At 44.2% G+C, this 66,373-nt stretch overlaps 2 protein-coding genes across 2 annotated transcripts; both read left to right on the top strand.

Annotated features, from left to right (window-relative positions):
• Positions 1-16,663: 16,663 nt before the first annotated feature.
• LOC309406399 (uncharacterized protein) lies at positions 16,664-17,376 on the top strand (the record flags this gene model as incomplete). Its single annotated transcript, XM_082001563.1, has 1 exon — positions 16,664-17,376. The coding sequence occupies exon 1, from the start codon at positions 16,774-16,776 to the stop codon at positions 17,374-17,376; it is 603 nt and encodes a 200-aa protein (XP_081857689.1). The 5' UTR covers positions 16,664-16,773.
• A 10,190-nt stretch (positions 17,377-27,566) lies between these two features.
• ITPRID2 (ITPR interacting domain containing 2) lies at positions 27,567-58,781 on the top strand. The gene is made up of 12 exons (XM_082001427.1): positions 27,567-27,625; positions 28,143-28,351; positions 29,266-29,951; positions 33,592-33,664; positions 41,462-41,553; positions 44,655-45,884; positions 48,331-48,411; positions 48,835-48,962; positions 50,014-50,164; positions 51,311-51,376; positions 52,086-52,499; positions 58,634-58,781. Exons 1-12 carry the CDS (start codon positions 27,582-27,584, stop codon positions 58,742-58,744), a joined length of 3,285 nt encoding a protein of 1,094 aa, XP_081857553.1. The 5' UTR covers positions 27,567-27,581; the 3' UTR covers positions 58,745-58,781.
• The last annotated feature ends 7,592 nt before the right edge of the window (positions 58,782-66,373 follow it).

Below are 66,373 nucleotides of genomic sequence, written 5' to 3' on the forward strand. Positions count from 1 at the left end.
TTTTAAGTTATGTCTGAAGGGAACCACATGCTGCAATCTTGAGTCTAAATTAATACACTGTAAAAAAGGTTGCATGACTCTGTACAAATAGACAGCTGTTAAAGCCACCCAACCAACAGAGCCAAATCTGATAGAAATGAAATAGCAGAAACGATGTTCATCCTCAAACTTCAAATGACAAGGATTTTTTTTTTCCCTCGTTCCTTTTCTACCCTAGGTTGAACTGATTCGGACGCTTTCTTGGAGGGGGCAGAGACTCCTAGGAAAGCCCAGTTTATGAAGAGGTAAGCATTCTCCGAGAAAATAGACAAGCCAGGCTGGTGCTATTCTCGTCAAGATTTGTTTGCAATTGTGTTTCCGCGCGTGTGCGTGAACCTTTGAGGATTGTTGCTATTTTGCATCTTAGCTTTTCCTCAGACGGTGACTACTCAGGAGCAAGTGTGGGACATGAAGCCTGTCAACAAATTCACTGTGTCCCATCGTTCTAAGGCCAACGCTGGCCTTGCGCAGGATGCCTCTGGTATAGAACGTGCCTTTCTCAGAGTCAATCTCATCGTGACGTTGGATGAATATTCTGACATCCGTTTTAGCTGCCCTTTTCTGAAATGCCCTTACTTGCTCTACAGAGAAAAATCGTGCGGAAAATTGTCCTTTCATGAGCAAAAAGAGGTTGAAGAAACAACGAACTCTTGCGTGCGTTAGCTCTATAATCGGCTGAAGGGCACAGAGCCGCACTGTTTCCTATGGCTCTCCGCACGTCCATTAGCTCAGGGCACGGCAGCTGGAGTTTGGGTCCGCTGGCACCCACCATGTACTTCTGTTGAGCAGAACTGTGCATGTGACCGTATACCTGCACTTTCTGTGCCTGTGATACCTCCCCACTTGTTCTGCTGCGGTGATATGGAAGAATAATTGAAACCAGACTTCCTGAAGCCACACTGCAGCCTGAAGAACCATTTCACTTGTGCCTTCGCTACATTTCTCCTCTAACCCATCCCTCTCTCAAAATCAGAGGACACCAATCTTCAGGCTTTCACAAGCACTTCTGGAAGCCCTGCCTTGGTTTGCTCATGCACATTGCTTTTTGCAGAGACAGAAAAAACAGTTTCTGGTATTTTAATTCTGGTGTTTTCTTATAAATATATATTATTGTTTATAACTCCTCTGGGGAAGGAAGAAATGTGTCTACAAGCACCAAAAATTGTGTCTCCAGAACAAAATACTCATCTGAAAAATAGGGATGGAAACTTGATACTGGCTCATAGAGATTGTAAGGTAGAACCACCGGTGTTCACGTGGCTTCCATTGGTGCTGATTTTTATTTCTTCTTTCATGTGTGCAAATTATATAGGAGATATCAATGCCATCTTTTCATGGCTATTACTACAGTCATCTTTTTAGGAACAGCTGAATTGATAATTAAAGTGCCGAATAGCACAGTTCTTTGTGCCTTACATCCTTCACACTCTGGTCTAAAGCACAGCCTTTATCACAGCGGGACTTTGTTGAGAAGAAATTAAAGTGGGAGGGTAACATAGCTGGAATTTCTCCTTCAGGTCTCCCACTACTTTAAATCTTATTCAAATGCTCACTTCAAGTAACCACAGTGTTTCACTCAAAATGTTATTGGACCTTTAATGTACGGTTAATGTGCTCTTGCACAGCTGATGTGTTTGTAGCTCTATGGGAAGGGAAAGCGAGGCCGCTTTGATATCAGATTATGTAACACAAAATTTGTTTCTTGGAAGGCTCAAGGCCATCGAGAGTAGAAAGTATATTGAAATATGTTCCATATGGCAGTTTCTCAGGTACTGTGATAACTCTCCCAAGTTAATAATTAAAATCCATTTCTTTGACTTTCCTTCCTGATGGAAGAAAGGGCTGGAGTTTTCCTTTCAATACTGTGTCATCTTCATCAGAGTATGTGATGCTGTCATCGTTACCACAGCATACTTAATATTTTATTGTGTAATATTTCATCTAGGTGAACAATCAAAGGGGAGGAGGGTTGGTTTGCTCTTTAAGACAACTTTGTATAAAATGAGCCTACAATGATATTAGTGATCGATGGAACACTAATAGTACTGGCAGCTTTCAGATTCCTTTTCCAGAGTAATACTGAAAAATGTCCTCTTCTCCCTTCCTCCTAGCAGCACGTTTTGATGTGCTATGATCTTGGTTTGGGCAGCCACCGAGCGTGCTGCCCTTGTGCTCAGCAGCATCAGCAGCCCCCACCCTCAGCAGGAGCTATTTTGGGATTTGTCCCTGTTGGAGCGACTTTCAGAGTTTGAAAGTGTAAGAGTAGCACGATAGGGAGATTAAGCTTAAAACTCTGAAGAAGTGATGAAATGTCCCCAAGAACTTAAGAGCATCAGACCAGTTATAAAACGTGAGGTTTTTATCCGCTTGCCTGGCAGGATGCCGTGATCTCGTGATCACTGGATGGTGCATCCTCTATATTAACCTCATAAAGGAACAATCACCGTTACAAATACAAGGTGTAAATACTCAGGAACCTGAACTTCAATGTGCTTCAGGTTGGTTTGTTGAGGTTTTTTCCCCCACGAAAACCCAGTTCTGTTGGGAAAGCAAGTCCACGTATAAAATAGAGACTATTCCAGTGTCCTTCCTCAGCACAGGGGGATAGAACCTCAGCGTCCTGTCACCAAGCCAAAGGAAAAGGTTTGGGCTGAGCTGCGTAAAATGTGGCAGGAAATGAAGGCAACTCTCTCCCACGTGGCGGGGCAGCTCTTCAGCCTCTCCTTGCGGCGTCGGAGGGAGCTGTGGAGGCTTGCTCGCGACAGAGCTGCGACCCCGTGACTCCCGGGCGCCGACGCCAGCAGATGCCCGCAGCGGCCCCGCAGCCTCAGCCGCTTGCCTGTTGGCCTCCAAACGCCAAACTAACTTTTTTCGGTGCCGATTTCCAAGGAGCTGTTGGGCATTCAGGAACGCCTCTGCCTGCGGACGCTTCCACCGCTGCCGGGCGCGGCGTCCCGCCCGCTCTCTGCCGCGCGGGTCCCTTGACCTGCCCTGGGCAAAGGTTTTCGTGCTCTGTGCTTCTCCTACTGCCTGACCGTCGGGCAGCGTTAGAGCCCGCGGCGGGGAGCGCTCGGGCTTCGCGCGGCTGCGCCTGCTGCTCTGGCAGCTACGTTATACCCCGGGCAGGTCGCAGGACAGGACAAAAAGCAGCCAATAGATCATGTAGCTTAATTCTCCAAAGTTGCTGGGAAGATGCCGATCAGTCCATTTCTACTTAGTGTTGTAAACTGTGTGACTAGAACTACCTCGTAACGCTCTCAAAATGGCCAGTGCTTTTGAATTAATAGCTTTTATTTCTGGATTTTCACTTTTTTACTATCATGAGATTAAGGAGCAAAGTTAAACATCTTTGCTAAAGAGCGTGCATCTGACTTCACGGCTTCAGCGATTTATTACTGAAGCTTTACTAATGACATAACCCAATCACGAAAATAGCTAATTAGGGAAAACTGAAAGTTAACATTTTTCTCAAATGGCTGCTAACAGTACAAATCATTGAGCTCTGAACAGTTACCTCCTGGAACTATTTTTTTCAGGTATTAAAAAGCATCTGCTTTCTGCCTTCAAAGCCTTGCGTGTTTCTGGTGAGGAACCCGGGTTTGCTGATGCCTGGGCTACTGCTTGGTGATGGTGGGCGGCCAGTGCCAGCACCCCTGCCCGAGCCACGGGTACAAACCAAGGCGGCGGACGCTGGTTTGAGATTTATGCAGAGCCTGGGAGATTTGCCAGATCGCTGCCCATACCCAGTGCCTCTTTGATCAAGGGGGTGAATGCCGCACCCTTTTTTTAAAGGGACTTATGTTGCTGAATTTCCTCCTTCCTCTTGGATAAATGCTTTGTTGGAAAAGAGATTCTGAATCTGTACAACTGACACATTGGGCAGTCCTCACAGAGTAGCTTAAAATTCAGTAGAAGCGCGCACGAGTGCCGTTCTCTTTGGGGAATGAGCGTCTCTGCAGGAATGTGGCCTATTGCATTTATTTAGAAAATCTGGAAGAAATTACTTACGTTTGATTTTTAATTGATTTAATCCTCGTCTTTCTTAAAGCAAAGTAATGGCAGAAATCAAGACACCTGGTACACTTTACATTGCTACAACCACCCCCAACGAAGCTCTCGCGTTCGGCAGCTTGTCCCTTGGAATAATGTCCCTTGGAAACTGGTAAAGACAGCCCCTGCAGCCCCTGGCACGGTGCAGAATGCTCTCCCCGCAGCAAACTGTTTGGAAATACTGAATTACAAGGAACTCGGCTTTAAAATCCCATGCATATAGCAAACTCACGCAGTCAAGAAAGAGTAGGAGAGTCAAGAATCTAGCTGTATTTAACATATTCTTGCAAAAATCATTTGATGCTTTATTTTTGTGATGTTTAGCAGAGAGGCATGCTGGCATTCACCTCCCCTCTCCACTTCATTTCCTAGGTGTTAGCAAAGGGTAAAAAAAAAACAAAACAACTTGGGTACCGCACTACAGCTGTGGTGGCTTTATATGAAGACAAATTCCTGAGTCTGGGATATTCTGACTGGTCTGAAAAAAAAAGTTGTGCATTCTTCCTTCTTCATTTAAATAGAAGCAGCATAGAAAGTTTGCAAAGGATGAGGGTGGAAGAAATGCTTGCTGTTTTCCAAAAGTGGGTGAGAAGTTGGAATACAGTTGAAATTAAATTGTTCAGATGGCCCTTGATGGTACAGCTGAAGTCTGTTTGGACAGAGTTTTTAACTATTTCAGTTGTCTTAATCATAGTTTTTGAAACCTCATACAGTCTTAGGGATGAATAGGAGCTCTACTGGAAACCCATGTTGTCCAAAGCTCAGTATTTAATTTTCCAGCAAGTACTAAGCTCAGCAGACGGATGTGTTCATAGTGTAGCTGCTATCAAAGCATTGGTTTTCGAGAACAGATGTATTAGGATACACATTAATGCACACAATACTTTTAAGTGGCTGCAGGTTGGACATTGTGAAAAATAGTGATCTGTATTTAGAGCAATTTATTTCCTTTTCTAACTGTCTTCTGCAGTGGTAATACTTATCAGCAATTTGCTACTAGGACCTTTTCTGAAGTGAACCCGCTCTCTCCTGGCAGGAGAGGATGAGGAGGGTGGTTTGGGCTCTGGCGCTGTGGCTGGCACAGGTCCTCCACGCTGGACTGACTCTGCCTTTGAAGTCAGACAGAAAACAGGAGCCCGATTCAAGTGTTTTTTTGGAACCACCCCGCTTTGTCCGAGCGTGCTGATTCCCTAAACACCATCAGCGTGTTGGAAATAAACATAAACGCCTCCACTCTGCTTTTCTTAATTGCTAATGTGCTTTGTGAAAACCAGCGAAAGGGTGTTACCAGCTTACGGCTTTGCCAAGGCAGTAAGGTGGAGTCGCATGTGGGAATGAAGCCTTGTTTAATCAGGTTTTATAATTACTTTACCATTTTAGCTAAAGCATGTTGGGTCAAGCAGTTCCTGGTTTAATACACTTACTGCTTAGTTTTAAGTTGAAGGTTTAAGAATTTACCTTTAAGAATTATTATTGAACATACTTGTTCAATAGCATTTTTTACTGTTGCACATTGATCATCTATAAATACGCATATAGTAGCTGCATATGTTGGTTGTTTTTTTTTTTTAACTTAAGTAAGCAGCTTTAGATGTCAAATTTCCCCTGGAATCTACTAAATTTTGGGTAGGTTTTGAAGATGAGGGAGATCAGTCCTCGGCTTGAAATCCCGACAAATGCAGGTGAGCACAACAGTAGCAGAGCTTTTCCCTCTCTTGTCCCACGGGTGTGGTTTGGTTTTACAGCGTTTTCTTGCCTGGCCCGTCGCATCCAGAAGAGAGGAACAGCCTCCGTGGCGAGGTGCCGCCCGGCAGCCGGGGCTGCGGGGACGCGGCCGCGGCCCAGGCGCGCCGCGGGCGGGGGGGCGCGCGTAACGCCGCGCAGCCGCCCGGGGACCTCACGGCAGCGACAACCCGCGGCCGGGGCGCGCCGAGGCACTCGCACAGAGACTCGTGAGGGTTTGTAGCGATGAAAGGGGGTTGTTTATAGGCAATGGGAAAGTTTATGCCTCGTGTTTGCGACTGCAGGTGAGCAACTAAACTGGAAAATTGTATATTCCTTTATGCTCTTCGTTCAGTTGTTAAGCCACCAGGTTTCTTCCCCAGAACTACACCCGCTTCTTTTGATTCCTTGATTTAACCTCTCTAGCCAAGGCATCTGCCAGTTACTCCAATAGAGTTTGGAGAGCTGCTTTTTAGTTTTCTTATACTTTTTAGAACTTTTTAAACAACTCCAAGATGTTTCTGGGGAAAAAATATAAATCCAAAATTTTTTTTTTTGGGGGGGGGGGAGAAAGGAACATCTTATAATTAGGAATAACAAGAAACTCATGCTTGTAACAAATTAGTTATAGCCTACGAAGTGGCTTGAACTTTTTCCGCTGAAAGCTGCTTTGGAAGCTTAACATGGGATTAATACTTGAAGTATGCCTGGACTATCACGATGTTAATCGATGGACTGTGAGCTATACCCACTTAAAAGGCACAGACGTGGAAATCAGTGCATTCTCCACAAGAGGCTCTTAATGATTTCCTTTCAGAGGCTGTGCACGCTATCTTAATTACACAGGAGCCTGCGTAAAGGTACCATTGGATTGGATCCAAGGAAAGCAAAAGCAAACAATATGACAACAAAAAGGGCACTTGCGTCATTTCACTTTAGCGTTTATAATACAAACAATAACTGGCAAATAAAAAGCTTCTAGCCTATGCTGTGCTCAGTAGTGCCAGCATAATTATTCCTTTGCATGTAATCATTAAAACAAAGAATGCCACAACTGAAAACATTGGGGCAGTCTTTCTTCCTTCACGATTTGTCTGCATAGAAGCAAGACCACCCTCCACAGGAAGCATGCCTCCTTGCTGGTGCTCCGCTGGCTGCACGAGGTTAACCACCTCCACGTTTCACAGATAAGACTTTCTGTGTGATCTTATCCACAGGAAAACACGCAGAAAGGGTGGGTGATAAAGCTGGCAGCGGGATGGAGGTGTTGGAGCTCGCGCTCACTAGAGATGCCGTTGCTTCCTGTGAAGGGTAGATTTTGAGATGCCCAGTAACAGCTATTAAAATGATCAGTTTTCCTGCGCGGTAAGCCGGGCATTCTCAACAAACCCATCTCGTGAAACTAAAGCTTCTGGATCCAAAAGACTGGGGTACTGGAGCTCCAGCTCGGAGAACTCGATCGTAACGCGTGCTGTTGGCTGTGACAGTGCGCCGATAACAGGCTTTCTCCAATGACTGGGCAGAAAAACGTCCAGATCTTTACGTGCTGTTGTCTAAAAGGGTACTGACGTGGCTCCAAATGTCAGCCCACTCTGACATTTCTCTGCATCTTTGGTGGTGTTAGGTGTATTTCAGTGATGGGCAGCACCATTCAAATGTTTCTTAATATTGCTACCAAAAAAAGATATCACAATGTTACCTAGCACCATGGCATCGCCATACCATCTGGGTGGTATTGGGGGGCTTCAGAGGGTGGTGGGTAGAGGAAGGCGTTCTGCCTTACCAGCCTTTCTTCCCTTTCTCACCTTCCTCTGACCCCTCTGGGACAGTTCCTACCCCGGGGAAACCTCAGCCCTCCGAGGAGGCCGCAGTGCGGAGTGCTGTGGTGGGCTCCAGCGCAAGCTCCTTCCGCTGCTGGGGAAGACGACCCCAGCGCAGCCTCCCACTCTGCCTTCAGGGGACACCCGGGCCCACCCTTTCAGCACGTGTGGCACTTCGCCGTGTCCCCGTGCGTTTTGAGAAGAGCACTGTTTTCTGTAGGAAGACGGGAGGTTGCACAGCCCTCCCGAAGCTTTTCATGAGTCAAAAGCTCTGAAAGGGGCGTGCACGTGGCAGGAAAGGGACAGATGAGCTCACGGGATTGATAGCTGTCAGCGTGACAGCAGTGACACTCAGTACACGCCAGAGATTAGTGTACGACACATCTGGTCCCTACAGCCACCGGAGGGAGGAACACAAATGGCACGTTTCCACGTACGAAACGGCTGCCTCCATTCATGGAAGCATCAAAACAGTTTTAAACATTAATAATGCATTTTTTTTAAAAACATAATTCATGTTTTCTAACGCTAGTAAAGCCTCACTGATGTACGAGCAGTGTTTGAAAACCAAATTCTTGCTGTCGTCCGGAAGCCCCGATTCAAGGCGCACCGACCCGTCCCTTCCCCGGGTGAGGTTGGAAGCCTGTTGAAAAGAAGGACTTGCACCATGTGTACCCCCGCAGTCCGGTGCGTCCTGCTCTAACAGCAATGACGGGAGCCTTGGTAAAAGTCTGGCACGTTCTCACCCTTTAGCTGGTGTGTTCTGTAGTATCTCCCCTTATCAAATGAACTCCTAACTTATTTACTCAAAAGGCAGGGTCCTTATCTTTAGCAAGGCAGTTTTTTCTCACCCTTCCGCATCTGCTGCCCTCAATTTCCTACCCGTGGTAATCGAACCGTTCCCGCAGTGAGCGACTGCGCGCTGGGAGAGAGGCGCGGGTACCGGGGCGGGTGCGAGCGCGCTGGCGAAGCGCAGGGGAGCGGGAAATAGGAACCGCAGGAAGAGCGAGCTCTGCGGGTTTAACCAGCCTCCTCACAGGGAGCACGCAGATGTTGGCTCTTCCTGGTGCACGGCGAAGAAGGAAACTTTTCCTCCGGTTGACAGATAATTTTAGAGAGACGAGTTTATTTATTTGGACACTGCACTTGGACTTATCGTTAATATTTTAATCTATTAAAAGGATGGGGAAAATTGCTGGCAGAGTTCAGGGCTTGCAACCACATGAGTTTCAAAATAATTATTTCAAAATAATTAATGCTCCCAAAGGCACCATTAATTTAGCATCTAAAGGGAGCTGAACAGATAAAGCCCTCTGATAATTTAGCACCAGAAGGCTTGAACTTCCATGTAATGGAATAATTTTTCTGGGCAGGGTAGGTTCTGCTCCCATTTATTTTTGGCGTCATGTTTACAACTACCAGTCCCTGCTATGCTTTTTAAGGGGCTAAGTTTAAAGTTAATGAGACTTCTGTGCACAAAGGGTTTGTCAGCCTGGACTGTAGACAATAATGAGGTACCCGATTAGCAGAAAATGTGACGCCCTGGTGACTTGGTGTGACTTTTGTGACTTCTGCCTAGTGGGAGCTACTTCTGTTGACCACACCAAACGAATTTACATAAGTCATCAAAGAATCGCAGGCCAGGAATGGCTGTTGGTTGCTACTGGATCAGACCAGCTTCTGACCAGTCAGCTAGAGAAATACCCTGTACTCCAAACACTGCAGTATACAGTTATAAACATTTAAAAATACATACGACAAGGTGGAGTTGTTAGACTGGAAAATCCTCTTTAGCATGATACCATCTGACTATTAAATGTCCATGAAAAATGGTTTAAATAGCGTAGTGACTCATCAAGGAGTTATTGAACTGTATAAATAAATCTTTCTTTAGAATTTATTGATCAGTGTGGAGGAGCTCTTGAAGTCAGATGTGCCTTTTTGTCTTTAAGCAGCTTCACGCAGGAATTCCGGCCTTTACGCAATTCTTTGACTACCCCTAAGGTCAGAAGTAGTTACTTTATGTTTACTGAAAGAGAAAAACATTATTTTCTTCAATTTATTCCAGCTTTGTTTTAATGGGATTATAAACTGAGTTTTCAAACAGATAAAATTTTCTTCTGTTTCCTGCTGCAACAGTCATTAATTGACAGCGCGTTGTTGGCCAAGTGTTAGTTCAAAGGAGCTGTAACGCCTGGATCCCCCCGCTCCGTTCAGGTTCTCTTTCCTACCCACCTCCTGTGCTCCCACTGCCAAGGATCACGTTGATACCAATGCCCTTCTGAGCTGCATTGTTTGAACTGCTGTCTCAGCTCTGAGTGAATGAGATTTATAGCAAATAACGTCAATACGCCAAGACTGCCTAGCCCATCTTAGCTGTGGTTTTGCTTGGGACCATTTTGCTGTTTTCTGCGGAGAATTTTCTTCTGATGCACACTGAGCTGTTCAGTTCCAGGTGACAAGCGAGGGACATGTCCTCTGGGCTTGCTCATACGCAGCCTTTGTGCAGACTTTGTGATGAGGAATGATTCTCAAGCTCATATTTGGTGGTGGGGTTTTTTTTAAACTTTATTTCCTAAGAAAACAGAGATTGTATAGATTATTTTCCTCTCTTCTTCTTGTCATAGTTTCTGAACTCGCTCACCACTTTCAGCCCAACCCTAGAGAGGGACGAGGACTCGACGATGTTATGTTTCCGTATGCTTGACAGAATTGATAGCTGGACAGCTGAGTGGCAACGGCCACGCTGTGAAATTACTCTTTATCAGACAATAGGCAATCCAGAGAAAAGAGAGGCATTACAAACACTCCAGCGATGGAAGACTTAGTGGAAGCGAAAGTATCCAACCACAAAACCTAAATCCATAGGAAACTTGACTGCCTCCATTCTGGAGCTGATGAAACTTTATTTCCCTGATTCATTGCAAAAAATCCACCCAGTGACTCTTCTAAGTGGATTTGGATGGAAACGGTACGTTGGTCAGACCTGGATGTGCCGGGTTCCCTTGTTTTGTCTTCCTGCAGATCACTGTTTGACAGGGGACAATGTGACAGCTACTCCATAGCCCGAGGCATATTAAAAAGCTTAATTATTCTAAGTACACACAGTTTTATCAGGGATCCCAGTGAGAGCAAAACAGGACTCAAAATACTAGCAGAGTTCTTTTGAATGTGAAGGATAGGATATTCTAACTGTAAAAATAGAGCACAGAATCCCGTAGTACAGGATACAGAGGTGTAAATGGACATGGTCCCAGTGCCACAGTCTTGCAAGGTTCAGGTTCAGAACCTTGCATAAGGTTCTGAACGGGAAGGTTCATACATAAGGTTCAGAAAGGGAACGAACACAGTTGTTAAAATTAAAGAAAGACAGCACTGAATGAGAAAATTCACAGAATCGGCTTTAAAATGAAAATGAACCACAACCTTAATTTCCTGCATCTGGTGATTTATTTCTTTAGCCCGCACTCTTGGCAAAGATATTAATGTCTTCAAAAATTACAACTACCCACTGGCATAATTCAGTGACATCAAGTGCATTTACATCTTGGAGGATTTAAAGCCACTTTTACTCTCTTGTCTTCTCCATGGTGTTTGTTTTCACACGTTTATGTATATTCGGCCTCAGTTCCCTCCATCTGATTTGGTGGTGCAGCTGTAATCCGCTTCAGTACAGATATCCGGTTCTTCCTTCAGAAACTTCCCCTTGCTATGCTATAGCTCTTGTAAACGCCCTGACGGAAGTGGCTTTTTTCCTCCTTCCTCCTGCTGCAAGAAGTCCCAGAAATACAAGTCACTTTATAAAACGGACAACGTTTGGTTTGAAAAGAGCCTAAAGTGCTCTACTATTACAAAAAGGAAGTCTTTTTGCATGAGTTCTAATGCATTTGTTTCTTACCTTATAGAAATGTCGTGCATATTACTCATGTATAAACAAAATGACTGGCAAAGCCAAAGAGGTTGTCCTAACATTTTAATTTATTAGAGTAAAACTGCCAGGTTATTTTCCATCCTTTCTACTCCATATATTTGAGAGAGAACATCTGTCTGGTAACAGTTGATGGTTCCGAATCAAGTATGTGATTTTCTTCTTTACGGAGAAAGATACTTGAGTGACACTGCAGATGTCGTTACCTTTGACCTGCAACATTTCACTTCAAATCTGTAGTTTTAAAAATGAAAATTTAGAAAAAATATGAAATGCTTAAGATTATTGTTCCATGGCGTAATTTTTATTATTTATTATCTCTTGGCTTATATATTTCATAGGATACAAGGAGACACTCGCTTCTGCCTTAGCAATATAGTATTCCAGTTACTCAGTTTGGTTCCTGCAAGCCGTGAGGATATGAAACAAGTGAGGTTTCCTTTAAGTATGTTAAGAGAAACGTTCAGAAGCCTAAAATGGCAGATATTCTTGGCATGGTCAGTGTCAGCACTGAGAGACACAAGGCTCTCAAAAGGCCCAAAGAACCCCTCAAAAATACATATGAGGTATTTCCACTGGCAGAGAGGAGAAGCCTACAGATGCTCTGGGGGAGAAAGAGGTGCTGGTCGGTCTCCTGCCATCACTAGAACAGAAGGACCAGGAGGGTGAGGTACATTTGGAGACGCCACGAAGTTGCCGGTGCAACCTGATGAAGAGCCAGCAGCACCTTCCCAACCACCATCACCTTGGAGCTCTGCAAAGACTGACCTCCAGCCTTTTGATTTCCTTTGCAGACGCAGTATGCGTTACGGAGGAGTCGGGAAACCAAACCGCCCATCCCTGCGGTGGGCAATCCGAAATAAAATATTGCAAAAGGCAGTGGCAGGCCCTTTCCCTGGACACGGAATAGACACTACCCATGTCTGGCCAGGTTGTCTTTTTCATCTGTAGCATAACAGAGGCCTCAGTAGACTTTCTTTTTTTTTTTTTTTTTAAATAATCTTGGCTCAGAAAGAAATTGCATAATTTAATGAAGTGCATTTACTAAAACAGAGCTGTGGAAACTTTAAAGATGTACATGACACTGGGTTGTGTGTTTCCTCATGCATTCTCCTGCTCTTAAACACAGACCCTGCCAAAGCAAATAACTGCACGGTATTTATCATAGCTTTGTTGCTATTTTTTGTTAAATGCTTGCTAAGGTGAGCCAACAAGACTGAAATCCAATTGTGGTCACGAAATGTCGCTGACTTGGAGCTGCCTGTCCCAGGACCAGACCTACGTTAGGCAGCAGCGTGCAGTTTCTCCCCTTGTCAAGAACCAGTTCTCAGTGCCACGTGAAAGTCTAACAGAAGCCTTTTGTCTTATTGCACCACTTCTCTAAATACTACAGCCTGTGAGTCACTCGCATTTCTTCCGTCAAAAGAAGGCAGGAGGCACATAGAGAGTTTTGCTTGGGTTTTTTGGTGGGTTTTTTTTTTGTTTGTGTATTTATTTATTTTTTTTTATTTTGGGGTGTAAATCTATTCCGAATTACCCTGCCTGGAAGGTTCTGCTGCATGTGTTCTGTATGTCTTACCCGCTCGCATGGGCACAGTGTCCTCTCCATGGTGAGACCTGTACAATGGGGCTTTGGGGACCGGTTGACAGCATGTTGTCCTGCTGGAGGTGGCTGTCCTGGCGGGGTGGGCTTAGCCCTCTGCTGAGCTGGAAAGGAGAGGAAACAGCTTCCGAACTGGCCAGTCCAGACCTCACCAGCACCTCTTGATCCCGTTTGCTCCCATCCTCCTCCGGCGCTGGATGTCTGCAGCTCCTGGGGAGGCGGCAGAGGAAGAAGCGCAGGCTCTGGCCGTGCTACCAAGGGCCCAGCTAAGTAGTCTGTAAATACCTCGTGGGCTTCCAGAGGCTTATCCTTATTCCTCCATATTATATGGAGGGATACAGATAAATTGCATAATCCTTCCCGAGCAGTGAGGGATCCCGTGACGTACAGATCTGGCAGGGGAACGATCTGCTCAAAAGCACGGGGAAGCTCAGCCCTAGTGTAGCAGGAAAGTGCGCCTCGCAGTGCACCCAGGCATGGCAACAACTCCCCAAGGGAACTGGTGGAAGCACCTCATTTATGTCTCTCTGAATTATGTAGGAATGTCTTTTTTTAGACAATCCTGTATCTGAAAGAATCCTCTGCAGGCAAAAATTGAATTAAGTCCTCTTCAAAGGTTTTTGCTTTTTTAAGAACAAAAGACAGTGACTTAGTGGTGTTCCTTGGGCTAAATTGTATCTCTGTGTGTGTCGGTGTATTTATATGCACATATACATATATTCAAGGCCAACACTCAGACGACAAATGTGAGAGTTCTTTTATTATTATTCTTAAAATGTGTGGTTTTTTACTGTGATGCCTGGTAGTACTGTGAATGGTGCTGTGGTTATAAATCTTCCTTTAGGAATTTATAATGTAGTGTAAATCACAATTGCTCCCTTATCTAATTACTCCCTATGCATTTTTTATTTGAATAGTTCCAAATTACATGGGAAAAAAGCAGTTGGTCTGATTTAAGTGACAAGATGACTCAAGAGGATTTATTTCTTTGAAGTACGACTAACAAGTTATATTCTGAAGAAAGAGAAGCGTTTGTTACAGAACAAAACCACTTTTTGGTTACAAGTATTAAAAGAAATAACAAGCCAGATATTTTCCCTAGGAAAAAAGTCCGACAATACGGGAACTGAGTGTGCAATCTTTATTCATATAGAGTCAAAGGGCGCTTGCTGGGATGGTATGAAGGTGCAAGAGAGAGTCCAGGGCCGTGTGTGGCAGGACTTCACTGCAAAAAGCTGCTGGCTGCTGTTTACATTTCAAACATCCTCTGAATAAGTGTTGTCACAACAGAAAAGCAATTATGGACAATAATGTCAGTAATTTGTGGATTAAGAACTCCTTAAGGATGTATTGGCACTGGCAGACAGTAGCTGCTTTTAGCTTGCAACTGTTCACCCTTAGCTGTGCCAAGGAAACTGTCGCTTCCCAGGAGCTGTTGTGCTCCCGGCGAGGCAGCGGAACAGCGGCAGGGGTTAGGCTTCTCCCGGCCCTTCCGCCCGCCCCGGCCTCTCTGGCCACTCTCGGCCAAACAGCTTCACCTCAGAGAGTCATTTTTAATAGGTACGTCTATTTATGCGTATTTAGAAATATTTGCTCTCGCCAACAAGCCCCAAAAAATCAGATTTTAAGATTCCAGTACTGTAAATACACCTGTGAGGAACTTCAGCCAAAGGCCAAGCCCCAGCACGCTGCGGCGAAGGGTGCGGGACGTGTGCTGACCCTCTGACTCACCCCTCGGACCCCTGCGGCTCGGGACGCGCTCTGTATTAGCCTATGCAAAACCAGCTAGCGTGTGAAAACGTCGATCTTTTTGAGGATCAACGAGAAATATCCAAGTGTAGTTTGCTCTTTTTTAAAGAACACTGGCATATAAAGATACGATCCCCAAACATGTATGGCAAGGAACACTTTCAGAGACAAATTAAATACAAATACACTTTCTTTGTGCTTACTGTTCTTCTGTTTTAAATTCAATACAATGCATTCAGAATATTAGAGTGCGTATAGGAAAATGGCTCATGATGATGAGAAATTACTTTTAGTAAGAATATATACATGTAAAGTAGTGGATGGGTTGGAGTGGTTAGGAGTAAGAAGGAATGTTTTGCTCTCATTAAGTCTTTTTTTTTTTTTTGGTACTATAAAGCTGGAAAATGAAAGAATATTTATTAAGCACCATTAACCTGGTTCTTCCATAGGCAGATTTGCCTTTAAACAAAAGGTATCTCATGTGCCTAAATCCCCAGCGGACTCTGGTCCTTTTTGCTCTTTGTGCTCAGGAATTCAGCATCCTCTCCTAAGGATGCTGCAAAAGACCTCTTTAAAAAGCTTGTTTCTCCCACGCGCCGTGGCGGCCCGTGAGCTCGCTGGGCTCCTTCAGCAGTGGCAGGGAGGTGACAGTGTGACCCCACGCGGGGAAGCGGTGGGGCCCTGCTCCCCAGGGCAGGCCCGGCCCGGCCCGGCCCGGCCCGCTGTGCCCGCAGGGGCTGACTGGGCTGCGGGCGAGGGAGGGTGCCTGCCGCAGGGCTCCGCTGCAGGGGCCCTGGCCAGCCCCTCGGCGAGCAGGCAGGCGATGGTGTCCGCGAAACAGCCCTCCCTTCCTGTCAGCGAAAGCGGCCTTTTGTGCCACACCTCCTTCCCGGGCACGGGGACCCGTCTTTTGCTGGGTTTTCTGTCGATTTTGGTTGCTTTCGTATACCCTGACGCAGATGATAGAGGCCTCAAGCGCATCTGAGATGTGAACAGGCCTTGTTCGGTACTGACGGTGTCCCTGCAGAGCGCTGTGCCCAAGCAGAGGCTTGTAGCCGATTTCACACCCCTGAAAACGCGACGGGACGTTGCGTGCGCCTAGCCAAGCGACTTCTCTTCTTGCGCCTTCCCTCGTTCCAGCGCTCCAGTGCCCCCGGTTAAAAAATGTCACAGACACCCCTCCGCCGGCTCTGCTTCTGCTTTGGTTTGGGAACATCCAGGGCCGCGCCCAGGAGCGCCGCCGAGCCCAGTCGGGCCCGGCCTTCACGCCCGCGCGGGGCCGCAGGCTGCCCTCCCCGGGCCCCGCCGCCCCCCGGCCCGCGCTGCCCCGCGCCCCCGCCCCGGCAGAGCCGAGCTGCCGCCGGCGCCGCGGCCGTCACGTGGCCGCCGCCTTTTCTCCCCGCAGCGGTATGAGGAAGTCAGAGCCGCCGCCGCCGCCGTCCGCAGCCCGGGCGGGCGCCGCCGCCTCCCCGCGGCACGATATGTGAGTACCCGCGGGCAGCGGCACCGGGCCGACCCCAGCCCAGCCCCGCTGCGTCCCGGCCGGCGGCAGGGCCGCGGCTGGCACCTCCGGGGCCGTGAGCGGCCGCCCGGGGGAACCCGGGGGGCGGTGGAGAGTGGGTCTGGGGGCGGGCCGGGGTGTGGTGGCGGGCGGGTGTGTGTGTGCGAGCGCGGGGCGGGGCGGCGGCGCTCCCGCGGGGCTGCGTGGACTGCGGCCCCGCGCCCCCCGGCGGCCCGGCCGCGGCCCCCGGACGGACGGACGGACGGACGGACGGCACGGCTCCCCTCCCCTTCCCCCGGCAGGCTGTCTCTCTCTGGCGCTCGCCTCCCGGCGTGAAGCCCCCGCCGGCGCCGCCGTCCCGATGGAGGAGCCCGCGGCGGCGGAGGAACGGCAAGGGGCGACCCAGAAGAGGAAGGCCTGGGCCAAGAGCCGGGACTCCTGGCAGGCGTCGGAAGCGGAGGATTTCTCGGCAGCGGCGGCGGCGGCGCTGGCCCGCGGCGAGGAGGAGGAGGAGGAGGAAGAAGAGGAGGAGGAGGAAGAGGAGGAGGAGGATCTCGCCGGCGGAGAGCTGCCGCTGGCCGCAGGAACAGGTCAGTGCCGGGGGGCCGGGGTGGGGGGGGCGGCGGGGCCGGGGTGGCAGCCCGTGGGCCCCTGGGACCCCCGGGACCGCCGCGGGCCGGCAACGGGGGCGGGCGGACGGGCTGTTACTGACTGTCGGCTTTCCTCCCCTGCTCTGCCCTTAAGGCCACAGCGTTCCCAACGAGAAGATCGCGATATGGCTGAAGGACTGCAGGTGGGTGCTGCCGCCGAGCCTGCCCCCGCCGCCCCGCTCCCGCCGGCGGGTCGCAGCGGGTGCGGGGCCGGAGCCCGCGGCCCCACGGTCCCCGACGCGGGGTGGCGGGTCGGGCAGTTCCCACTTCGCGGAGGGGTGGAAATCTCGGCGGCGTCCTCTCCCGTGTGTTAGCGTGGGCATCTGCGCGCTCTGGAGCCGTGTCTGCCGCCGGCGCTGCCGCGAGCCCTCCCCGGGAACGAGCCCCCGCCGGCCGTAGAGGGGCTGTACCCCGCCGAGGGGACCCGGGGGAGCGGCAGCGCGTGCAGGCACGGCTAGAGAAGGGCTGGCTTTTGGCACCTCTTCTCTCCGTGGTGTCTCCTCAGTGAGGCTGAAAACTTTCAACCACCGAGGGAGGAACGCAGATGAGGGTAAGGAAGGCGGTGTTACTTCGGAAGCGGCTCTGTTTCTCAGCGAGGGGCTCCAGTTTAAAGCCCCCCCCCGTTGCCTTGCCCGGTTTTGGTGCAGATTTAAAGAAACACTACTTACGCGGCGATGGTCACTGTGCTTAGGAGTCGTAAGAAGTGATGGCACAATTTAGAGTAATTTGATTTATTCAAGTCTCTTGCAGTGTCCCGCCATCCTTGAGACGTGGTATATGTATTCCGTGCTTCTGTTACTGTTACAAAATACTTCTTTGGTGTTTGGAACAGGCTGACGGCATTACTTTTTCTTCATCCTTAGTCATGTAAAAGTAAATGCTACATGCAGTAGCAGCTGCTTTTGTCCTGTCTTTTTCTCCATTCAATCCTAGCAGCCATTGGAGCCAGAGTTTATGGGGAGAAGCTAACAGTTGCCTTTCCAGTAGCTAACAATGACATTTCAAGACTTCCCCTACTTGATATCTCTGGTTTCCCTCTCCTTTTGAGAGCAGCAACATTAAGATAAAAATTTACCTCTGAGATTAGCTGTGCCTTTTGTGATCTTTTGATCCAGTAAGCGGCTGAGCTGAGCTTACTCCTGTACCTGAAGATTGGGTTGCTTTTTAGCTACAGGGTCCTCGCTGTAGTTTTCTTCAGATCTTTACAGGCTGTGCCTTGGAAGGGGTGGTGGCAGCTAGAGGCTTGAAATCATACTGTATCCCTAAAATACGAAGTTCAGACCTGACAGGCTGTTCTTCCAGAATGCCAGAATGGGAGAAGATTTTGCAGACTTTACCTGAAATCTGGTGTCCTGTTGGTCTAGCAAAGTATATCCTTAAAAATAAGTGTTATGAATTCAGTGCTTTATTAGAAGTATTTTTTGAGCAGGGAGGGCAGAGACTGGAGGGGGGGAAAGAGGCCCCTGAGAAAGTCTTCCTAATGCTGCAATGCCACTTCTCTCTGTATCTGCAGGATTTCTGTCTAGAACCTTCCCTGGCACTGTGATCCTTACCATTCCCATACAGAACTTAAGGAATAACACAAAACTGCAAACTGACAACATGAACACCTAATAGATGGTCACAAATCGTGAATAATAACACAAAGGTTGCAGTTTTATTCCTGTGCTCTGGTAACTATCTGTTAAAGCTGGCACCCAATGCTTTCATAGAATGTGTTTGCATCTCTGTGGGTTTATTCTCACAATATGGGAATCTTATTTTACTCTCCATTTCCATATTTTACACATAAGGAAATAAAGCATGAGTTTACCCTTTTGCTAATACAGAGATGCAAATATAGTTAATGCATGGTTGTGAAATCCATTGTGGCCCTTCCACGGAAGTCTTTTAAAGTATAGCTATTTACAGTTTTAAATCTTTTCAGAAGAATCTTGTGTTCTCCTCAGAAAGGTGAAATTTGCCTTTTTTTTCAAAGACCTCTTAAACCACGCTATTCAGACTGGAGGTAGCCTCTGACTCTGTAACGTGCCGAGTGCGTGCACATATGGCTCATATCTGGGAGGTACGATCCCAGCTGCCTGAAGTAGTGCACAGTCCCTTCTGTTCTAAAACTGCAGAATGGTTTCATTTTTATGAATCTAATATATATGCGAGCAGTAGCTAGTACGTGCAGTAAAGTGATTATTCAACTTGCAGTGTTATAAAGTCACTGTATATATAGAAACACTGAACTGATTGTCTCTTGATAACAATGTATATAGGAAAAGAGGACAGCGTAACAGATGACAGAATAGCCCTACAGATACTATAGTTTCTTGTTTACAAAAGTACACTTAAAAACAGCAGTTGTGAAATTTACAGTTGTTGTCCTCCCTGATAATTCTTACTTGTTTAATAAGACTGGTTTTGCTGTGGAGCTTTGATTGCTACAAAGTGTGGGCAACATAGGCAGGCTGAGCTGCTGTTTCTGGCCCATTGCACAACCTCATTCTTACAAGTTATCTCTGTTGCAAAAACCGTTACTACAAGTGAACATTCAGCTACTAAAATAAAGTATTTTCTCAGTTGCGTATTTTCTAAAAGCAGTCCTTCCCATTTTGTCTGAGTTTCTATAAGCTTTTGTGAAATGTACATCAGAAGAAAATTGGCACTTTTAAAATCCCATTTTCTGTTTTGAGTTGTCAGCAGCACAAAAAAACTTAATATCGACCCATTGCATAAATAGGTCTGCTTATAAGAGATTTATTCCTTTGTTTGTTTCCAAAAGCATCAACAGCATTATAATATGCATAAAAAGAATTACTAGCTGTCCCTTGATATTCATGCTAGTGGTTTGGGACTCTTACTACTTGGCATCTCTGTTTCACATCTGCTTTGGGGAAGAAAGGATAGTTCCTAATATCCCCTGCTATTTAACTTGGTCGACACATATGTTTTGGTTTTTTGGTGGTGTTTTTTGTTTTGTGGTGTTTTGGTGGTTTTTTTTTTTAAACTCACCAGCAAAACAACAACAACAAAAAGCAAGTATGTATCACCCTCTGATAAGATTTGTGCAGGCTTAAGAAATGTCAGATGTTACACAAAGTTTCTGGTTCATTGGTGTTTTGGGAATCGCGTGGCTTTGAGAGAGGCATCCTTTGCTCTGTCCCCATTACATTGAAAAGTTATTTTGAAGTCATAAGAAAGCTTGCGAAGGATTTTCGTTGTAACTCTTGTAAACCTAAGTCAGGAAACACAAATGTTTGTATTATACTGATAGAGCTGTCAAAAATGTCTCTTTTCTATGGTGACGTGTTATTTTGATTCAGTGTATTTAAACTCTGCCAGTAATACAGGGCATGCGGGAGGTATTTAGGAGCCATCTCCTGTAGGTATGCAGAAAGTGAGTTCTTGAAATGCCTCAGAAAGAAGAGATTTTTTTTGCTTCAAGTTTAAAGTAAACATGGCTCCTGCCCAGTTAAGGCTTTAAAAGCTGAGGTTTAAACATTTTCACAGCACAGTGCAAAACCCTTGTCTGGTTCCTGAAGACCACCCTACCTCAGCTGGTAGCTGAGCAAACAAACCTCTGGGATGAGAGGGGGCCATGAGGTCCTCTTACCTGCTCAGTACCGACGTCCCATGGCAGCGTGGGCATCGAGAACTCATTTGGTTCTTCTGTAGGCCAATACTGAGATAAGTTATTGCCATATATGTTAAGATACGTTAATAAGTGAGTGAACACAAATGGAAACCCGTAGGACCCCTTGATCCAGGCACACGTCCGCTTACTTGCTCTTTGCTCTGGGCGGGCTCCGGCTGCTGCTGGCCTCCCGGTGCCGCTCCTCCCTGGCCGCCGTGCGAAGGCTCCTGGGGCGTGCTGGGGAACCCGCCGTCACACGCCTGCGGCGGGGAGACCTCGTCCCGAGGGCAGCCGTGTGAGCAGGCAGCAGAGCAGGTGGCTGGCGGGGCTGCTCTTCTGGTAGCTGCTAACATGCCGTTGAGGTGACGGACTTCATTTCTGCAAGCAAATGCCGGCTTTTGGCGGTTGTTTTTACCATTTTCTGCCAGCCGGTGCGTGCAGCGCTGACCGTGGCTGTCAAAGCCGCTGCCAGCAAGTCTCAGCACGGAGCAGGTAGAGGTGTGGAAGGAGCCACCAGGGAAGGAGAGGGAGAAGGATGGGAGCGGACCCATCAAAGCCAGAGAGTAAACAGCCGGCATGGTTATTACCTCAGAACATAAGGCTTGCTGTAGCGTGACAGGTTTAGACAGTATGCCCAAAGTTTTTTCAAACCCTGACAGGACAGACACGCAGAAACCCGGGAGATCGGAGCCTCGGCACTGTCCCTCCTGCCACCCGAAACGTGCTCGTGCAGCTGGATGCTCTGGCTCTTTGCCGTGGCATCTCACCGCGGCGGGGCTTTGCTTTGCTTCGTGAAAGACACGTCGAAGTGAGCTTGATCCTATCGGCAGGCCACACGTGGAAAGAGTGAACGCTTTTCAGAGGGGAAAGAAAAAAAAAGATTGTGAAGTGTAAGGTCTGTTAGAAAGCAGATGCAAACTTTCCTTGCTTAATTTGGCCAAGGCACCAAAACAAATACTGTATCAGAGCACTGTTTACTTTCAGGTCTTTGGGCAGGTTTATGTGTTTGTCTAATTAAAAACCCAAATGAAACATACATAATATAGGCACATAAATCATCAGCTTTCCCCTCCTTTGTGAGTGTTATATTTCTGAATTTGTTTTGGGCTTTGGGAGTTAATGCTGTGCTACTTAATAGTGGCAAGCCTTTGGTTAAACGTGTCTCAGAGATGAGATGTGGAAACATCCAGCTTGTGTCAACAAGCGTAGGGTTAGCCCAGAGAGACATTGGACCTGTCATTTGTGCAGCTGCTGCTGCAGCTTTCGGGCACCGTAAGGTTCAGCAAAACCCCTGCTCTTCAGGGAGCAGCAACAGGATGGATCATCCAAATAAGAGTGAACGTGAAGAGTCAATAAAGTGTCAGAACTGGCAAGTGGCAGCTAACATAGATGCCAAGATTTTGATCTTGTTTCTGATCACCAAATACAGCTTTTCACCCTCTCTCCCAGAAGTTTTAAATGCGTAGAAAAATGGCGACGGTTTTTGTTATGTAAATGGTATTGAATTAGTCCATTTGAAAACCCATGCTCATTTTTTTCTGGGTATTCTGCTGAGAAACCCACGATTTTCCTCGACAGAGGGCTGCTGACCCCAAAGCTTTGCCATTGACTGGTGTTTGAGCATTGCAGTCATTATTAACCTGTTTTGTTGCTTTTCCCTACGAGGCGTATTTGTTCAGAGGGCTGGGGATTGTTTAGGAAGTTATTGCCAGTCCTCAGATGTTTGTGCTTTCTGGGGGCGGAGGGAGGGACAACTGCTGCTATCACAAGCTTGTTACACACTGTAAGGAAGGACATGAAGCAGCAAGTTTTTAAAGTAGTATTAATCTCTTCTGTGGTTTCAGAACGCCGCTGGGAGCCTCCCTGGATGAGCAAAGCAATCCTCTGTTGAAGGGTAAGGAAAGGCTTTACCTACTGAAATCTCTTTTGCTGGGAACTGTGCTTTCGTGGACGGTCACCTGAGACCTCGGCTCTTTAGCAGCGGCACGAACCACAGCCTAGTTGGCATTGCTGAGTTATTCTCACTGTGAAGCAGCTGTGCCCGAGAAAATGAAGGAGGAAAAGATCCTGAGTAAGTCTGGAGAGTTTAGTAAAAAAAACCCCAAATGTGCAGAATGGGGAGGTTGTAATTTCCTCTCCGAGCTGGTGAGCATTAGGCAGTCTTTTCCTCTAATAATTCTGGCTGCCACACCTGAAAATTTTACTATCTGAGCAGGTCTGAATACTGAAGTTCAAAGTACAGCGAGAATGTGCAGGTAGTGACAGGGTGCAGAGGAATTAGCTGCTGTGCCTGGGCTCTTCGCTTCAACTCTTAATCCGGTACAGGGAGAGAGAGGGGAATGCCTAAGCTGGACTCAGGATCTCCCTGGTAAGATGTCTGGAGGATAGATAGCGCAGCAGCGGAAGGCACCGATGCGTTGGGTGGTACCTCCAGGTTCCCACTTGCAATTAATTTGCCTGGAGGTTGACTCGGGGATGTTTCTGAACACAAAACTAAAGCCACGTTGTTGTTGTTCTCTTTCAAAATAATTTTTCTGTGTTCTCAAATGTAACTTCTCACTTCTTAGTGCATTTTTAGTGTATGAGTAATGCAAGGGTTGTAAATGTAGTCTGGTTATATCCTGTTGTATCAACTGAAGTGTCTTGCTGATATCTTTAGTTAAGCTGTTGCAAAGAAAAATGCAGAATTCTAGTTGTTGAACTGCTAACTGTATGTTTTCAGGCATGCTGGTGAGAAATGGAGGAAGTTTTGAAGATGACTTATCCCTGGGAGCTGAAGGTGGGTGTGGCAGGATTATGACTCTTTTTCAAGAAGAAAAAAAAAAAAGTTCAGTCATCTGATTTTTATTTTGAAAGACAGCATTTCCCTTTTGGTCAAAGGCAGTTGATAAAGCTGGCCAGAAAACCAGCATGAAGCACGCAGAAAAATGCAGGAAGATTTGCTTTTTGAGTTTATTAGACTATCACTGGTGTTAAACATTCTGGTCTAACCCGAAGGTCAGAGGCAGCCCTGAATTTGCTTCTGCCTTCTCATCGTAACGCCCGCAGCGGCAGCACAGCCGCTTTCTGAGGCTGAGAAAGTGGATTCTCCTACTTGCTCTTCTTGTCCATGGGCTCCTTTTGGCAGCCGTGCATGCCCCTCTTCCACTGAATCCCTTGGGAGCGGCATGTGCAGCCTTTTCAAAGGAAGAATGAAATTCTGTCAGCCAAGAGGCAAACCCATTAAGGGCTAAGTGCTTTTAAAAATGAAAAGCACCAAAGCCAAGTAAGTATTTGATCAGCCATGATAGACACTTCACTGTCGCTAGCTGCTTGACTTTTCTTTCCCTTCTCTTTTTTAAGGGGAAGGAGATGTGGCTGTTTATGGTAGACTTCTTTATTAAAAAAAGACTTTTAGGCTCTCTGTTGATCATGGATTAGAGGTGTCCATAAGCAAACAAACAAACAAGAGCACTGTGGATCCTGTTCTGAGAGCAGCATCCTGAAATAAAATAGCAAAGAACGGTCTCACAAACTGGGTCCTGGGGTTATCTGCATGATGGGGGATATAAGACAGTATGTGTTTTCAGTGTTTAAACAAAAAAAAGGGGAGGGGGGGCAAAGCCACTCCCCTCCTCCAGCTTTTAATGTGGGTTTTTTTTTTTTTATGAACTATGGCTTTTGCAAAATGGCATAGAACATGTATAGTAGAAAGCCCTTTTTTTCCACAGCACTGTTGCCAGTGGTGTCAAAGTAGTGGGACAGGGCCTGGAGGAAGGAAATATCTTTAATTTTTAAAGATTCAAGACTTCTAAGGAAAACAGTTGATCTGATAATGACCTTGATCTGATAATGACAGAGAAGCAGTAAATGAGTCCCTTACTGCAATAGATTAAATAGCATTAAATTTTCTTCCTGACAGTCTTTTTTTGCTTGTTAGATTGCCTGCAGTACAAAGATTTAATCAGAAAAGTTTTTTTTGTAATGATCATCCAAGCTCTGAGCATATGACCAAGAATATGAGTCAGTACATTTTAAAACATCGTGTCACTTTTTTCTTTTCATTTTTTTCCCCTTATCATTCCCAAGGATTTCTGGTTCTGACGAGCCTTTAGCACGATTTAGGCAGAAGGTCCTTTCCCTCCTTCTCAGATGACAAAGGTCCCAATACAAGAATCGCTGTTTGATTTTCCTGGGTAAGGACATGGGTGTTCCTGCAGGGCTTTGCTTCCCATCCAAGAACAAGGGGACAACAGAGCCGCTTGGAGCAGCGCTGCGTGCCCTGCCAGCCAGCCAGCCCCTTGAGGCTGGTATGAATGGCCTGCCCTTGTGCATCCGTGACTGCCTGAATCCAGATACAAGCCAGAGCCCTGTGGGAATGGTACGGAGGGCATCGGGCAGGGTCCTGTAACCCCAGCCCTCTACTGAGCTCTTAAAACCCATGGTTTAGCTGTTCCAACTAGTCACCAGCTAATCCGTATAGATAGGCTTACCCTCATATGATATGCAATAATATTTAAAAAAAAAAAAAAAGGGAGATGCGCTTCCTGCATTTTGTATACATTTAATTTTCTTTGTGATGCCTCTGAAAAGAGAGGGGTGGTGAGGTTTCCGTGCTTTGCCTGCTGTTGCCGACTTTCCCCCGCTGGCACGAGGAGTCGAGATGCAGGGTTTTCCTGGCAGCACGTTTGACGTGACTTTGCTCTTTTCGTAGCCGATTCCGAGGGCTGCTACAACATACGCACGCTCCTTGCCTGCCTCCCGGGGCAAGTTTGTTAATGTTGAGTTGCCTTTTTGGGGAGCCCGTACTTTAAGGCTGGGGCTCGACTCTCTGGCTTGGCAGGGTGTTGGATTTCTGAAAGAATAACGCTGCCTGGGGTGTTCCTGCGTGGAGCCGGGCCGATCCAGCTGCCGAAAGCGCTGGCTTCCCTGTTGGAGGCTGGTGTCCCGGTGCTCAGTACCCGGCGGCTGACCCCCCTCCAGAGCCCTCTCCATTCTGAATATGGCCGCTGGTGCCGCCGGCACCGCAGGCTTCGCCGAGCTCTCGTCCGTGGGTCGCACAGCTCCGGCTGCTGGGGCCCTGCCCCGCTTTGAGAGCAGACCATGCTGACGTGAAGACTAACGAATACAGCCTCAGTACCTGGCCGTGGGGCCAGCTGCCTTTCTTACTTTACTTTCCCAACCGGAGCGATCCTCGCGTGCCCGCTTCTCCTCCTCCCCTTCCCGCCCGGGAGCAGCCCTGCAGCTGGTAATCGCTCTTCAATTGCATAGCCATAAATGCTTTATAGAACAATTATTAGCTTACCGCATGTTAAATTTCAGCTTAATATGATTAATGACACGTGTCCGTGTGAGGTTTTATTTTAAACAGAGCCTGAATAAACCAGATCATCTTTATATCAGCCGTATACTAGAAACCTTTGACAACCACATTCATATGGGAAGAGAAAAATCTGGCTTATTGGTAAACGTTCCGGCTGCCCGCTTCTTCGTTGTGGGACGCGTAATTCTGAAGAGGTCTGTGTGTAACTTCTGATTATTTCTCTACAGCTAATCATCTGCGGAGTGATACCCAAATGGAAACATGGTAAACATCTTTTTTGTGTTCGTTTACTTCAGAGAAATATTTATACTGGAGGGTGGGAGGGAGAGGGGGTAGTGGAAGTCGGGGGGGCTACCTCAGAGCTAAAGCTCTTCTGGTCATGTCTGTTTATGTGAGAGGGAAAAAGATCCAGATAACACAGAAAAAGTCTTCACTAGAAGACACAGGAGAAAAAAAAAAAGGCAGGTTTTTATTCTTCCAGCAGACGTGACATAGATTTTGGGGTAGCAGGAGGAAAACAGAGAAATGATAAATCTAAGTAACGTCGCATGATTTGCATTCTTTGCCTCACTGATCCCTCCCTATTTCAGAAATTACAAGGGAAAATTAGTTTTGCCTTTCAGAGCAGATGACCTTTGGTAGTGGGGAAAAGAAAGACTTTGAGAGAGGAGAGGCTCCTGTTTTACAGGAGAGCTTCTAAATAAAATGTGCTGAAACTAAAACCCTTTTGAGACATCAGCAAATACCCGCGCAGCCTGTGTGGGCAGCGTCCTTGCTACTCCTCCTCAGCTGGGCTCCATAAATGTGCGTTTAGGTGAATCCTCTGTCTTTATTGGTTTCTTGGTGGTGGTTCTGCTCTGTGTGTGCTAGGATTTGTACGGTGAAATTTACCCTGGGAAGGTTAGTCCCCCAGAGAGATTGGCAGTGACAGTATGTTTAAGCCCAAGGTGCCACCTAATGCTGAGGCAGCTTCTCCAGATGCAGGGAAGAAATAGTTTGGGACTGGGAAAGAAACTGGCTGGCAGTCTGGCTTGGAGCTCGTCTTGCTCCGTTTCCTCCAGCCTGGAGCCTCTTCAGCTTCCCCAGCCGCTGCCGGGGCGGCTCGCAGCCTTGCGCGGGTGGCAGCCAAGGGTGAGGGGGAGCCGGCTACCCGAGGCATGGAGTGGTGGCCCTGCCGGAGGAGGCAGCGGCACGGGGAAGGGCAGGGAAAGGCAGGAGAGAGCAGCTCACCCGAGGCTTCCTCACTGGAGGAGGGTGGGATCGGAAGGGTGGGGCAGCAAGGGGAGATGAGGGATATGTTTATTCAGCTTGCATTTGCCTTCAAATTCTTACCGTCTACACAAATTTTTACTGAGGCGTCCCAGGATTCGCTTTTGTTATTGTATTTCAATAAATGACATGGCTAATATAAACCAGATAACACTGAAGGGGAAAAGAGAAATTCAGCGGCGCTGGAGGCTTAGCTCTCCTCCGAGATGGAGAATCGCGTCCCTGAACGAAAGGGGTTTATCACAGGGGTCTTCTCCGTTTGTGTTGACAGCAATGGTGTGCTGGCGAAGGAGAGGAGGCTGCAGTTCCACCAGAAGGGTAGAAGTATGAACTCCACTGGGTCTGGAAAAAGCAGTGCGACTGTGTCAAGGTAAAAGAGTACTTTGCTTTGAAGGTCATGGCACAGTTGAGTGGAATTTGGCCGTGTTTTGCTGGCAAAACTCACTACTTCTGTTCCTCAGTTAAATGGACCTGGCTTGATTTATGTGCATTGTTGTGTTTAGTAGCAGAGAAGGGAATTTTCATTTGGCTGCTTGAAAAACTGCTATTTGTTTTCAGTTGTGGTTTGCAGTAAATACTAACAAATGGGCCTAAATGTTAGAAACGTCTGAAATTTTAATGACATTTTAAAATCGGAGCTCTGCAGAATTAGGGCTGACTTTATAAATTACAGGATTGGATCTGAGATGTGTCTGAACCAATGTCTCTGGTGATGGGAACCAAAACTTCAGGTGCAGAGGTCTCCACAATTATTTCCTCAAGCACACTGAGCTGTAGAAGTCGAAAGATCAATAGACCAAGCTGGCTACTGGGCTGAATTAGCAGCTGGACAGAAGGGACTGGGTCTTTAAAGGAGACAAGTAGTAAATATCTTTTCATCTGTCTAGTGTTTCTGAATTACTGGAGCTTTATGAGGAAGATCCTGAAGAAGTGCTCTATAACCTTGGGTTTGGAAGAGATGAACCAGATATTGCTTCAAAAATTCCAGCAAGGTTTTTTAATTCATCATCATTTGCCAGAGGAATAGATATCAAAGTATTTTTGAATGCCCAAATACAACGCATGGAAGTGGAAAATCCAAACTTTGCCTTAACAAGTAAGTATGTCTTTGAAGCAAAGTTTATTTTAAAGTTTTTTAACTATGTAAACAACCCTAAAAGAAGGTTGTATCTAATATTCTGGCAAATGCCCATTACAGCCCGAAGGCCAAATTCTATTCAGAATCTATTATAAAACTCTTGCTTGGTCTTAAATACGGCAAGAGGTGACCATCAGTGTTGTACACCTTGGGGTGTATAGTGGGGGAGGGCAATGAAAGGCATCCCGTAAGATATATTGCCTACTGGTTTGTATCATTCCTGTTTCTTGCTCCTAAGCTTGTCTTCTGTTGTAACTGTAGAGCACTGAAACAAATAGCAATATCCATCTTTTTCGTATGTACTTCAGTATCCGGGTGGGATTTTTGAAAGCTGTCAGCAGCGACCTACTTCTGTAGTTGTTAAAATCTGAGCCAGTATTTCTATTGACTTGGACAGGAGCTTTGTTAGGTCAATAATGAGCGTTTCTGAAATGAGGGCATAGCTGAAATGCCCTGTTGTGCTTGTAGATGGAGAAAGTAATGCCAGTAACCCTTTTCTTCTTAGCACTTTGTAAATTAACTTGCACTTGCCTACCTGTGTCCCTTTTTTATTTTGTGAAAGCTTTCCGTGCTGTTCTCCTCACACATTTAGCAAACACTCTTGCAAAGGTTTTTTCCATTTCTCCCTACTGTGTGGCATCACTTTCATGTTACAGGGCTAGGCAGTGTTCAGTCAACCTTTGGGACCCTTGGTACAAGTAGGAGGAGATTTGGGGCGGGCAGAGGTTATGATGAAAGTTCCTCCTTCAGTTATGAACAAAGAGGTGTCTCTTGAGAATTCAAACCATAGTGTAGAGACAGATCAACAATTCTGGAATGTGATGACAGCAAACATCCTCTTAAACTGTGCCTTACGTTTCGTTCTTGTGCAGGTCGTTTTCGTCAGATTGAAGTGCTTACTACTGTGGCCAATGCTTTTTCTTCTTTGTATTCTCAAGTCTCTGGGACTCCTTTGCAGAAAATTGGTAGTATGAATTCAGTGTCTTCCAGCAAAGAGGCATCCAGCCCTCCCCCTTTAAATCGCAGCAATACAGCCAGTCGGTTAATGAAGACCTTGTCAAAGCTCAATCTGTGTGGCACACAGCAAGCCGATGGTAGCGGCTGCTCAACTCCTTCGCCTGTTGAGAAAGGGAAAAGTCCAGCTGAACCAGAGAGCGAGGAAAATGATGTTAAAAATGAATCTAAATTACCAAAATACTCTAAAAAGAAAGATTCTCCCTCTTTTTTGGCTACTGTAAAGGAGGAGATAGCCAATAGTCAGACAAATGCTGCGGATACACATAAACCTGCAAACCTTCCTGCTGGGACTGATGAGGGTACTGTGCCTCCAGCAGATGTGCAAAGCATCAGGTTGGCAAGCACCCAGGATAGACCGTGTGAAGAATCTGGTTTTTTGCACTCACCAAGCCTCAGCAGCAGTTCCAATACATCCAACAGCAGCACCTCGACGCAAAGGCTGCCTCTGGCATCATCAGGTAGAGACCCCTCCGCTCCCCTCGCAAACCCATCCATAATGAATCTAATGCTGCAGCAGAAGGACTCCTTTGAGATGGAAGAGGTAGGTGGAGATAGATGACTTTGTTTTTGCAAACAGTTTACATAACTTGCCAGCTGCCAGCAGAGGAATGTTCCCTCCTATGTAGTTGACAGTGTTTTCTTCAGGAATACTTTAAATTCTCCAAGTGATAGGACAGTTGTTGCTTTCTCTTGGTAGACTGCTTTAATTGATCCTCGTAATGAAATAGCTTGGTGCTGCTGCTGTTTGCTGTTGTTGTTGTTGTTGTTGTTGTTGTCCTGAGAGTCAGCAGGAAAGTCCTCATTCTTTTTTTCATTGAGCTCAGGTAATCGCAGTCACTGGCAAAACTGCTAGGAACTTTTTCTGTGGAAACAGATCTAGGTTAGGCTTTGTGTATATAAAAGCCTTTGGTTTTACATTTTTCCTTTGCTTAAATTTCTAACTGGAAGTCATTGTTTTTGTTGCCTAAAAGTAAATGCAGATTATCAATTGATATTGATTAAGGATGAATTTGTGGATGGAGCAAGAGTGTTGTTGCATGAAAGGGAAAGGACCTATCATGTAGGGTAAGGTGCTCATCTTGTGCAACTTTTGGTTTTGATGACAATCTACTGTATGTCGATTTGTTTAGTCTCTGGAAATTAGCACTCTGAAAGCTGTTGTTTGACGTGCCTTTGGCTATGACTTAGTTACAAATTCTGTGCTAGCTGCCTTTTAATATCTTCATAAATGCATGTATCCATTTTTTGATTAATAAATGTCCCAAAGGGATTTTAATTCCCAGGTTCCTGTAAGTGCTTTGTTTATTTGACTAGTAAACGTGCAGCCTACAAATTCAAGAATGCAATGTCTTGCATAGGCTCACACCTTGAATTATAAGATCTGTCCTAACTTAAATTAGTAGATGTTTTTGTGGACACATTTCAAAGTGGTTCATGTTAACAGTTCAGCAGTTAATTTTTTTGTCTATGTGAAATAGTTATGTAAAATGAAGGACTGTGATTTCATTGGTGAAATGAGTGAAGAAAGCAAGTGAATAGAAAACCCCTGAGTTTTACAGCAATGAAGTGATGGTTTAGTATATACTGCGTCTAGTGTCGTATTGTCATTACAAGCTCTTCTAAATTGACTAATGTTGTAGCTGAAGGCACTCATTAAGTAGGAAAAGGTAATCCAGCCTTTTGTAGTTCCTGCCACTTGTTTGTGCTTGTGTGTCATCACTCACATGTTGTGTGGCCATCTACTCAACCCAGAACAAAGGATTGGTCCAGCTGAGAGGGGGAAAAAGAAACCCAGTGTATTTTGATTGATTTATTTTTCCTGGCTTAGTTTTCAGTTGGATAATTTTCTTGATCCAGTTTGTTGTGTAGCTGCAGAGATGTTTGCGTTGGCACAGTGGGAGGGGTCTGAGTGGCAATGCATTTGCCATGTATCCCAGAAGAGAAATACATTTTTTGGTGCTCTTGGGCAAAGTTGAAACAGCTAATATATTTTTTTTAAAAAAAAAAAAGAGGAATGGAATTTTCCTTCAGACTAAGTTGGACTGTAAAGGGTTATGACATGAAGAGGACTTGCCGAATTCTGCACAAGCCGAATGCAATGCGTTTGCGAAGTTTTGGTTGACACACTTTGCAATGATGCCAGTACATAAACACAGCTGTTTTGGCAAGGCAACATGCGATGTGGGGTGGGATAGTGGTAAATTTTTGTTTACACAATATGATACATACATATCAACTGCCTACAGATCCCTGGGAGGGAGGGATTGGGTTTTGTTGAAGAAACTTTAGAACAATACCTGGCAGCATGATTTTATTTTTGTGTGTTTCTAGGCAGGGTATAATGAATAATAAACTGTATTAGAAATAGTGACAATAACTCCTCCTCCCGTTTTCCCAGCTTGGCTTGGAGTGCATTCATACACGTACGAAAGATGACAGATCTATCAAGGCAGCTCTTTCCATGCTTACGAATGCCTTGGAGGTTCGAGTGCCCTTCGGAAGTCTGTGGCTGTGAAGATAGCTAGTGCGGGAGTGAGTCAGGGCAGGATTTCCCCCAAACACCCGCTCCTGAGGCGGCCAGTTACAGTCCTGAAGGTCGTTCACCAGCACCAATATTGGCTGAAGGGACAGGGGAAGGAGAGGGGAGTGCTTCGGTGCGCTCGTGGAGCTGCGCCGTGCTGTGGATGCAGCCAGGATGCCGTCTCCCAGACAAGGGCAGGAGGTGGAGGGTATTTAGATGAGGAGAGGCTTAGCTGTTGGGAGGCTGCAAAGTTAGCCATCGGAAACTGGGAGGTTTGGGAGAATCAAGACAACTTTCCCGGAATGCCAGTCTGATCAAAGAGCCTGTAAGATTACTTGCTCTTCCTTTTTTTTTTTTTTTTTTTTTTTAAACTTCTTAAAAACTTAAACAGTGAGTCTCTTCTATGCTCCCCTGCATTTGGGCAAAATAAGGGTTTACCCATTTGGTACAGCCTTCATCTCCTAAAGGAACAGAGGCCTCTTAACTTACTGTGCAAGAGTAATGCTATCACTTATTAATGGTGAAATGTTCAGGCCAAGTACTTCTCAAAACCCTTGTAACTGAGAAAATGCACCCTGGCTGCTAGACACATGATATCAATGCAAATATAGCTGCTGCTTTAGCCAAATACTAATTTGGGCTTAAAACCATCAGTCTCCTGATTTTGTGTTTTTAAGTTGATCAAAAATGGAGATGCAGATTTCATTGCTTGGTAGTTTTGAAATTAGGCAGGCAGCTTGTTAGAGGGAAGAGCTGGGGGTTGTTGGATTGGGGGTTTTGTGCATGTAGACTTCTATGTGAACCATTAGGATTTTTTCTGGAGCACATAAAAGAGAAAACGTATTCTAGGTTTTTAACTAAATGAAGGCCTCCCTGTTGAGATTTTAGGCATGTTCTTTTCATTGTTTGAACGGTTGTCTGAGAACTGCTTTCTTAATATTGCTGTGTTACAAAGTGATTACTTAATAGGATTAATTTTCATGTAATTTTAAGTTTCCCAGTTGAAATCTGCATGGCTCTGAATACATTATCTTCCTTTTTTGTACAGGAAGACACAAGAAGTATTTCCACGAGTAGTGGCGTGGTGAAGTCTGGAGTAGGTTCTGGCAGGGTCTGGGTCCTTCTGGAGGATTGGTGGCTTGTGGGAGATAGTTGGTAGGGCAGCAGATGACAATTCTTATGTGCTGACCTCTTGATATATTTTTCTAAATGTATTTTGCTTGTTTTTTATATTCAAATGTGGGGCCAAGAGTGCTGAATGGGACAGACAGTAGTGTAAAGGTGTCAAAGGTGTTTTCACACAATTATTTTAGTCTTCCATCAAAAAGGAACTGAGAACTCTCAGTGTTGTCACAGGATGTGATTTCTAGGTCTTCTTGCGTGATGAATGTAACAAGTGGAGCCCTGCACTGTGAGTAAGAGATGTTGTCCTATGGATCGCTGTTCTCCAGGAGCATTGCTGAGTACCTGATGAAATAAGAAGTTGGTTCAAGGAGATGTTACTTGCTCCCTTAATCATTATAAGCTGTTGGACTGGAGAAAAAAAAAACAACACAACTTCTTTGCCCTGGCATGTGCAATGTATATAGCTTGGTCATTCTTAAGCACAGGAACATATTCCAGTTGGCCTGACAGAATATTGGTCTCCTTTTCCCGATAGATCCAGAGTACGGAGGGGGATCTGCCACACGTTCCAGCTTCTCACCAGCTGGCAGTGACCAAGTCAAGGAAAGGTGAGTAGACTTCCAGCTCCTGGGAGACAGAGGTCTGCTGAGTGTCCTTCCCTCTCTGAAATGCTGATTCAGATATTTAGAACTTCTAAAGTTTCTTTTCTCTTTAGAAATAAAAAAGATCTGGCTTTCTTTTTCAGCTAAATCACAGAACATTACTGCAAAGTGGCAACCAAATTACAGGCAAGACAGCAGCCTTATAACCTCACTGGCTGTTTTCACTTTTGTACAATTGATGATAGCTCAGAGGGACTGAAATGTTAATACAGATTGTGTGGGATTTTTTTTCTGTAGCAGATCCTGTAATTTAAGATACCCATTTAAACTAAAATTATATTGTTTTAAACCTAAATTACATGATACATCCAGCTTTTTCCTATGCGCTACTGCTCCATCTGCAAGCTGGCTGCACAGAGACTAGTGTCTCTGCGTCGACATGGAAATTGCAGTCCTTCCCTTGGAAACTCTGTGCACTGGCTCTTGTAGCTCACTTCATTTGTGCTTTCATCTTTAAGTTTTATTTATGTTACTTATGTATTTTATGGCTTGGGAGAGGAGCAAAACTGATCTTTAAGTTCACTTTGTGACAGTTATTTTGCCCCACGTTGGCAAGTGAAGTTTGTTCTCTAGCTGTTGTGTGTAATTAAGGAAGAATAAAGCTTGTCTCATTTAGTGACATGCTTAGCTATGCAGTTTCTTGGTGAAACATGACTAGCATCTCTGGATACTAAAGAAAGGCAGAAAAACCTGTCTTAAGAAACAGGAATCGTCTTATTTGCCTTTTCACAAATGAACTGACAATCTTGTGAACAGTCAGCTGAATTGCATTAACATGGTTGAGAATGCTCTGGACTAAGCGCTGAAGGTTAATGCCTAGTTATTAGGGATAGCTTGTGCTACTAGTTCAGCAGTGTTTTGCACAGCACAGCATTGCACTCGCTAGTCTTCCTCTGTTACAAACATAGGCCACCAAGAAGGACCGCCAGAAACTGCCTATCTAACTGTTGCCAGCATTTCTCCCTTGGCTGTATTTTCAAGTTCGTGATTACATGCTTTACATGATCACACATAAAGAGATGCACTCTCTACAGGTCAAGTTCCTTGTTTTGCCTGGCCTCGGCAGTTTCAGAAAGAGCTTTTCAGAGGAAGGCAACTTAAGGAACCAGGAGCTGCAGCCGGGGAGGAGAAAAATACATTTTTTTTCATCTTCTGAAATGTTAATTTTTGTGTTTTCTGTTCCCAGTAGCTATCTTCTTCCTCCATGCAAGGAAAAAAAAATTGAGGTGGTCCTGCGTGTACCTGCTGAGATGTAGCAGCAGTTCTAGCAATGGGTCTTCAGTATAGCAGAAGAGTGGAGCGTGCTGGCTCGTGTTTCCCAGCGAGTATATTCCACCCGTTTCTGAATACACTTGGCATAGATTAGTGATGACACTTTGTTATAATGCAGGTGTTGCCTAGAGTTTTCTATGACTTGTTTAACAAGGATATTAACGCTGATTGTAAGCCTGCACATTTGCTAAAAGTTAGTCAGAGACCAACGTTTTATTTCACCTGGAAGATGTCGAAAACTTAGGACTTTGTTCTGTATGGGTTTCAGTAAAATTGCAAAGAGGGGGAGCATTGGGTGAAGAACTTATCTAAAATGTTAAAAAAACAGTAGTCAATTTTTTTTGCAAGTTATTCAACATGCGACAACGTAGAGACCTGTTTTCTCAGAGGGTGGGTGCTCACCAAGTTTGAAGGCATCCAGAGTTAATGGTCACTTCTTAATGCTGGCCATTTTGCCTGAATGTGAAATACCACTCTCACTAGCAATCTCTTGAGATGGAATCAGCATGAAATTCAAGCACCGATCTTCTGTTGCAATGTGATTTCAGTTGACGATCCTCATACAGACCCACGTCTTTCAATGATATTGGCTCTACTGTACATAAGCACCCATAAACAAAAAATTTGTTCCAGATGAATGCTTCCCCTGAAGGAATACATTTGTACTTCTTTTTTTTTCATGTAGCAGTATTTCTGTGCCAATTAGCAGGGTTAATGCTGCTCAGTACAGAGTGTTACAAACCTTGCAGTGTCATTTTACATCTACATGGAGGGCTGTGGATGCGTTCTCTGACATTTACAACAGTTTGTATGGCATTTCAAGAGGGCATATAATAAGGTATGAAGTATTTGAATTTAAAAAGAAAAGATTCCCTTTCCTACTGAAATAATCTGGACATTTAAGATATGCTTGAACAGCACTGAGTCTACTCGCTGCATAGACTCCCCACTAAAGCATGTTTCTCATTTCAGATTAGCTTTGTTTATAAGTCGTAAGTTTAGATTTTCGAAGTGGCTTGCAAATGGTTGCATTGCTATAGTACTGTCTTTGTTAAAGACTTTATAGGGGATACAAAGAATTCTGTATCGTATTGACTAGCTTGATGTACTTTTTAGGTTATGCCTTCCAAAAGGTACTGAATTGAACTAGTTTATCCATTATGCCCAAAACTGGCGTTCTGTTCTTTGTTGTTGCAAACCTCAAATGTAGATGTATTTTTGTGCATGTGGGTTTTTTTAGGAATGCAGTAAAGAACGAAAAGCTTCAGTTGCTTTGCACTGTAAACATACAGTGCTGCTAAATGTCCACTACAAAAAAAACTTATTGCGAAGTGGATGAGGGAAAGGCTGTGGATGTTTTCTGCCTGTACTTTAGTAAAGCCTTTGACAGCGTCTCCCACAGCATTCTCCTGGAGAAACTGGTGGCTTGTGGCTTGGACGGGTTTACTCTTCGCTGCGTGAGGAACTGGCTGGATGGCCGAGCCCAGAGAGTTGTGGTGAACGGCGTTAAATGTGGCTGGCGGCCGGTCACAAGCGGTGTTCCCCAGGGCTCGGTTCTGGGGCCGGTCTTGTTCAATATCTTTACTGATGATCTGGATGAGGGAATCGAGTGCTCCCTCAGCAAGTTTGCAGATGACACCAAGTTGGGTGGGAGTGTTGATCTGCTGGAGGGTAGGAGGGCTCTGCAGAGGGATCTGGACAGGCTGGATCGATGGGCAGAGGCCAACTGTATGAGGTTTAATAAGGCCAAGTGCCGGGTCCTGCAGTTCAGCCGCAACAACCCCATGCAACGCTACAGGCTTGGGGAGGAATGGCTGGAGAGCTGCCCGGCGGAAAGGGACCTGGGGGTGCTGCTTGGCAGCCGCCTGAACATGAAGTGGGAAGTGATTGTGCCCCTGTACTCAGCACTGGTGAGGCCACAGCTTGAATCCTGTGTTCAGTTTTGGGCCCCTCACTACAAGAAGGATGTTGAGGTGCTGGAGCGTGTCCAGAGAAGGGCAACGAAGCTGGTGAGGGGGCTGGAGAACAAGTCTTATGAGGAGCGGCTGAGGGAACTGGGGTTGTTTAGTCTGGAGAAGAGGAGGCTGAGGGGAGACCTTATCGCTCTCTACAACTACCTGAAAGGGGGTTGTGGTGAGGTGGGTGTTGGTCTCTTCTCCCAAGTAACTAGTGATAGGACGAGAGGAAATGGCCTCAAGTTGCGCCAGGGGAGGTTTAGATTGGATATTAGGAAAAATTTCTTCACTGAGAGGGTGGTCAGGCATTGGAACAGGCTGCCCAGGGAGGTGGTGGAGTCGCCACCTCTGGAAGTGTTCAAAAAACCTGTGGATGTGGTGCTTCAGGACATGGTTTAGGGGACATGGTGGTGCTGGATTAATGGTTGGACTTGATGATCTTGAAGGTCCTTTCCAACCTTAGTGATTCTGTGAAGTTATCTGGAAGGAAGGTTTGTTAGTTGGAAAACGAAATTCTTCCTAACATATTTATACACCAGTACCTTCCATTCCAAAATGCCCAACAAACAAGACAAATACAGGTACAACGTGTAAAGAACAAAGTATTCTCGAGGCACTGTAATTTGCAAGTGTCTGGTTGCTGACATCAGTGGTTCTGTGAAATTTTGAGTAGCCACAAACCTGTTTCTTTTAAGGCATCTGACACTGATAGTCAAAAGCAGTTATTAATTTTGAAAATTTAGTTCCGGAAAGTGAAGGAAGCACATCATCAGTGCTTCGTGTCCTTGATATAATATATATTGTATTTTTAGCTCTCTGTGGGTGCAGCTCCACAGGAGGTTGGAGATGGGGGAGCAAGAAGAAAACATTTGGGAACAGGTTTAGTATTTGTGGGAGTCTCTGCTTATCTGTCCAGAAGCTAGGAAATCCCCAGGGACTCTGAGGAGTTTCTGCAGCAGGGCTCCCTCCTGGGCTGGTTTTGGCAGTGCTGGGGTGCAGGGGCGATCAATATGGGAAGAAGGGGCAGCAGATATTTAATCCCATCATGGAATACTTTATAGCTAAATTGGGAATGTCAATTTATTAATAATCTCATGAAATACAGAGTGCATTAGAGCTTTGCCAATACTGCAGGTACAAGAAACACTGATATTACTAAAGCTTCACGGGCGGTTTCCAAGTCTTTCTGCTCCTCTGCTGTGTGAGAAGTCGAGTGACTGTATATATATATACAGGTATAAGACAGGTACCTGATGGGACTGTTTGGGTTGGTGAGACTAACAGTCCATTGGTAGCTGAATATTATTTTACAATAGATGAATTATTCTATTACTTGATAGTGATTCTCTGATAAATATGTGCTCTCATGTTTTATAAACCGCAGACTTGTTTCTTCATCATCTGTTCTTGTTTAGAACTTTGTCAGCTTATTTGATATATTTCTGAATACCCACATTTCTCTGGCATGTGTTCAGTGCCTAAATATATTTTTATTTTTTTAATGCATCTTAAAACAATAATCCAAGGGGCATTTTCGTTTGTTCTCTGTTTAACTGGGACGTGAGTTTGATTGTTCCTTCTGGTTTTGTCCATCTTGGCTGGTTCCTTTTCCCACGCTTTCCTTATTATGCTGCCTCTGGCCTTCTCCCGCTGGTTCAGAAGATCTCCTCTATGTAGTGTTGATAATAGCTTCGGGCTGCAGGGTTGGCATTGTGCAGTGACCTTTTTGTGGAAGGTACAAGTTGCCTTAGTGGGGGTACGTGGGGCAAGGATGATCCCAGATTAGCCCCTACAGCCCAGCCTTTGGTGCTAAGGTTTCTGCGTTCAAGGTGAAGAGAGGGCAACCATATCTCACCACAGCCGCCTCCTCTTAAGACTCTACATTGCCAGGAGGCTTTTTAATCAGATCTGAATGTAACTCTTTAGCTTTTTTTTAAAAAATGTTTTCATGCTTTTCCCCTTGTCTGCTTGAATCTGAGAGACATTCAAGTGCCGTAGAGCAGGTTGTATATCTGGATTAGTAGTTGGCAAGGAGGGTGGATTATTATCATTATGTATTAGTGTATATATATAGTATGTATCAGTGTATATATATATATAAACATATATGTATCAGTATATATATCAGTATCCATATCCCAATGTACTAGTTGGTATTTCCAGTCTTTACAGAGCCAAACCTTGTCATTTCACTACTGAAGCAGTAGAGATTCCTGTTCTTTAAAAGTTTTTACTGCATTTACATGATAGTGGTGTAGTGGAGAACTCTGAGAACTTACAACAGACAAGGGTAAAGTGTGGTAGAAGTCATCTACTCATACTTACAAAAAATGCCTTCTCTGATTTGCTTTAAAATATATATATGTAAAAAAAAAAAAGTCCTAGCAGCTCTGCAACACAGAAAGCAAGGGATGACTGTATTAAGGGGATGTCTCCTTAGGTGGAACCAAGGCAGTCTGAATTTGTTCATGCTGTGCTTGTCTTGTGCCATGAATAAAGATGATGAGGCAGGTATGAGTGCCTCTGCTCTAGGCTGACTACTTGACTGGCATTATCTGTCATGTAAGGCTGTCAAAGCATGTGCGTAAATAACAAATGCTATAGAAAATCATCTAAAACACTGATTTTTACTTTAGTACTATATCTCCGAGGAGACCAAGAATTGATTTGAAGAGACATGTATACATATATTTATATGTGAATTTTTTTAATAGCTGAAAAGGAAATACTGACTGAGAAGGAAATAGAAGGTCAAGTCAATATTTTTCTTGAGCAGTAATAAACTTCATGCACATGAAAGCAGATGCCAGCACACGCACTGGTGAATTGCTTTATCTGAACTAGTTGGAATCTCTCCCCTGTGGCTAAGGCTTTCACCAGTAGTGCTTTTTCCTTTTAAATTAAAATTCACCAAATGGGGAAAGAGACAGAGAGGAGACCAACGTAGGTGACTATTCACCTTGGAGGAGGTGGCAGCTTCCCACCAGCCTCAGCTGTAGTGGCAACCTGTTCATGGCACGCTCTTTCAGTCGTATTAGTTGTATTGGGCAGTTAATAAGAGCTAGTCCAGTTCTCAGGGAAGTAATTTCCATTGTCTTCACTGGGAGCTGGGTGGGGATGTCTGTCTTGAGGTAGAAAAGTTGTTTATCATCACAGGATATTGTGGCTACCATGATAACAGAACAGCAACACAATTTGAAAGGCACTCCCTAAAAGCTGTGTGAAATTACTGATACAGAAGTTTAATGGGCAGCTTCCCTCTCCTGGTGTTCACAAACCTCTGGGCCTGTGCAGGCTTTTATTTCTGCGTTAAGTGAAATGCTCATCAAAATTAATACTAAAAAAAAATTAGTTCTGAATATCCAACAGTTTCAAAACAGTTTTCATAATGCATTCCAATGCACTGAGCTGTGAACTGGGATTAATTATATGATGACAGTTAAATGGTTGAAGGAATGTGGGGCAAAATGCTGCGTTGAGCCTCCAAGCAGATGGCAGCAAGCTCTCGCCCCAGGGTGAGGAGGAGGCTGCAGGGGCCTGGGTGATAGAGGCTCCTGTGGTCTCATCCCACCTCCAAGCTTTCACACTTCTGCTGAGAACTAGAGGTGAGATACGGTTGCTGCCCAGGCTGCTGTCTGGCTAAGCAAAATGTTTATGGTGCTGTAAGGTAAACCCCATACCTGATGAGTGCCTCCCATGTCTAGTGGGGAACGATGTACACGCAATACCGTACTGCAGAGCTTATGCACATCTCCCTGAAAAGTAGCTTTGTGGCTATAGTGCTTGCACCAGAGGAAGCTACGCCGGGGTAGCACTGAGGATGTTGGAGTCTCTTTAGGCTATTTTAACACTTAGCTAATGTTAAGTAGAAAGGAACAAGCCGGAGGATCTTATCGTTCGTGTATAAAATGAGCGCTGGGATTGTGCTTTGGCAGATTGCCCGTTGATGTGTCAGAGATGTTTTGTATCTGCCCGCTAAACCAGCAGAGGACCATCTCCAGCAGTTTGCAGTCCTGTGCGTCGCCCTCTCTGCTCATGTGGTGCTGTTCCTCTGCGTGGATGGGGTGGTGTAGGCTGGCAGGAGACGAGTGATCTCCTCTATCTCCATGATCAGGAGGGGTGGCGAATCTGTACGTGTCAATACAAAAGCAACTGTTCCACTGCCTGCATGTGAATTAACCAGCGATTCAGTTTTGCGGAAGGAAAACTCCAGCAGTGGCAACATCTGCAGAGTGTTGGTTTTTTTTTTTTTTCCACGGTACAGGAAAGAAAAATGTAAAAGATGGTTCGTCTTCCACTGCTGCTTGAAGTTGCATAAATAGGGCTTTGCATGAGAAGAGGTTTTAGTCGAAACAAACTGTTCCTCTGTATTGTTCCAAGTGGAACTTGAAAAGGAATTGTGTTATCCACTTAATGTTACTTTGATGTAAAAGGAAAGCGTGTATTGAATGTGATTGGGCTTGAAAGGTTGTGATTTGTAATGTAATTACGGTTGGGTTTTGCTTGTTTTAAACAGATCAGCTGTTACGGACTGCGAGTCAGCATTCTGACAGCAGTGGCTTCGCTGAGGACTCCTCCACAGATTGTTCTCCATTTAATCAGCTTCAGGTAAGGTTCCCGTACTGTGGTTGAAATATTACCGATTATTGTGGGACACTAAGGACCTGGGGAGAGCAGGAGGGATGACCATCAGTCTAGATCCTATAAACTTTTCATTTTCAGAGCTGGACCTGATGAGTCCCTTAGAGAACTGTGTTGAAATTTGAAAGCCTTTCTGGTAGGATAATCTGGGTATACTTGGGCCTGGAATAAGCTCTAAGTTCAGTGTGTCCTGTTTGCTGTTTCTGGTGTATCTTTTCTCACTGACTGAGGCTTCAGAATCGTAGTCCACTCCTCTTATGGCTGCAGTGGGTAGAGATTAAGGTTATGAAAGACTTTAGCTTTTTTGCTGATCATTTCATTTCTTGTATCACTTTTGCCTCCACACTCTTTTTTTCCCTACATATTTTTTTTTCCCCACATATTTTTCTTTTTTTTTTCTCCAGTTAGCAGCTGACAGAAAGTGCAAACAATTTCATACTAACTTTTCTATGAAGGTATACTAATGTTTCGTTGATCTTGAGCTCCCACACTCTTTCTTGTTCCGATTCCTTTGATCTCAGTCCCAGAACTTGCCGTGATACTGACCAGAGACTGCATGACTCAGGGGAGGCTTTTGTTCCAGCATGGTGTTTAGATGTCTAAATACACGTTTGCTCAGCATTGTACCTGATATTTAGGAGAGGTGTTCTCTTGCCTCTCCTAAAACATTTGCACAGTAATAGCCATGATTTGGTTGGCCTGTCAATCAGCCAGAGAAAACTCTTGAGCTGGTTCCTGGCCTCAAGGCCATGAATTAGCTGTCTGGGACCTAAACCACAGTCCGGAGGAATACAAAGATGGGATTCTGGGTATCACCAGTAACTTCTTTTCTATGTCTTGCAGATGCTGAATTTTTTTTTTTTTTTTATGCTACTGTGTGTTTCTTTCCTTGTGGCACACCAAACATTTTAAGAGCTGTTTGGCACTTACTAGGAAGAGATACCCACCCTCTCCATCCATCAACGTTGCTTTTCTGTTTTGGTACTGGTATTCTGTGCTTTCCGGTTTAGTAGTTTCTCAACTAAGTACCAAAATGAAAGCCAAGAGAGTGCTAGTCTTTGTGTCTTCCTGAAACATTAGCTTACACTTTCCAAGAGCAAGAGAGTGAACAAAGGAAATCATGAGCCCAAGTCTCTGTAATGAGCATAATAGTCTGACATACTGGTTCTGCTTTCTGCTAAACTGGGACTGCACTGAAGTTGACAGGCATGTTAGAAGGCGACTCAGATTTGAGTTCCTTACTCCTGATCTTTATATTGGTTGCAACCTGGTTAAGAGTCCTGATTAAGCATGTTGCAACTAAGTGCCTCTTCACTGGAAGACTGGTGGAATTTGTGTTGGCTGTAAAGGCATTTTTCTGCTTTCTATTATGCTGTTTTGAAAAGATGTATTGAGACTGCAGAAGGTTTGTGCCATGGAGTTGCTAGGCTCTCTTCTGCCACCTTCACGGCTGTATTCAGACCAAATGCTGAGCTGAATTCAGAGAATATGGGTGAATGATGAGACTAGGGGAAATGAGAACTTGGCAGCTAGTGAACAGAACCTGTGAAAAGATGAAGGGGATACGGAGGGGTGTATATTGTTTCTTGAAAGTATGGTAAGTTAGTGCCATCTACTGTTAAATAATTGACTCTAGCAGCCGTAGCATTCCTCTGAAACTCAGGAGGAAACTCAAAAACTGGAACTGTGTACCCCTCATCCCTGACATCCAAAATGAAGATTTCTAAGGGAGATTTTTGGCATTGAGATGTTCTGCAGGGGAGTTTCATGTTACCAAAGAAGCTAGGAGAATTCTCCATCCAAGTTCTTGAAGTTTTGCTTGCCTGACTTGTAAGTGATGAGAGACACAGATGTGCACACATGTAGCACACCTAATTTCACCTAGACATTACAATCTTTTGTTCATTTAATACCTTTGACTTAAGCAGTATCTGAGCACAGTCTTTCATACTAGTTTGTGGCTGTGCCAGAGAGTGCAATGTTAAGTACATACTTACGAAGATGACCTTTATGACTGAAATTTTCTTCTAGATGCTTGCAGGAGGAACTATTGCCTGACATACACCATAAGTAATCTCTCTAGAAGGAACTAATAGTTAGTATCCTAACAGCAGTGAGAGCTGCAGAAATTAGAGATGGGAAAAGCTTCTCTAAATTTCTAGTTCATGCATCAGCTATAGTAAACTTCCAAGGCTGTACTTTGTACCACATATTCTTATGAAAATGTCTAGTCCACTTGTAAATACACCAGTCAGTCAGGTCAGTCTAAGGACTGTGCTTTGCAATCCATAGATCTTTTTTTTTTTTTCCTTTCTCTTAAATGCTTTTCCTGCCATTTGTACCTATTAAATTGGCAGCTCCCTCATGCATGTGCTCTGCTTTAAACTGTGATTTATGAATGAAAAGGGGAAGAAGTATTAGGAGAAAGAAGGGAAGGAAGTGCGAGGGTAATAGTACTGGATGCAGTCTTCAACAGAGATTAGCAGCCTGATGTGAGATTCTCAGTCTCAAATAATTCTGTGACTTAAAACAGGCCAAGTATATAGGCAGGCTGGTTTTCCCATTCTTAGTGTTGTCCTGTGACACTAGTTTTGCTACAGTCTGCAGTATTCCTCACTTCTCTGTGTGCATTCCCTAATACCACCCTTCGTTTACAGTCAGCGCTGAAACCTTTCTATATGGGAGATGCCATGTACCTCTACCCTGTTATCTCTTTGTCATCCCTACCTAATATACTAGCATTTTACTCTTTTTACTCTCTTACTCTGCTGCCATTTCTGTTTTTCTGGCAATAGAGGTTATTGTCAAGTCAAAATGTGTAAATAGTTTGCTCTTTTTTTTTAAACATCTCCCTTTTGGTGCCATACTTCAGTATGCTTCTATCCTATCTGATACGATGGTTTCTTTGTTCTCCTTTACTGTTTTTCTTGCACAGTAACTGCATTATTCTTTCTGCTCCCTGCCACGATGCCCAATGAACGTGGACTTGAACTCTTAGCCTGACTTCTGAGAAGCAGTAGTTGAGTCTCCAGTATGTTCACCCCTTTGCTGGCTTGTATCTTTCCTAGGTTCAGGAGTCTTTGCAGGGCATGGGAAGCAGTGCTGACAGCTGTGACAGTGAGACAACCGTAACCTCACATAGCGAGGAACAGAAGACACCGATAGCCAAGGAACTGCCCTGTTTCAGTAAGTTTGAAGAGGAGGAAGAAGATGATGATGAGGAGGAGGAGGAGGAGGAGGAGGATGAAGAGGATATTATCTCTCAAGTAGAGAGACGAAAGGTAGGGGCACCTTCTGAGAATAGAAGGACTGAAGATAGAAAAATTATTGACTATGAAACTGAACAAAATCAAGTTGGAGAAAGCAAGTCATCTCATATATCAGAGACAGTGCAAGGAGAGGTCAGGTCTAAAGAGGTAGATATTTCCAGTGAGCGAAAAGGATTGGGATTGCTGGAGGAAGGCAGTGTATTTGAGTTTCCTCAGTACCACACGCACCATATTCTCAAGTCGATGGAGTCTCTGGAAGGTGGCAGCTCCTCCCCATCGTCCATGGACAGGGTTCACGTCGCCTTGCAAAGAGCTGAGATGAGGATCGTCAGCACATCTGATTGCAGGGCTGGACGCACTCTGCTTAAGTCAAAAGATCTCCTGAGGAAGCAGAGACTCTGGTTTGCTGAATCGGGCTATCCTCTAAGGCGGTCTCAGTCTCTCCCAACTGCATTGCTGAATCCAGTGAAAGTGGTGTCCTCTGTAAATGTCCATCTAACTCCAGGAAAAGAGACTCTGTGCAGTCCTCCTTCTTTCACCTACAAGTACACACGTGTGGAGGAAGACGAGAAAGCGATGTCTGAGAATGACAAAAGTGAGGGTGAGGCAGCCGCCAGCCAGCCAGTGTGCAGATCCACACTGTTTATTGCGCCTTCATCCTCCAAAAAAGAAGCGCCCCAGACTGGGCCCAGCAGGCTGCCCGAGGAGCCCAGTCCCACCAGGGTACAGAGCTGCCCGCTGCACACGCCAGCACACATGTCCCAGTCGATGTGCTCCCTCCACTCTCTCCCTGCGGAGTGGCAGGACAGACCGCTCTGCGAGCACATGAGGACACTGAGCACCCACAGCGTCCCAAGCGTTTCCGGCTCTTCCTTTGGCGCCTTGCTTTCCCCCTTCAGCTGTCCCTTCTCTCCAAGGCATGCTGGATTTCCTCATCGACCTCATGCCATCAACCCACCCTCCACCGTGGAGATGCAGCTTCGCAGAGTCCTGCATGACATCAGAAACTCTCTGCAGAACCTCTCACAGGTATGAGGAAGCCAAATTTTGCCCCTGGGCAAAAGGACTTCTTATTTTATCCTTACATAACCAAAATGTTAACCTCAATATTCCTTTGCATAGCGCAGCCGATCAGAAAAAAATGACATTTTGTGCAAGTTTGATTTGCTACTGTTTTACGAGCTTCTGTTTAAAGTGGCAAATGATCATCTTGCTAGTGCTCCAGTGTTTTTGCGTTTAATTTTTTCTTGTTGCAATTGATCCAGATTTTTTTTTTTTTTTTTTTTTAAATTTTATGGATATTCATCAGTGGGAGGGAGAACCAGTGTACTCTGTCAGCTGTTATTTTAAGGTGATAGTCATTAGCTTTAGATTTGAAAGTACATATTGGCAGTCCTTTAACCTCTCTTTTCTCTTTGACGTACTTCCCATCCAACTGATAAAAATGTATTTTTTTCATTGCAAGTCCTATGGCTTCACTAATGATGTCAGTGATGATGGGCTGTTCCATGTACATTTCTACGCTGTTTCATGCCAACCTTTTGCACATTCAACTCTGGAGCTAGTCAACATGAGCCTGAAGTCATCAGTCTTTTATTAAGAACCAGTTTTGTCACAGTGTCTGAGATTTTGTCCATCTCATCACTCGGAGAAGAAATGCTTTAAAGTGCAAGCACTTTTTTTTACCAGTTTCTGCCACACCTCTGCTCTTTCCCTCCTGATTCCCAGCTGTCCCTCCTCAGCCATCCCTGTACTGCTGTTCTCTTAGGTGGTGATCCAACTTAGGAGCCTGCAAGCTGCTGCAGGAGGCTATGTGGGCAGAGCAGTTGCAGACTGTGCTTGCTTATATATGAATACATGAAGACTATTCTGTTGTAGAGCTTCAAAAATTTCTGTGGGTTTCACTGAAGAACAAACATGCGCCTACCTGCACCGTATTGCAGGTGGTAGGATGTAGTGAACTTTTTTAGGTCCTATTGTTTTCTTTTTTTTGCCACTTGTCAAAAGCTAGAGGCTAGTCCAGACTGACTTTGGTTGTATGAGCTGGCCCTACTTCTGGGAGCAAGCTTTGGTATTGGGACACAGTCCCGCAGTGGAAAGTTGCAGTCAACTGGGTTTTAAGTCACCCATTGTTCAGGGTAGTGGACAGTGTGCCTGGGAGTGAGTGTTTGCAGAATTTAACCTTCTTTGTAAAGTTTCCTGTTGTGTACCAATTGCAGCCTTGACTTGTGTAAGGTTACAGCGTGCTACAAGCACTTTTACCACTTACACGATGCTAACTAAACCTGCTGAAGAAGAAACATCTGTATTACATCCAGAACTCATGCTCATGCATTTAAAAAAAAAAAGAAGTATCGGAGGGGATAATAGCATCTCCTAGCCCACTTGTTCTGCTTCCAGAGTTATTTGTCTAGACCAGTTCCATTTTGGGGGCTTGGTCCTTCTCATTATAGAAGTTTGTATGAAACCATCTTACTTAAAATACATAGTTCCTTGATGCTGCTTTCTCCTACAGCTGAGGTCAAGTTTGGCACAGAACATACTCAGCTGCTAAAGAAAAAGTTGCGATGTTTCAAATATATGATTCTGGTTTTAGGAAGGCATAAGAGGAATAGATACATTACTGATAGAACAGGGAACAGAGAACACTGGGAGAGGAAAAACAAAACATCGCCTTGATGTGATCATGTTTGAGCAAAACTCTTCTGGATTAATGGACATGCTTCAAATTTTCCATGGCGTGTCAATAGTCCTTTGAATTCTTTCAAAATTATATTGGACAAGCTGTCGTTTTCATGTTTGAAGAGGTGAATGTTTTTGCTGTTTCCACTGTTCTTGTGCCAGGTCTCCTACATGCAACATGTTGCCCCTGAATTTTATCTGGTTGCTCCATTGTCGATGTAACATGCAAATAGAAATTCTTCAGCAGTCGTCTTGTTACGAGAGACCATTAGCACACAGCGGTCTTTGGATGTAGGCAATGTAGTGAGATTAAAAACCAAAATCAACAAAGAAACCCAAACTAAGAAATGAACAAAACCCCACAACAAATGTGACTGTAATCATGATTTTAAAACGGGACACACTTTAATTTGCTCAGTTCTGTTTTGGGAGTTGTTCTTTTTATCATTTGCTGAGACAATTGAGACTACTGAGTTTTCAGGCGCAAAACGCCTGCTGCAGAAAAACTTAGCTTTTATTCCTACATACTTTGTCAGACGGGATTAATTTGGTTTTTCACCTGCAATGCATTTGGATTACAGAGCTTTGGTGCACATGCTTCAGTTAAGAGGGGGCACTGCCATTTTGCAAGGTTTCCTTTTCCTGATACAATATTTACATAGACAGCAGAAATCACAGTACCAGCAAGGCTCTTGTAACAGTGGCTGCTTGCAGAGTATCTGCACGTTTGAGGAGTTCTCAATAAAGGGGATTGCAGATTTTCCCATTTCAAACTGTTTATTTTTTTCCCTAGTACCCGGTGATGAGGGGTCAGGATCTTTCAGCGGCCAGCGGTTACACTACTCAGAGATCATCCATTCTACCTCTCTATGAAGTAAGTGGCCCTATTCACACAGTGGTATTTAGTCAAAACAAAACATAAAGAAACATCCTAAATGTGCTACAGGTTGTGGTAATTTTGGGCAGTTCCCTATCGTTGCTCTCAAGAGATAATAGATGACTCCATCCTGCAAATAACGTTAAAAAGGGATCTAAATACATGGAAATCCTTTCATGTGTTTGCTCGTATGATACATCTGAAAATGTTGTTTTCTTGAGTTATTGTGAGTTCACAACATGCAGCCTCTGTAGTATACTGAAGTTGCTGAGGTTCTGCTTGACTCAAAGGGCACATCTGGGCAAATGCAGTTATAGGATCCAAACTTATTTTAATTCAGTTTTTCCATGTAATGGATTATTATCTTTTTTTCTCTCCGCCCCGCCCCGCTTTGTTGTTTGGTGGTTTCTTTTTTTTTAGAATACTTTCCAGGAGCTACAAGTGGTAAGGCGAAATCTAAACTTATTCAGAACCCAAATGATGGATTTGGAATTGACTATGTTACGTCAACAGACAACAGTTTATCAGCACATGACAGAAGAGGAAAGGTAAAATGGTCTTTTTAAAAAAAGAGAGAAAATACTCTGAAAATACTTCAGGAAGTGTGTCGCTGCCCCTGCAATCAGAGCAAAAAATCTATTAGTTTAATCTATTAGTTTCAGTTTGAACAGAGTTGGAGCTGAGTTTTTACCAAGAACTTGTTTACTCTCTTCTTTATATTTCTCCATTCTTGAGTTTTTTCTTCTTTGTTTCTTCTGATCTCTATTTCTCATTAATTGCTGATTTGTTTCTTCATCCTTTCTCCAAAAGTGATTTTACAGCTGTGGATTTTAAGGATTTTTATCATAGGATATTGAGGGGGAAAAAATCTTAGAGAATTTCAGCTTAGGTTCCCCCCCATCTTCATAGATGTAAATAAAAAATGAACATTCTAGCATTTAGATGCTTTTCTAACTTACTGTGGCCACTCAGCAGGCTACATGTGGCATTCATATTCTGGCTCTGTGTGTTTATGCTCACCATGAGTTGCAGCAGCAGCTGATCTGGAACAATTTTCAAAACTGCTTGTTTATTTACTTTAGTTGAATCATCTCTTGACTAACCACTTTAAAAGTAAACATGTTTGAAATCAGTTTGCCTTCTTAGACAATAGCACCCTGGCCAAAATGTAGCTGCAATTGCTTGGGAACCTAGAACCATGCACAAGTAATATGTGATTACTGCGTTGCTCTGTGATTTTTGTTGTTACTGGTTTTAAATTGGATTTGATATGATATATGTTTAAACGCCCGTTTCTTCTGCGTGCATATATTGAAGCTTTTAAAGCTAAAATTTTTGGAGCATGTTCTGTGATACACCATGTTGTTTAGTTTTCTCCACGAAGTGAATTATCTAATTTCTATAAATGGAGAAAGACTTTTCGTTCCATTTAGGGGTTTCAGCTAATTTTTCCATGATGGAGGAATTTTCTGTCTTCCACTTTGAATTCTTTTGCATGGAGTCATTTACTTATGGGACTGTCCTGCTCAGTTACCGCTTTGTGGTGTGCATCTGAGTACAGTGAATGCCCTTGTTGTTTTTATGATGGACTTGGTATAGATACGAAGCGGATCAGCTACAGAGCTTGAGAAAGTCTGTCCGCATGGAGCTACAGGAGTTAGAGATGCAGCTAGAAGAACGTCTGCTTGCTTTGGAAGACCAGCTGAGAAGTCTGCACATGTCTTCACCTTACAGACCTCAGACACACGTAGTAAGTATTTTGCAACAACATGATACGGTTTCTCAGTGTAATGTTAGTCACTCAGAACCGTTAAAACTCTTACAATGTGATGGTATCTGGAGAGTCTAATGATGCTGTGTGTGTTATCAGGGGTCATATTTTATTGGTTTCAGTAAGTGTTTCATCTTGGGGAAAAAGTGTGGGAACAGAGGGACTTTCTCCGTGTTAACACATATCAATATATATCTTCTGGGGCTTTAGATCTGAGATTTCAGACCTCTTCTGTCAGTGTTTTCTTCTTTTTCCTCTTCATGACCCCGAAATCTCACAGGTTTGGTAGGTAGTGCTCAGGTCTGAAATCCTTGGGGGATGGGGATGGTCTTTCTAGAGTTTCCCTACACTGGTTTTCTTGCTTGTGAAATGAGGGCAGAGATGAGAAATATACAGTGTTTCTCTCCCAATAAATGGGGTGTGCTTCCCCTCTAGTGCTGCCAATCAACGGAACAAAAAACCAGGAAAATCCAGTTTTCATCTTCAGCTTTTTCCTCCATTGACTTTTGTAGCTCCTTCAGATCAACATGTGGTTCCCAGCCAAACAGTGGGAGAAGCTCTACTCCCACAGACACTCCCCCAGAAGTACAAAAGGGGCGGATAAAGAAGATAGCTTGCATATGTTTGTTGGTGGCGTGGCGATATACTTTCACTTCTTTTTCACTCAGCAGAAAACTGTTCCTCTTTCTTCTGCTGCAACTCTGTCATCAGCCAAACAAAAGAAGCACAGATCAAAAGTATCATATGTTCTTCCTGGGTTTCATTCCTCTTTCTTAGCCAGTCCTCTTCTGTAGAAGCAGTACAGGCCCAGGCCACATCTTTCTCTTCAGTATTTTGTCATGGGAAAAAAATTGAAACCCAAGAACAGGAAAATATGGTATTACTGTGATCCCAAGCCAAACTTGCATTCTTTGAACCATATAAATATCTTTTTATTTGTAAATCCTTTTATAGAAGAGGGCCAGATTTAAAAATGACTGAAATAAACTTTCTCCAACCAGCTTTGATTCCTGTTTCCAAATCTCTGCTTTTACAGAAAGTTGTCTGTGACACAGCATATTTATATATTAGCTTCTGACAGTGCTAAAAAAATCCTCAATGCATTAACTTGACTTAATTTTTCAGGGTATGTATGGAAGCAGAAGTGCTGATAATCTGTCATGCCCTTCTCCATTGAATGTCATTGAACCAGTAAGTAATTGTTGTGTGCTGTATGTTTTCCTAAGGAAAAGAACCAGGAAGGGATTTCTTGTAAAAAGGGTGTAGGGGATTCATTTGACCCATGATCTTGGAACTACTTTACTCACTTGAGTAGTTCCGTTGAGAACAGCTACATTTTCCCTTAGGCAAAGTTAACCATAAATGTAAGTAGCTGTGAAGCCTTGTAATGTTTTTAAGAGGAATATGTATAAATGAGATGTTGTTTGCATTTAGTTAATACAATGACTACATGATGCATTTTCTAGGGAAAATTATGTGTTATTTTTCTGTGCATTTTGTGCTAGGAGTTCTGTGTAAGCTCCTGAACTACTGAAAATAAGTAGTTCAAAGACTGCAGAAAGAAAAGAACAAACTTGAATTGTTTTAGCAAAGAAAAACAAAATCAAGCCTTTACGTGTGTCTCTGTCAATGGCTCTGGCAGGATGCATCCGTATTGCAAAAGTCAGTGGCTTGGGGAACTGCCACAATTCTTATTTATGTTGGCTTTCGAAAAAGCCCATTCCTTTTTATGATCCTCTTTGTTGCAGTCATAAAGGCAAAGCATATATTTATTTTATAGCTGTATTTGTTACATGGAGGGAATGAGTAAGTGATGAATAAATAAAAAGAAAGCATAGTTGTGTCTGTATGTGACTTTTTGATACGCTTATTCAGGACTGTTTCTTTTCTGGATCCTTAGGTCTCCGAACTTATTCGAGAGCAGTCATTTCTGAAGTCTGAACTGGGTTTAGGACTGGGAGATCTTGGACTGGAAACTCTGCCAGCGGAGGGTACAGAGTCCGTATTCTCCCATGGAAACTCTGATTCCTCTTCAGTGTGCTCTGGTCACGCAGGTAGAAAAGCTGCTGTTGGATCCTCTGAACTAACAGGAAAGTCTAAGAGTCAAAGCAAGAAGTTGTACCGAGCCTCCGTTGCCTTAACACCAACTCCCCCCATGAGAGCAGGTGCTGGGCAGCAGAGGGAGAGCTCTGAGGAGCTTGCAGACTCCAAGCCAGAAGTGGAGCACAAACTTGAAAAAGTCCCTCTTATGCCTTCGGTTGATGAAATCCACAAAAGCGTGGAGCAGGAGGAGCTGCAGCAAGTCATACGGGAGGTGAGGAGGGAGGGGCTGAGATCTAGGGTGTTTGAACGGTGTTTACTGAAAACTAAAGACAGGCTACCTGTAACTCTTGGCCACTGGGGTTTTCTCTTCCCTCACAAGCCAAGGCTCCACACTGTTACTGTCCTATTTCTAAAGGCTCAGAGCTTGTCACTAGATGTTCAAGCCACAGCTGTATTCTTGTGCAAAGCAGTAGACTTTTTTTAGTGATAGTGGTTAGCACATAAATTAATAGCTAGTTGCTACTCTAAATCTGTGTGAGAAAGAATTTGCCGTCTCTACTACTTGGTTAAGCAGCAGTATTTCAGATTCCCAAGTGAAAATTTCTCTGTCATTTTTGCTTGCTAAAATGGTTGGAGTTGGAGTTAATTTGATTGATGAAATACTCTTTCTGAAACAACTCTGTACTAAATGTTTTAAAATACTTTCCCAGTCCTCTAACCCAAACCACTAAGGACTGTAGGAGTGTAAGTGAAGCAAGTTGTAGTCAGATGAGAAGTTATTTCAGACTTCAAGACTGATGTTGCACTGATGCTGTTGGACTCATTTTATTGGCAGTCAATGAAAGTGAAGGGTGCTTGGTTATTTTTTTCTGCAGGCCAGGTTAAAAAACAGGACTAAACCCACATGTTTTGTTTGTCAATGGCATGACAGAAAGCCTGATGGCAAGTTGTATAAATGGGAAAAAGGAAGCAAAAGAAACTTCTTGTTCTCAAAAGCAATGCCCGTGAGAAAGCGGAGCGAGCTCTCTGCTGTGAGTACACAGCAGAGGGGCATTGAGAACCTGTGGGTTTTATTCCCTCTCCTTCACTGGAGAGGGACCACTTAGCCTTTAGCTGAGGATCACTGACCCTTAGCCTTTAGCTCATACCTTGAAGCTTTGGTACGACTCTGCCTTAAACCCCTCGAAAGGCCTGGAGAGATGTTATGCTCAGGAATGTACAACAGGCCAGGCTGTGACACTGCCATCCAGGGCTGCTTGCTTTGAGGCTGTCAATAACTGGAATGAGCTTTGCCTTTGCTTTGTGTTTAAAAAAGGTGAGAGGCAAGTTGCTCATCTCACAATAAAACATCAGCTGTGATGCCAGAAAGATCTTTTGCCGTGCCTTCACCCCTCTTCTCTCAGTGCAGGAAGAGGCAGAGTGTACTGGACCATAAGGTAGCCCTTTGCTCATTGTCTGACCACAAGACTGCTGTGTCTATCTCTACAGCAGTAGAGATGTCATGGAGATGTTTTCTTGACTGACTCACTGTGGGCGTTGCTATGCGTAGGCACTTTACACTTGCACAGTGAGATCTGTGAAGCAGCAGAGCATTACTAAGGAGTGTTCCTGGTAGAAGATGATGGCTGGAAGCATATGAAGATGTTTCCTTTCTTTAGCTTTGTGTAACTCTATAAATAACCAGAGCTGAGTGTGCAAAGAATAATGCATAGCCACAAGCATTAACATTGAGTGAACTGCTGGTGTTAAAAGATGATGCAGTTTGGCAGTGAGGTGGAATGGAGACCAGCTTTCAGTAGGTAGCCTCACGATGCTGAATAGTGCTTTTCCCTGTCAGTGGGATGAGTTATGGGAAGTGGCATTATCCTCTGGAAGGAAGGGTACCACAGTCAGCTCACGGTGAGGTACCACCAGACCAACGACCTCATCATTGCTGTGCTCAACCTTAGGAACCGAACACCTTCTGGCCGTCACTGGTCCTTGCAGTGGAGCCTGTGATGCTACAACTTTACACCTCTACTTTGAAAGCAAAAGGGTGAATGAGGCAGGGTGGCAAAAATTCAATTTTCAAATGTCTCCCCCCCTGGCCACCCTCCTGCTGCCATCTTCTCTAAAGTAGCTGGAGTGAAGTCAGGAGGAGTCTTGGGAAAGTCTGTGTTCGGAGATGTCATAAAATATTCCCAGACATGCCAAATTCTCGCTCTGGTCCATTTTTTTTCCTTTCATCCCTTTTAAAAGGGTTCCTTGCCTAATGCTCAGAGAAGACTTGCACATGAGGTATTTATCACACCTTGCACTTTGCTGCCAATTCTGAAGCGAAGGTAGGAAATTACATTTGTATCATGTCCAGCCATTCTGTAAAAACCTGAGGGTTGGAAGAGTGGTGTCATGGTGGGGTGTTGCTAAAGGAGAAATCGAGAGAGGAAAGAGAGAGCTGTAATTCAAATGTAAAAGCAGCAGAGACAATAATGGGAGCTGGAGTCAAAGTACAGAGTTATTTCAGTCAATATTTTCTCTGAGGTTAGCCTGTGTGAAAGCTCCTCTTTAACTTCATTAATTGATAGCAAATAAAGATGTGTACACTTTACACAGAGATTGTTCTTCGGGTTGTGTGGCACTGAGGACACTGTAATGCTGAAAGAATCCGCACTGAACTGAGAGGCTACTATTCAAAGATGAGTAGTCAGCAAATAACTGAGCTTGAGTCACTTTGTAAATGTTTGAGCACACAGAGAGATTGTCCCTCAGTTTAACTTCATTGGCAGCCTATTTTGGATTGGCTCGGATTCTCAGCATGAGAAGTTTTGCAGGTCAGAATGAAGATGCATTGGCTTAAAGCACCTAGTAGTTTTTGCAGAGCCAGAATATGCTATTCAATACTGCTCAGGAAAATCTTTTGGATTTTGTAAGAGCTAAAACAGAGCATAAATTGAAAAGTGTCTTCCTTAAGTAGCTCTGTTGTTAACACAGGAATTCCAGTTTCGTTGTCAAAAGAAAGAAATCTGGTAGAATACATTCTTGATGTATGCGCTCACAAATGTTAAATGCTTGCTTATTCCCCCTATTCTCTGTAGCTGGGTGACCTCATGTTGGGGAAAGAGAAGTCAGGCAGTGTTTCAGAGTATGCCTGGGTGGGTTGTAATGCATGTGAGCTTTGACCTGTAACTGTTTGCTGGCATGAAGAACACCCATGGTGTTAACTTCTATCGTTAATGGACTAACTCCCACGGAAAAGCATTCAACAATGTGAAATGTTAAAAAGCCAAACAGCGGCCCTCTTGTTTTGATGAAAATGCAGCCTGACCTCCATTGTAGTATCACGTGAAGCACTTTTTGCTTGACTCGTGGGTCACGGTGTCACTGGGAGTGCCATTGGGCCCTCTCACTCTGCTCTTCTGCAAGATGTAGTAGTTTAAAAAGCTTGCAGGTTTTGTTTTTCCTAACAGTTCTCCATTGTAAATGGCATTTAATGAAGTTATACTTTGAAGAAATGTATGATTTTCCTGTCAGTGTCTGTTTTAAGAGGCTGTAATGAGTCTTTATGGGACAGAGAGATGGTTTGATAGAGAATATTCTCTTTTCCATTTTCCATTCAAATCCATGTTAGTTCAGCATCGATCAAAAATGTCTGCTGGTTGTTCATACTTCCCTTGTGCAGGCGTTGGCTTCCTCATGGTGCTATCTTGAGCGTAAAAACCTCACCAGCTGCTGCCATGAAGAAGCGGCACAAGAAGAAAAGGAGTAGAAAATAATTCTTTCAGTTCTAGAAAACCTATCTTAGATCAGGAGTATGAGGGCTGTGAAAGCCTCATGCCCATTTTCTATCAGTAGGTGAAGAACACCCATCTTCAGAATTGCTACTGTGGCACATTTCACTGTCAATCAGTTATTTAGCAGCAACATATTATTACAGTAATGATAATTCTTCCATAGGAAGAAAGATCACTGTTTTACTGTAATAAAACTATCTATGAATGTGGTATTGTGCCATTAATACAATATTGATTATTAGTGGTGTATCAATGTAGTATACGTACCATAAATGAGTGGGTTCTCTCCTCTTTCAAATGATCAATTTTTCATTCAGCTGCTAAAAATACCAGTGGAGCATTCATTGACTGTGCTGTCTTTTGTTCAGAGGAAGCCTTGGCAACGGGCTGTGCCCTCTGCAGAGTAAATGGAAGGTGCACCTTGCCCTAAATCGTTTGTAATGAAAAAGGCAAACATCGGCAATTGTTGTGACACAGGCGTGGGACTGAGTCGCCTCGGGAATCGATGCTGTGCTCGCCACGCAGGAATGACCTTGATGAGTCTGGAAAGGAGGGAGGAAGCAGTGGCAATGAAAAAAAGCAGCGAAGGGTGGCCTTGTTGTTGTCCGGGCAGGAAGGTGAGAGGCAGAGGGCTCCAAGGTCAAGACAGAAGTTGGAAGAGCTGAGAATAGAACAGGAGCCGCTTCCCTTCCAGTCTCCACCTCACCACAAGACTGTCTGTCATACTAGACCATTTACTTGCTAATTTGGGAAGCTTTTATCAGCTTTCTGTGGAAAGTGAGGTTTATTTTTGTCTATCCGGCAAGGGAAGGGCACAGAATGACTGTTTTGTAGCATCCTCGCAGACCCACCCCATGTGATGCTGGAGAAGGAACGCAGAGAGAGCAGAGGAGGGTTCTGTTACCACAGTGGCTTGCCGGTCAGCCAGGGTGCTGTTTCCCTGTGCCAGCATTTCTAAATCCCAAAGCCCTTACTGCATTGACAGCCATCCTAACTCTTTGTAGGTCTGTGTGTGCATCAGCACAGACACCCTCAGGACTTGGGGCCATCCATAAGCCAGGTCCTGTTACACACTGGCTTTTCTTTAGTCGGTTAATCAGCAAACAACCCAACTGGAAACCTGTTTCCCAATAACATTATAGTCTCTGAATTTCTGCTTGATGCAAAGTAGTAACGAAAGGAGGAACTTTGCCACTAATGGTTTAGGGATTGAATTGCTTGCCAGTAAGAACAAGGGATAAATAACCTGTTGCTAATGCTGCTGCCACCCTTCTGACGTTGTTGCTTAATCCTTTTGACGCACCGGGAAAAGGGGAGACTCACAAGAATAATTGCAAGATGATAATCGAGATGATGAGAGGGCTACGCAAACATGGCAGGGCTGTTGGGAAGGCTGGGTTTGAGTAAATATTTTCCCCGTGATGTTGGTGGGGCATCAGAACATGAAGGGATTTGTTACTGGCAAAATCGGGATTAGAAATTCGGGCTTTTTTCTGGCATTGAGTCTCACGTATTATCGCTACTCAGGCACTTGAAAGCTACTTTGAAATTACACTATGAACAGTATTTTCTTTAGTCTAAGATCAGTTATTCGTGCCAGGAAATTATTTTCCCTTTTCATAAGGAAAAGAATACTGTGTAGCTTAACTAGGCTGATGAGTGCTTCTGTGAGTGACCCCAGCGGCTGGGCTTGGGCTCTTGCTCCCCTGCACTCTCACCATCGTCGTCCTCTGCTGTCCTTGGAACCACGTCTGACTAGGTAGTCCTTCCCCACGTGAAGACCGTCCAAAAAATGAGTTGGTGCCAAAGATTTCTCAGACTTGCGAGCAGCCCGTATAATTTTGATTTGTCACGCCCTGCTGCTTTCCGGCATAATATGCCTTTGTAGATCTGGGCTTTGCCTCCTCTTCTCCTTTTCCTTTACTGTAGCTGTCAGTGCTCTGTTCTTTCTTTGTTCTAGCCTCAGCCACGTTCAGGTGCCTGCTAGCAGTAACTCCTGGGTTTGTTTTACGTAAAACTTAATGGGTAAATGCCTTGTCACAATCCTGTGAAAAATAATCTTTGTTGGCACAGATCATATCCCAGGGGCCAAGTGATGATGTGAGCAACTGTTGAAGTTTTCTTGTAATTAGGATTTGTCTCCTTTTGATTTATATGAAAACAGCAGTTCATGTTCATAGACTTGGGCCTTTTCTACTGCATAATCCATTTGTAAGGCAGATCAGTCCTGCCTTCCTTTTCAAAAGATAACAACCAATTTCAAAAAGTGGTGCATTTGGGGCATTTGTATATCCTGAAAAGCCATTGTCAGAACTTTAGCATAGTTGGAATGTATTTTTCCTTAACATAAAACCAGTAATCCTAAGTGTAAAACACAGATACACTTACCATCTGGAAAAATAAAACTACTTGGGTTTGCATTTATACAGTTTGCGAGAACTTTAAAATTACTTACGGTTATTTTCCAAGAGAAACCCTCCTATATTTTTCCATTTGCATTTTTTTTTTTAAATTGACTTTTTGGTATTGTACATTTTCATATGTCAGTAATGTCCAACATATCTGCAGTATCATTTAGTTTTATCCGTTGGTTTTATAATTTACTGACCTTAAAACTTTGGTTAATCCCTTTCAGATCAAGGAATCTATCGTTGGTGAAATAAGACGAGAAATAGTAAGTGGATTGTTAGCAGCTGTATCACCCCAAAGCAGATCTGCAACTGCAAAACAAGATACACAGCCATGAAACAGGTACTACAGGTAACCTTTGGCTAACTGCCACAACCAGACTTATTTTTTTGGTATATGAAATATCCCTGTTAACGTAATCCTTGCTTTGTTTGCGTTTTCCTCTTGAAATATAAGTGTTCAAAGTGGAAGTTCAGTGAATACAGAGGATACCGATAATCCTGGATAGCTTTGGAAAATCAGCTGGTTTGTAGTTTGGCCCATTCTGTTGTCAGCTTTCATGCAGCGGTCCTTGGTTTTTGGTTTTGGTGTGCTCTGTGCTGGCTTTGCGTGTGAATGCATCATGTGAGAGGATTTCTGTAACTTGCCTGCCTTAGATATGAATATTTTCAAAAGACATACTTAAGCATAACAAGCAGACTTCCAAAAATCTAATTTAGATAATCGTCTTGCTTTTTGTTTTCTGTAAGGCTGGATGTAGTCCGAAATGCTGTGGGATTCTGCTTTGGGCGGCGTACGCTGGTGAAAGTGTCGAGTTGGTTTTGCTTCAGGAGATGTTAAAGCTGCTGAGATAGGCTACTGTATTTGACGCTTGGTTCCATGATGTGTACCTTTCCTTGAGTTCATCTGTAAAGACTTAGACACTTTAACTAGTTCATTATTTTCCTTAAAGCATCAACAAAACTGTGGCTCTCTAAAAGGTTTTGTATTTGTTTGTACGTCCCTGTTGTAAATTTTTTATGTAGCTAATTTCTTTGTTTAATGCATCATGAAACTTGAAGATTTCCAGACGTAACCAATTTATAAATAACACACACGCATTCAGCCTAGGGTTGTTGTTTTTTTAAAAAAAAAAAAGAAACACACAACAAAAAATCCCCCAAAACACTGACCTCTATGAGGTATTTATTGTGCAATAACTGATCCACTTTAAGAGCTTGAAACAACCAATAATGGTTTCCACTGCTGTTACTTAGTGCCACTTCAAAAGAAGGAAAAAATCCTGATGTAAAAATTGCTGTTAATTCTTGGGGCGGTTACTATTAGCAGAGTGGTAGAATGACATGAGGTTACTTAAAACTACTTAAAGTTCTGACACTGAAAGCCTTATCTTTGTATAGAAGACAACTTTTAACTAATTTTATTTGCTTCCTTACTGTTTGCCCATCCCTCTACAGAAAAATGCCTTATTTTAAGCACTGTTTTTTATCTTTGTGTTGACTGCTCTCAGTCATACTAAGAGATGTTCTCTCCTGCTTCATATTAACCAAAATGCAATAAAAGTACTGATCTTCTGAAAGCAATTAGGATGTGCAACTTGGAATGGATAAACGACCTTGCTTGTGTTACAGGGAAAATGGAAAAAAAATCCCTTGTCCTTTCCCAGCCCTAACTGAGTGTATTTTCAGTTAGCCTGGTGAACATGCATTTGTTCCAGTGGAGCAAACTGGAAGTCATTGGAGGTTTTATGTGGTCAAAGAGACATTTAGTGGATATGTAATATCCCACTTGGCTGTGTTTGGAATCTCTTTACTCCTTTGCCATTTCCATCTACTAAAGCTCTTTACACTGTGTCAAGGTCTTTAATCAAAAATAGTTTCAAATATAACAATATTATATGAAAAAGTTTGTAAGATTTTAAATTGTGTTAGGAAGACACACAAGGGCTGATTTCTTATAAAAGAAGTGTATATTAAACCAATAAAATATTTATTTTGCCTATAATCTGTGTCAGTGTTTTTCATTGTGCATGATTTACTTTTAAGCAAAATAAGTAACATAGATTTGATCAAATAGTACACAGAATGGAGAACAGCAGGAAAGCCCAGGACTTGGGTTTCCAAAAGCTAGATATAAATTTGAGACAAATACTGGCACTTAAAACCAAACTCTTATAAAGTTGTTGGCTCCTGTTGCAAATCCAAAAACTTGGTGGGTCTTGACCTCTCCTCAGTGTTTGTCCCTGTGAATAGAGCCAGAGCTTTCTTGAAAACCTCATCCTACATGTTTAAAAGTTGAAATATAAACTCCGACAGCACTTAATGCATGGCAATCCATATGAGGTGGTAAGCTGCAGCAGGTTTCTGCCTTCCTTTGCAACTTGCACGAGTACACAGTTCCATTCCAGAATGCCACCGGAGACTAACCAGCCAGACCCAAGTGCCTGCAACCTTCCTTGACAAATGCTCAAACCCAAAACCTACTCAAACAATTGCAGCAGCAGATGCTCCCCTTGTCCCCCAGCCAGATCAATTAGCACGCTATCCGTTAATGTAGGTCCTGTGCCCGTGTACCGCTCAAAGTGGCGTTCCAGGAAAGGTGGTGGCCGGCTCTCGCGGAGCAGTGGAGGAAAGCAGTTCAGGAGCCGGTGGCTGTCTAGCAGTGGCCGCCAGCAGGACCCTCCGGGGGGGCGGCAGCCTGGCTCCTCGCCGCTTTGGTGAGAAAAGTCACTTGTAGGTAACAACCCGGAGTGTATGGGGCACTTCAGCTCACAGCTTGTAAGAACCTTTGATCTCAGCAACACGGAGTCTAATGTTTAATATACCCTGAGAAATGAAAAATAGTGCAAATTTTTCATCCAGCTGATGGAAGGCAGATTTGTGAAGTTCTGGCATAATTTAAAATAAAGACATTTCAAAAATTACATTTCTAAAAACTGTACTGAAACTAATGAATATACAAGCACCTATTTTTCCATAATCCTGATAATGGATTTTTGCCATTCTTAAAGCCACTTCCAGCTAATATTTTCTGAGTGACATTTATGTAGGTACAGGAATGTCTATAAACTCCTGTTTTAAAAAAAAATAACTGTAGTGCACTGCTGTCATATAAGTTAAGCTGAACTGGTATCAACCTCTATTGACAATTCTGCTTGTGCCTTAGGAACAGCCATCATTTTTATTGGACACATGCCTAACCTGGGTGGCTTGTTCTTTAGTAATGTCAATTCAGCTGTAATGATTTTCTGAGCGTGGACGGTTCTTCTTTTCAACTGCTGCTTTCCTTACAAATTAGTGTTACCTTTTTTTCTGCTAGTCTGTGAATTTGATATGAATTCTATGCAGATAAAAACAGCTTTACTAGTGGCTGGTAAATATTGCTCTATCAAATTTGATGTGAATAAAGCCGGTAGTAATGCCAGAGGTATTTTGGATGCTTTTCTAAACTTCACTGTGATAGTGGTCTTTGTGGCTGCCAGCTGGCTGCAGGAATATAAAGCCAAGGGCTGTATTTTGGAAACCCAAACTGCTAGCTGTTTTCTCTGGGTACAGGACTGCTACATCCCTGTTGGTAGCAAGATAGACTTGTCTGTAGCCTGCTGCGGAGCAACACATGCCTATGGCGCAGCTCAAATCAGGTAGAGGTCTGGGAGCCTGGTACTTAGAGATTTTTTTTTTTTTTTTTTTTTTTTGAGGTGAGTAAAAGCATGTTGCTAGCACCTCTTGTTGCAGGGAAAAGCTACAAAAATGACCTCTGCTGAAAGGTGGAGACATCCCATTGCAGCTGGAGGCAGTAGCTGGAAAGGCGGGAGCAGCCCCCCGCACCGCGCGGGCTAGTGCTGCTGCTGCCCGCCCGCAGCACCGCCTGCCTGAGACCCGAGAAGGAAAGGACCGAGGACGGCCACGGCCCCAGCTACGTGGCCGGGGGTGAGTGAGTACGCAGGAGGAGAGGTACCTGCTGCTGGTAGCTTCTGCAACGCTGTTTGGAGTGAGGTCTCGGGAAGAACTGGTAGGATCTTGAAACTCTTTCAGGCACTTTTGCTGACCGTGACCTTCACAGAAGATACAGGGCAGCCTTCGCTCTGCCTTCTCGAAAATTGTGTGGTGTGCAAGCCCTTGGCAGCCTGCTTTTAGAAGGCAAGCGATGCCCAAGATGCGATGCCCAAGATGCTCCAAGCCGTGCATTTCCTAGGGAACGGTTTGCTCAGATTGCTGTCTTTTTTAAGGTGAGAATTTAAAGCCTTGGTGATACAGTCCGACCACTGATGCTCACCAGTGTTACTCTACTGGGTCTTGACGGGCAGCGTGCGTACTGCCTTTGGATTTTGTGTACTGCTGGGCAAACGGCTTACGCTTGAAATATAGCATAGGCCGGAATATACCTGCGGTTATACCGCAGATGAATCTGTTTCAGTAAAACTGGACACAGGAAGGTACGGGTTAGGGAGAGGGAAGGCAAGCCCGATTTGGAAACTGGAGTAACTCGAGCCGTGATTAGCAGTGTAAAACAAAATCATGCCTAAACTACTGGAAAATTTCTCTTTTAGAGTTGTGGTTTTTTGTTTTTTTTTTTTCAAACAGGGAACAAACCCAAACCCTTGAAACTTGGGTGATGTCATAAAATAGAATAACTGCTGGTTAGATGGCTTCAGTCCAATGCAACGCTTTCTCCTGAATTAACATGGTAGTGTCAGAGAAATACATGATTTGATTTTCAGGAAAAACAAGACACTCATACTATTAACTTGGCATAATGCAAATTTACTTTGATATTTCATATGTGATTTTAGATGTGATGGTAATCCTTCATATTCATGCCATAAAATAAAAATGCACGGTGGTGTTATAATAAAAGTTGTAACAATAAAAACAGACAATTTTTTTTAAAGAGAAAAAATCACTTGATAATTCCAAATAGCTTGTATATCAGGTAATTGTGCATAGATGCTTGCTGAATGATGGTGAATATTATGTACAGAAACATCTTTCTCTTTTTTTTGACAGGGTAAAAGGGGAAAGCCTGGACAACGGTTGAGCAATGAAACGCTAGCAATGAGAAGGCAGCACAATGAAAAGCAAGAATTGCCTCAGTGAGTGAGTAGCTGTTCTGCTTACTGTGAAATCTTGGGTAGAGATACCTGCTTTCACAGGTATTTCTAAATTTGTGAGTCTTTGTATAATAATGTAGGGTTCATAATTTTTTTATTTTTTAAAGTAGTCCTGTTTTCCATCGGTTATCTGCTGCAACATACTGAGGAGTTTTAGAGTTTTTTTTATTTTAAGAAAACACCTACAAAAATATTTGTTTAGTTTTGTGTGTTGAGCTTTAGTTTTTGTTTTAAAAGTATCATAAAGACAGGGGAAGCGCTTTTGAAGGGCAATATCCTGTACTAAAGATTGAACAATGCAGGTTTTAAATATACACTTAATAAATTAGGTATTGTTATTGGCGGGGGGGGTGTGCAGGAAAATTTACATCTAGGCATATTTTCACACTGTCATAAGCGATAGCTTAGTAAAGGCATTGATTATTCTTAAGAACAGTGTAGCAGCAGAGTCTCATGAAAGGCTTGGAGTCAGGAACATAAGAGCAGCCACAGCAGATGAAACCACAGGTCCAGCCCCCTCAGCATCTTCACCCCCGCAGTGGCCAACAGCAACTGCCACCCTTTGGGAAGGGCATAGCCCGAGGGGAGCATGGGGAGCATCTCTGCCCTCCTGCTCTCAGCTCTGGGATTTCCTGGCCAGTGGTGGTATCCTTGATGGGTTTCTTTTCCATGAACGTTTCTAATTGCTTTTCTAGCTCGTATAAAGTTTTGGTGTCCACAGCACCCGGTGGTAATGAGTTCCGCAACTTAAGCAGAGCCCGCGTGGAGAAGGTTTTTTGTTGGAACCAATCCCTGAGTAATTTTGTGTGCCGCCTTGTAGCTCTGCTGCTGCCTTCAGGCCCCATGGGGCTGCAGAAGAGAGCAAGGCCTGACTTGGGGTAGCCCTCGGCTCCTGGCTTGTCCCTACTCATGGAGCAGCCCTGTTCCTGCTGCTCCTGATGCTTGTATAAGAAATAGCAAATAATTCTTCCCTGGGTACCGCCCTCCAGGTGTGCCTATCCTCTGAGATGGAGGGGAAGCAAAAAAGAAGGAACATCTAAAAAGTCTTAAACTCAAAAATCAGAATTTTAAAAAACATGTTCTGAATTTGGCATACTGCGCTTTTATAGCCCAGTTGATGACTTTCCATTTTTAGCCTGGTAGCATCTGTTTGTACACTGAATTTTCTAGCTCAGACACTGAAACTGTAGAAGTTCATTCCTTGTTCAGCTTCTCTGTGTTCTATATTTTGACTTTTGTTTTTAAAAAAATTTACATTAGGAACTCAATTTTATATTTCAATTGTTTAAATCAATGGTTTAGTCAGTCAATTTTTGCATTGAAGATTTTATATGGAAATAATATAATTTCATTCTAAAGTCTATGTAAACTGCCAACAGTAGTTCTGTTTGCTGAAAAATATGTTAGATTTACCCTCTTCTTGGTAAGGAAGCAAATTCTAGCATGACTTCCTGCTGAAATACATCCCTAAAACCAGTACCAGAGTTTTGGTTTCTGCACCGTTGAATTGTGGTCCATGTTAGACAAGGATCTTTTGGCTGTCTAATCAGGGCATGTCCCATTAATCCAGTTCATGTCCTATGTTTTGGGTGTGTGTATTCTATGGACGGTAGTGGATAATACCTGCCAGTAAATGTCTGTACATTACCTGATAGTCTGGAGAGCTGCGAGTCCCAGAGGAAGACTTGAAGGGATAGAATTGGTTCTTATGTCCTCAGATAAAGGTAACTTTAAACTAATTATGATTAAAATTATACTGGTAAGAAATTATCATCTCCACTGAAGAGATTGCATGAATAGAAATAGCTGTATTTTGTACTTATCTAGGCTTTATAAATCGATGTACGCAGTTAGTACATGAGCATGTCCAAGCCTGGTGTTCGATGGGCAAGTACAGGCAATGGCAGCTTGGGTTAGGCCGTTACTAGGCCAACAGCTCTTGCTGAATGTCCCGCTGACTCTGTCACTGCTCAAAAAGACTTTCTGTTCTTCTTCTTGACCTGCCCGTGGCAGCACTTACCACTCACAAGACAGGCATGATCTGCTCTACGTTCTCCCACCCTTGCAGATTTTAAATTCTTTGCATTTTCTGCGTACAAATAGCAGACTCTGTTTCCAGTGGTTGCGTGGGAGCCACCCTGATCGCAACGCCTGTATTTAGCTATTTTGAAAGGAAACTTTCAGGGTCATTTTGAATATGTCGTTCTTTATTCTTGCAAGGCTTGATTTTAGCACCTATGAGCAATGCCCAGTGCAGAACCCCAAGAGGAAAACCTGTCCGTGAACAGGTATGGTGTGCACAACAAAGACCATGTCCAGCATTCATGCCTTCTGCCTCCCTTCTGCCCACGACCAACACCAAGAGCTGCAAAACTGATGCCTCTGTATGGACAAAGGAAGTGAATAAACCCTTTGTCAGTTTGTTAGAAAAGGGCAGAGGGAAAGGGCACGCTAAAGCCCCCTTTGGCTGTAGGAGAAAAGCGGGTGAGCGGCAGCCGGGTAGCCGTGTGCTCTGCAGCGTTTCTTCCCCTGATGATGTTGGGGCTGCCCAGCAATGTGCTGAGGAGGTGCTGGCATGAGGAGAAGTTTCAGCTGGAGAGCCCGAGGAAATCGCGGATCAACACATCTTTGCGAAGGTTCTCGCGTATCGGTGGCTACAGCAGGGATTAAAGTTATGTCCTAAGAGACAGCCTCTGCCACGCCGAGCCTTTGCTCTGTGAAGGCGGCCTGGTGGATCGGAGAACTGTAACTGAATGCTTCTTTGCATCTGCAGTGATGGAATTAGGAGCCAAAGCCTTAGGTAGGTTGGCCTCACAACAGCTCCAGGTCTTCCTCTCCCGGCCAGGGTGATGCTGC

Source organism: Phaethon aethereus (genome assembly GCF_964289735.1).
Source record: "Phaethon aethereus genome assembly, chromosome: 6".
In the NCBI taxonomy this organism is placed as follows: Eukaryota; Metazoa; Chordata; class Aves; order Phaethontiformes; family Phaethontidae; genus Phaethon; species Phaethon aethereus.

Coding starts and splice junctions, on each gene's coding strand:
- ITPRID2 (XM_082001427.1), top strand. CDS start 27,582: ATGAACTCCACTGGGTCTGGAAAAAGCAGTGCGACTGTGTCAAG. Junction 28,352..29,265: donor TCCAAACTTTGCCTTAACAA/GTAAGTATGTCT, acceptor GTTCTTGTGCAG/GTCGTTTTCGTCAGATTGAA. Junction 48,963..50,013: donor CACATGACAGAAGAGGAAAG/GTAAAATGGTCT, acceptor GACTTGGTATAG/ATACGAAGCGGATCAGCTAC.